General features: G+C 43.0%; 1 protein-coding gene across 1 annotated transcript; it reads left to right on the plus strand.

The window, feature by feature from the left end:
* The first annotated feature begins 11139 nt into the window (after positions 1-11139).
* On the plus strand, positions 11140-43911 carry LOC147424653 (helicase-like transcription factor CHR28). Its single transcript, XM_086500744.1, has 11 exons — positions 11140-11403; positions 11530-11626; positions 11715-12490; positions 12583-12657; positions 12816-12890; positions 13033-13909; positions 41429-41559; positions 41958-42179; positions 42396-42890; positions 43004-43213; positions 43314-43911. The coding sequence occupies exons 1-11, from the start codon at positions 11266-11268 to the stop codon at positions 43416-43418; spliced, it is 3201 nt and encodes a 1066-aa protein (XP_086356870.1). The 5' UTR covers positions 11140-11265; the 3' UTR covers positions 43419-43911.
* The last annotated feature ends 17037 nt before the right edge of the window (positions 43912-60948 follow it).

The raw sequence follows: 60948 nt of genomic DNA on the forward strand, positions 1-60948 counted from the left end.
TGGTTGAGGATGAAAGCACACAACACCCCATGTTGTTGGGACAACCTTGGCAAAAAGAGTATAATGTGCAGATAGATTGGAATGCGGATGCAGTCAAAATTCAGCATGCACAAGAACAACAGGTGGTAGCCTTTGCTCAGCAAACCGGGAAGAACCAGATAGTAGCACCACAATCACTGGATAAAGAACCAATGGGATGGATGCCACTAAAGAACAACACTATACCCATGGTGAACAAACAGGGAACTGCCAACCATGTTCACTACAAACATCCAACCAAACAGACCGCAGTGCCAAGATCAAGGTTAACAACACGCGAAAAACAAGCATGGGTGCGGAAGGATAGAGGTGACATGGCAGACCAACCACAATGCAACAAAAGAAGTCATTAGAAGTAGACAGTTTAACCAAAAACCAAGGGAATAAAAAAGATATGGATTCCAAAGAGAATGCTCAGTAACAACTTACATGCGACTCGCATTTGGATCCCGAAACCCAAGCAACAGGAACTCCCTTCAGTACAAGCAAGATCGGCATGCAGACACACACAACATATGAAACCGGCAAACCGATCAATGTGGGTGACAATGAGTAGCAAAACAATGACAACCGCGAAAGTAGCAATAAACCTACAAAAACCTGAAAAACAAAGCTACAAATGGAAAGCAAAAGAGACAAAGACTATGGCCAACTCCGCCCCGACAATCCTCTCCACGAAGACGACCATGGCCATTTCGACAATAGTGGCAAACCAAGCGACTTTTGCAAGAAAGACCATCAAATAGAGAGCTGTAGAGTTACAACTGTTACTTATAAAGAAAACCCGTCAACCAAATCAACAACAAACAGGAAACCTCGACATCGAATGCCAATAAACATCTTGCTTATACCCTTCTCTTGCACAGCATTAATTTTTCCATGCATTGATCGAGTATGCATTATATAGGGCCACATTACAGGGCCAAGCATTAGCACAATTTTTTTAACCCATGCACGGCACATACTCCGAGGCGATACCGTGTCGTCCGGGAGGACTCCAGCTAGGAGGGGGGGAGGCATTCTCAAATGCGGACCCAATGGTAAAAAGAGCAAAAAAGGATATGTTTTTCAACTATTTTAAAGGGTTGTCGTTTGATTGTGAAATTTTCTGGACTAACATAAGTACATATGCCCTTATACAGCATGAATCTACAAGTATATGGGGCCAAACGCCAAATCAAGCCCCTAGGTGTGTGTGTGTGTATAGGTAAAAATAGCCATTTTTCGGGCAAAATATTGGTAAAACGGAGAAATCTGGCCATAAAAATTACATGTAAGGTATATAGTGTTTTGCGGTGATCTTTTTGAGTTATATGATTTTTGGGGATTTTTTGGGTTTAATTTGCTATTTTCTTTTTAGTTTTACTAATTATCAGCAGAAAAACTTCAAAAATACAAAAAGCAGGTGAAAAATGGTCATAATGAAAAAAAAAATATGGGGATATTCAGTGACTATAGGACAACCTATGGTACAATGGAGGTGCAATTATGTGAATGGAGCGGAAACCATGTTTTGGCCGGATTTTGACCGAAACGTCAAATTTCTCGGAAACTAGGCAAATGGAGTCCAAATCAAGAAATTTTTGAGCCTAAACCGCATCTCGCAATAAGTTGGGAGCACATGTCAAATTTCATGGAAAGTGGTTCGGGGACCCCCATTATAAGGTTTTTTCACTTCATTTTAAGCTCATTTCTACTATTGCCTTTTGAGAAAGAGCTCTTGCCACCTAGAGCGAACGGGACTTCCAGCAGCTTCTATGATGCGCACGACCATCCGATAGGCTCCAGACATGAGAGGTAGGCTCACCACCTTGAGCTTTTCACGTATGTTTGATGTTTTGTCGCGAAAACTAGCGTAGGGTTCACACGGGAAGAGAGCAGTAAAGACCTACAGGTAGAAGTGGCCACCTAATGGCTGACTCAAAAGCAATGAAACTTCATCGGCGGCTTACCCTAGCATAGGACACCACTTTTGAATGCCCAAAGGTAGTAGAAAACCATCGAAAAAAACCCTAACTCCTACAACCCTGCAAAAGGCCACCGAATGGTAAATCGGCGGAAAGGTGCCCAAATGCTACCAAAACTCATGGGTAGGAGCATCTTGACATGCTCGAAAAGTCTATATAGCCCACATGGCCATAAGGCGACCCGAAGCGGCGCTAAGCTTTAGAAACGGCATCGGACACACAAAGCGTCAAATAGCTCTCACGGCCAAACCGCATGCCCGTTTGCCACCAAACTTCACGAGTGACTTTCCTAGACCATCAACAGCCAAGTCCTATGGTGGTAGACCACCACAAGTCATCGACGACATGTAAATGCAACCACGTGCGCTTCCAGAGCAACAAATTGCCAAACGAAGCCCCGGTGAAGCCAAAGTCAACAAAAACCATACGGCAAGGATCCCCAAGGGACCATGAAGCTATGGAGACCAACATCAAGAAATTTCATCGCCGAAAAGCATTCCAAAAGTTCAGAGACTGATTTATATGAAGAACAAATGAAGGAACTCCAAAAGGAGTTAACACTGGAGAAAAGGCAAAGGCTACTGCTGGCCGAGGGGTCTCTGGTAATGCAGAACCGCTTGGAAGAAGAGAACCAGGTCATGCAAAATGAGCTAGAAGCCGTGAAGAAGAAGATGGACGAAGAGTTTTAGAGATGGCAAGCAGAAAATGAAGACATCAAGAGAAAGCTTGAGGAGGCGGAAAAAATAAATGCAGATCTAAACGACCTCCTAGTAAACATGGGAGATCAAGCAGAGGAAGCAAAGAGGGCATTTCAACTGCAGATAGATGAGTTGAAAGGCCAGCAGCAAACTGAAGAGCAACAATTTAGCACCGGGCCAACAGCAACGGAAGGAATCGACATAGAGAATGTGTCAGATCCAGTGGACACCACCATGCAAGAGGACATATTGGTGGGACCCTCACAAGAACCCCAGAATCTGACACAAGAAGAAGAAGAAAAGCTGCAGAAGGCCATAGAAGCGGCAGTAAAAGACACAGCCAGAGAAGCATTGGAGTGGGAGCAGAGAGTGTTTAAATCGATGACCATCCAGAAGATAGATGCCAATGTCCTTCGGCGTGAATGGATACAGCCTTCTCTCCCATATCCTCTGCTAAAGTATGAAGCTACTGCGATCAACAAACGGATAAGAGAGGAGCCAACAGTGCCATTGTACAAAGCAGATATCTCCAAACCTGAAGGAGTCAAGCTGATAGTGGATTCTCAACTCAGGTGGAGAAAGGCGTGGCTCACAAAATATCCGCAATATCTAATCCATCTTGTAGAGGCACCTAAAGTGATCAGAGATAACCTCAGTTTCTACCCTCTACCAAGGATGCGGACATGGAAGGCCCAAGAACTGTTGCAGAGAATCCAACCCACTTGGCTCAATTACCCGAAGCTGCTAGGCTTGAAGGCAGGTGAGAGAATGAGTGAGCAATACATGGTGAAAACCCTAACGGACGCTATCAAATTGTTCACTGGCTCGCCTGACCTATCTTGCATCATGATGAGAAAAATATGTAAAACCCTTCTGGCAGTCTTTGAAATTCAAACCAGGCCATGCAACAGACAGTATCTTTTTCTTTCAAGATACATACAGATGTGCATACGATCTGTCTGCTCAGCCTTCTCACGAGGTGATACATGCACTATATCAGAGGATTATGTTTCTGCCTTCTTATCACCTCCAAGCCTTTGAAGAAGCCTTCTACACCGACTTCTTCACCATCAACACAGATATATTCGGCCCGACGTTACTCACCCAGCATGCGCGATATGAGTCCCTTCTAAAGATGCGCGAAAGCCTACATTAAAGAAGCAGCTCAACTACCATGTCGGGGACAACATGAACAAGGAGGGGGGGAGTGTTAGCAGCTGGACACACCCTACGGAGAATGATTGCTCGACGGAATATTATTTTTTGTAATTATTCTTTAATTGAGAAAAACCGACATTTCACCTTTGTAAATAGTGGGGCTTACAGAAGTTTCCAGATTGTATCCCATTTTTGACATTTAGATTGAGTAGATGGTTAAATTGGAACATTAGGGTTTGCGATTGTAAGGTATTTATACCACTTTTGACCTTAATGAAAAAAACCTTGTCATTTTAATTTTTTTTGTTTGTGAGTGAGCGTATTGTGTACGAGAGAGAGTGAGAGTTTCATCTTGACGCTACGCACGCACTGGTGGTCGGAATCGAGTGCGAAGAAGTGCAGTGTGTTACCCCCGATGAGAGCTACACGCCAATACCTACATTGCGAGTGTACGGTCTGGTTTTGCGAACTCAATCCACGAGCTACATCTGGTGATTCGGTGAGTATACGTTATCTGTTTTCGCATTTCAGTATATCCACGCATTCGCATTGAGTAGAGCTACACATTATGCACTTTAGTTTTCGGAAACGACGACCTGCAAATTTCGACCAGACATCCTACGTGATTTTGCACAGGTGTTTAGGGTTGGGATTTTGGTTCATGGACCTTAGGGAGAGCGACCTATTGGTGTTAGTAGGGTCTCCTTCAAGTTCTGTGGCATTTCGAGAACGTTTGATGGGTATTTGGCTCTTGAAAGCGTTGTAGGAAATCTCTTCTTATGCACTCCTGAAGGCTGTAGCTTAGACATTGGGTAGATACCTCTGTAGTCGAGAGTCAGTCGAGTGTAGGTTGACACCCTATGCTTGCCTCCACGCGCCTGCGGGTCAAGCTTCGTCCTTAGCTGACAAATCTTGTTAGGTGAGTTCTCGTTGTGCTGACGTCCGTTGCGGCGTATCCGCCAACAGTAGGTCTCAACTATATTTATCAGCAGCGAAGATCTGCCCATGTAATTTAAGTAGTAAGGGACTTTTGGATCTTTCTTCTGTAACCTCAATAGGTACTTTTCGCATAAAAGTATGTAGAATATTAATGTATGCATACTCTATAAGAGGTATGTACTTCTATCCTTGAGAACATTGATCTACTTCCCATGACATAGGCTTTTAGTAGATCAAGAATCATTAGATTAAAAAATTTAATCTACTTCCTAGATTCTCAAAGAGACCCTTCTAGAAATTATTGGTCATTCTAGGATCTTTGTCCAACACTATGGATGTTGGAAATCCATGATGCTTGGAAATTTGAGATCTAAAGAGGGTTGCCATTTGATGTGCCTTAATAGTTTTTTTTTGACAGGCATAGAGTGTGTTTTCTTGTTAAGCATGTGGACTGAAATAATCCAAGTTTCTTCCCTCGATCAAATTTCAACTTTTGGTATACCACGCATTTTGAAACATACGCTTGTATGTTTACTTTTCATGGTAGACTTGACAGATATACATTTCTACTCCTTGAAGAGTAGATTATGGATTCCTTCTTTGCCCTGCATAAGGAGAAGTATGGGATTCATACATGACTTTCTTATTGTATGGGTGAGTAACATATAGCCTATTGTCGTTTGGAAGATAACCATCCTTCAAGGTGAATGGTTCTTTTTTCTTCCTTATTGCAAAGGCTGTAATTACATACTTAAAGTCTTGGTCAGTAGCATACACATCTATCATAAAAGATAGATCATTGTGAGTTGCTATAGACACCACATTTACCCTTGGTTGTTGTGAAAGTGCATCGACCACTTGATTGTGCTTGCCAACAATGTGAGCAATATGAAATTTAAATTGCAAAAGACCTCATTTGTTTGTCAGAGAGTTTGGTTTGCGTCATGAAGTTCTTGAGGCTTTGTGATCCATTCGTAGGATGAATGGAGTCCCCAAGAGATATTGTTTCCACATGTTTAGAGCATATAGAATAGCTAGTAGCTCTTTTTTGTATTTGCCTAATACTCACGTATCGAAGTCGAGTCTTTGACTATCATATGCTATGGCATGCCCTTCTTGAAGCAAAATAGCTCGAAGGCAATCACCACAAGCATCACATTGGACCTCAAATTTCGTTGAGAGATCTAATAGTGTGAGCACACGTTGGGAGATAAGCTTCTCAAAAGCTTCTTGCTATTTTGCAGTCCATGAATACTTAACGTTCTTTTTTTTTGTTAAGTCATGTAATGGGCCTGCTATTAGTGAGAATTTTTTTCTATGAAGCATCCATTTAGGAAATTAAACAACTCTAATTTCTCTTGATTCCCTTTATTGCAGGGATATGGTGTTCCCCAACTCATTAGCATCTATGTACATGCTCTTTTCCCTGTAGGTGAAGTAGATTCTCCTCTCAAGGAACTTCATGTTGGAAGCCATGCAATTAAACCATGGTGCCCCCACGATAACGTTCTCATGTTTGAGAGGGGAGATGAAGAAATCCTTTTTGTTCACATAGCTTTGGACATAAAGCCTTAATTTTCCAATTAAGGAAGTAATTGAGACGTCTTGATAGCTCCATTGGCTTTCAATGCATCTCCTATCTTGTGGGCTTGTATGCCTAGCTTAGTGGTCAACTCCATGGGTATGAAGTTGTGAGTCAAACAAAATAAAATCATGCTATTGCATCTTTCCCCAAGCATAGGAAAGGAGAAATCCTTGGCAATGAGTATCCTCTTTTGGAGCTTCAAACATAGAGACTCTAGGAGTCTCATTACGGGCAATTCTCTTGGGGCAAGGATGATAACCATGGCCTTGTTCCCTACATTTCAAACATTTGTGGTACTTACTAAAAGATTCTAGCTCTTTCGGAGAGAGTTTATATTTACCTTTGTAAACTCACTTCTCCTTGGACCAATTGTTGTTGTTGTTGGAATAGCCTTGGTAAGAATTTTGGGCATTGGCTTTCCCCTTGGCATCACTTTTGTCTTTATTTTCCATGGGCTTGACATTCCGTCTAGCCCCTTGTTGAAAATTGATGCGCAAAGCAACCATGGTGTGGTGGATTACTTTGGTGATAGAACCAGGCCGTTGAGAGTTGACATACTCGGCCATCTCTTTGGGTAATCCCGCACAGATTGTTGCTTTTGCTCGGCAAAGTCTATCTTTTGAAAGATAATAGCCTTGAGATGTAAATCCCAAAACTTGTCCACATATTTGTGGATAGACTCATGAGAGAGAAGCTTTAAACTTCACCATTTGGTAAGCACTTTGTCCTTTGCATCACTTGCAAGGAATTGCTTCATGATGGAAACTCGTAGAGTTTTCCATGTCTTTGGGGCTTCGCCGTTGCCACGAAAGCTAGCCCACCATTGATGAGCCAATTTTTGGAAGTGCATAGCTACATGGTGTAGCTTGGAGGACTCCGTGAAGCCCTCGTCTCCAAAGGCCACATCAAATTGTTGGATGAAGGCCAATACTTTGTTGGTAGCACCAAAGGTGCCATCATAGGTAAGGAAAGAGATACTCTTTCCTCCCTCGTTGAGCTTCTTGAGCTTTTGTGACCTTCGCCATGCAGGGTAAGATTTGCGATGTCCTCCCCTCTTGTATTCTCAAGGAGAATAACTATTGCTTTCATCGGAAGAGGAGGAAGGTGAAGAAGAAGGAGAAGAGGGTGACCTCTTTCTTGCCCTTTTCTTTCTTTGTTTCCTCTCTTCCCTTTCAAAGTAACGAGGGGAAGGACTATGGAATAACCATTTCCTCTTGGGAGGAGTTGGCAATCGTTTAAGACCGCCGTCCTTGTAGGCATTTTTATTATAGTTTCTCCCATCAAGAGAGACTTGGTACAATACAATCTTTGTGTTCCTTGTGACCTAGGTGATGCAATGAATATGGAAAGCTTCATGCATCACAAACATAACATAAACTTTGTAGAAAGCATTAACTATCCCAAGCCTCAGTCCCAAGGCCTCAAACACCTTCGAAGGTGGAGAGAGCTAGCGGGGAATGAGGATAGGGAAGAGGAAGAAGAAACATTCTATAGGAGAAAGAAATAGTTCCTCACTTATCATTACTCTTCTTGCTAGCATACATAATAGCATAGTAATGAAGATGGAGAGGATGGCAAGCTTAAGCATTGAAGCATGACTCTTGGTTGGATTTGCATTCCATAGCCAAGAGTGTTGGTGTAGGCTTTCACTCTCACAAGCTTGGAGAAGGAGGTGGTGTTTCTCAACTTTCACCAAGTGAGAATGCCCTTCCAAATGAGTGTGTGTGTGTGTGGGGGGAGTATATCCCCCTAGCACCCCCCTTTCTTGCTTTGGGTGAGAGTTCTACATGCTGCAAGCTCATTGGACCCCTCTCCCCTTAGCCAATCAATAGCATTCAGGCACACCATGTGGTTAAGCTTAGTGAGAGTCTGACATGTGTCCCATGTGCTCTTTTAGGATTCCCCTAACTTTGAGATTTTTATGCATAGGAAGTCTCTCAAGCAACTTCCTCATTAAGTGTGTAGGTTCTCTTTTTGACTCAAGCATCTTACCCCCCATGCATGGGAAGCTTTTCAAGCAACTTCCTCATTAAATGTGACAAGTACCTCAAGTACCTTAGTCATCAAGCATAACAAGCACCTTAGGTGGAGTTCCCACCTTAAGCACATCCCTAGCTTGCTTAAGTTTAGGTCGGGTTCCCACCTCAAGCACAACCCTATCTTGCTTAAGTTTAGGTCGGGTTCCCACCTCAAGCACAGCCCTAGCTTGCTTAAGTTTAGGTCGGGTTCCCACCTCAAGCTCAGCCCTAACTTGCTTAAGGTCAAAGGACTTTTAACACTAACCATTGGAGGTCTTTAATGAAGCTAACTCTAAGGTCTTTTAAGCTTCATCAGTTAACCCTGCTCTTTGACAAACCATCTCTCATTTGGGCCCCTTTACCATTGGCCCCGTGTTGAGATAGATCCGTAAGCACATGTCTATATTCTAACACTTGTTCCCATTTATTATTCCATATTAAATGATCAGTTTAATATGAGAAAATCATTTGGGTTGGTTAGATATTAGATATTTAATGACATGAAACCAGAGATTGAAAAAAAAAAGCCAAGCATCTATTCTAGAAGTATAAGGATGGGAATGTACAGAATAGAAAGGTGTAGATCTAGAGGTATGCCAACATTGGATACCATTGAAACCCGATGCACGACTAGTGAGGCTATAGAGGTACAAAATGAATCCAAATTATGCCAAGAAAGCGAAAGAAGAAATCGACAATTTGCTAAAAGTAGGATTCATCACAAAGTGACGAACAGTGTGACTGGTTATTTTCGATAGTGGTTGTCCCAAAGAAGAATGGAAATTGGGTGGATTGAGAGTGCTCAACTCGTATTGGATTAATCATGATTCCACCTAAAATATGAAATCATCCTTGTGGATCCAGTTAGCATCAATTTGAAAATACGCAAAGAAAGGGGAGGAGGAATGTAAATGTTGGGAACAAGCCTTAGTTAGGTGCTTGTACATAGTCAGTTTTCATAGTCGGATCTAGTATTTATTAGTTGTAATTATTGTAGTAACTATAATAGTGTACATTCATAGGACCCGTTACTTCATTTTAAGGGTCTATCACTCCGTATGCTTTAGCAGTTGCTCCTATTTTCATTTCCCTCTTTGGTATCAACAACTGGTGCAAGTTGTACTTTCCTCGATATCTTAATATACCAACTCCAATTCTTGTCTAGTTTATGACCTTGTACTTTCATTTTAGGCTATATCATCCGATTTTTGTCTCCATCTGATTTGACGTCTGAATCTAAATCTCCAACCTAGAATAGTTGTCAGTAGTGACTAGGCCATTTTATTTACAGATCCTAGTGTGCACCTACTAAAATCTATCTACTATTATGCACGTATTTCATCTTCCACCTACTACCTATCTACGTATTGTGCTTTTTATCAACTTATTGGCCTACTTGCCATGTTTTCTATGTACTATTTACTATATATTATCATGCTTTCTATCAACTATTGGGCTACCTATAACATGTTTAATCTACTATTTACTATCACATTTTTAATATGGTAGCATTTTCTTTCTACTATCGACCTACTTATGGCGTTTTCAATTCAATATCTATTACAATTTTTAGTACTGTCTATCTGTTTCTTGTATCTCTTTTTATCTTCGTATCTGTGTACCCCGATACTCTCATTATTTATGTACTATGTATCTATTATATAGCTACATACTATTTTGTTAATCCATCTACATACTATGTACTATGTATCTACTACTTTGCATAACTATCTAACTACATACTAAGTACTATAATTGTATGCTGTCCACTAGAACTATATATCATACATATGTAGAGTTGTAATATAAAAATGTAGTATTCATCTACTCTTTGCATTTCTATTGATAGCCATTAGATATCGTAGATATCTACTTATCTAAATGCCTACTCTATATATTTCTATCTATATACTATCTAATTTAACTATCTACTAATATGTATGCGTGTTTGTGCAAATTGATGCATATGTGAAGTATTTGTGTCCACATTGATGCTTACACATGCCACACACACACACGATTGCACACATATTGGCAAACAAATGTCCACACACACACACACACACACACACACACACACACACCCACACCCACACAAACAATGCACACACATGCTCTTACATAAACATAAATTATTTGGTGTGCAAATTGTGGCCCTCTCTGTTGTTAGTGGTCCAAACAAATTTTTTCGACCGTCCAAATCTTTGGCCAAAAAGAGTGACAAACTAAGAAGCTACTTGTAAAAACAGCTAGAGGATGTCAGTATTACTCGGTGAGACCGTTTTCAGTAATGTGTCATACAAAACCATTTAGTCAAAGTCCATTAACACACCTAATTGGAGGGAAATAGGCGTTGTTGCAGGGCTTAGGGTGCCCCCAGACATGGGGGGGTAATTGTTAGAAATTACCCCCTCCCCCCTCCACTAACTGCACCTATCTTATCCCCCCATCCACTCACGTGTGTGTATGACACAAAGCAGGTCACATCAGTGCCATTCCTCCCTCCCTCCCTCCCTCTTTTACGATTACCCCCCTTCGTGTGAGGGGTACCTTATCTCTGGCGCACTCGCGATGCATGGGAATTTGGAAACTAAAGTTGGCAGTGAAGCTTGCCTCTTTGGCTGTCCAAATCATTGGCCATAAAGAGAGACAAACTACTCATAAAAACAAAAAACAACTAGAACACGTCGGTATTACTCGGTCAGACTTTTTTCAGCAATGTAACATTCAAAACCACTTACCCAAAGTCCATTAAGGCACCTAATTGGAGGGAGAACGGAGCTCCCGCAGGTCTTCCTGCTCGTTCGCACTTCTGCGAATCGTCGTTAAGGGCTTATCTTTGTGCGTTGCTGTTTGCGAATATGAATCAGACGATAGCGCTGTCTTTGTCGAATTTCGACAGGGACAACCATGACGATATCGATATCGATATCGATTTGTTCAATTCGATCATGCAGGAGCAGCCCCCTGATCCCGGCACGCTCCCGCATCCGCATCCGGTTGGTTGGTCTTTCTGATCTCGTCACACACACACACACACACACACACACACTCACACCCGCACTCAGAACCTTGGGCTGTTTCTGTTTTTTCCTAATTGTGCTGTGGCCGCCTTTAAATGGCAGACACCAGAGCTTGTACCTGCTCAAGTTCCTCTTTGCAGCTTGGAACCTCTGGAGCAACCCTCCAAGGAGGCCCTTGACACAGGCTTGACACTTGCTGGTAATACAGGATATGCTTTTCGAAAAGAACTGTATAATGATGTCCTTTGTGGTACAAGGTCAATAATGTCCTCTCACGCTTTCACCAGGTTTTGAGCAGGTTAACCCGAATACACATGATCGCTATTTAATTAGTCATTCTACAGACTCCTCATCAGACACAAGTAGCGAGCTGTCAGATTTTTCATTTTCAATGCACAGCCAGACATTGGAAGAGTTTGGGTCATTCGGCTTCTCACTGGAGCACAGGATTCAGGCAAATTCTTGGCAGGGTAATCCCGATGTTGTTGATGAATCAAGATCCTCTAACACGTTTGATGATTCAAAGAGCAATGCATCGTGTACATCCAATGTCTCACTGGCACAACGGCCTAGCAATACAGAGATGGTGGATTTGACCACTGACACGGATAGTGATTGCGAAGATGAACTCATCGAGAGACATCAAGGACTTGCAGGAAAGAGAAGCCTCCCTGGATGGTCTGAGCTTTCTGACAGGCCATTGAAAGCTGTGTGTGTAAGAGGACCACCTGCAGAGGAGTATGGCTATACCAAAGGTCACGATGTTCGAAGTCTTCCCACTTTGCAGTTTCTGTCTAAAATTGCAAGCTCTGTAAATGGAGCTGTTAAGCTGGAACCTGGTGGCGTAAGTCAAATTCTCTATGATCGACCAGGTTTCAAAGGAGGCATTGGGGTTCCAGAGTGGGACGCCAAGACCAATATTGATGCATCTCCTGCAGTTTTGTACAGCACCAATGTATTGCAGGGTGGTACACTATCCAAGGGCATCACATCCAATTATTCTTGCCAAATTAGTGCTGCGAAGGACATTAACAGGGATCGGATACTTAATCATGGCCTTGAGGTGTAATTCCTTGCTTGTCGCTAATATAGTGTTATGAATGAGATGAATGAGATTTAGACGTGGGTTTAAATTGATATAATTCAAATGTCCAGGGTCTCAGCAGCGCAATCACAGAGGAAGCTTTCATAGATGAGGGGATAATGACAGTTCCATTGTTAAGACATCAGGTAGCTATAGTGAAAAGTCTTATGTTTTTGTTAAATTGATGCATTTTTGAGATGCTTGGCTAAGTAGGTTACTTAAATAGTGTTTCCTGGAAAATGAAAGGTATTTATCCTAGAGAAAATTAAAACAAATTTTGCACTTAATGGGACTGTTTATGCAGAGAATAGCTCTTGCGTGGATGGAAAAGCGGGAAAAAGGGTCTGAATGTAGTGGTGGAATTCTTGCAGATGATCAGGTGTTTTCCTAAGCCCAATCGATTTTTTCCGATTGCCTCTGTGGTTTTCCAGCTAGTTTTTATGAAATGCAACAGAATCTGTAATTTCTTGCATCTTTTTGAGTCAATGGGAAAAATGCTCAAGCATGGTATGGTGTTACAGGGCCTTGGGAAAACTGTTTCCACAATCGCATTAATTCTAAAAGAGAAGCCATCTAATCGAAATTCTTTGCTAGATGGAGCAGCAGAAGTTTCAAGCGAGGAAATGGCAACAGTAGATCTGGAAGATGATGATTGTCATCCTATTGCCACTGGGCATCTGAAGGTGGGCTGCCAGTCAGAACAAGGACTCTTGAGCAATGTTATTACAGGTTCAAAAGGCAGACCTTCTGCTGGCACTTTAGTTGTTTGTCCAACAAGTGTCCTTAGACAGTGGGCACATGAGTTGAAGGAAAAAATATCAGCGGAAGCGGCATTATCTGTGCATTTATATCATGGGAGTGGAAGGACACGGGACCCTCACGAGCTTGCCAAGCATGATGTTGTATTGACAACGTATTCAATTGTAAGCCTGGAGGTACCAAAACAACCCTTGCCCGATGAAAAAGAAGCTGATGGAAGGAACCCTGCCCACTATTCTCTTTCAAATTTGATGGGTTCTGAGGAAAGGAGCAGCACTAAAAAAAAGACGGGGAAAGGGAAAAAGGCAGAGGGGGAGAGTGAGAAAGCTGGACCATTGGCTCAAGTGGCGTGGTTTAGAGTGGTCTTAGATGAAGCACAAAGTATAAAAAACAGGAGGACACAGGCTGCTCGTGCATGTTGGGGCCTGAGGGCAAAACGAAGGTGGTGCTTATCTGGGACACCTATTCAAAATACAATCGATGATTTGTACAGCTATTTTAGATTTTTGAAGTATGAACCTTATTCTGTCTATAAACATTTTCGCTCTGGAATCAAGGACTTAATCACCAGAGATCCAGCATATGGCTACCGGAATCTGCAACTGGTTTTGCGGAAAGTTCTTTTGAGACGGACAAAGCGTAAGAGTTTTTCACTGTGTCTTTTTTTGTTAGTGAGTCGTTCCTTGTGGCAGTTGTAATTTCTGCACGTGTCTCTGTGCTGGTTTGATAAGGCTTGTGCATTGTGCATTTCTAGGGTGCTTTTAACATGAAACAGTTTGCACAGAAAAATGCTAGATGTGGGTGACTACCATGGGTCTATAGGTTTTGTGGGGTGTCTCAGTCTATTATTTCTTCAGCCGTAACTGGGGTAAAATGGAGGAGGATGACTGCAGAGAAAGAACCTGTCTGACCTCTTACTCTGGCAGTATGGTTGTATTTTCTGCGACTTGTTGTCTCTTTGTGGGACGAAAGAGTGTATTGCCCACACTTTGTGATTGTCCTGAAATATCAGGAAGGCCAGTTCACAGGATTATTTTAAGTAGAATTGTCTGCTCATACCTAGTGTGAAGGAAGGTCTGCTTCCATGCCCCCGAATTTTGTCAGAGGCGCAGGTTAAGGATGCAGAGCATAAGCACATTTGCATAAGGGTGGAGGAGGGGGAAGAAAGAGAGTGGCGGTAAGAAAAAACATAGGAGAAAGAAAGAGTGTGGGAGCAGGGCCATGAAGACCCCCTAGGTACTCAACCTCACTAACAGTAACCAATACACTCGGGTAGGTTGCCCGTACCAAATATCCCTGCATCCTTGCAGTATGGCAGCCCCAAAATGTGCATAAGACAGGCCATGGCAGCAACCTGAAGGATCTGCTGTCGGACAACAAGAATATTGCCCAGAAACTGGTACTGGCAGGCTCACAAAAGGGCATGGCCGTGGCCAAATGTGTAGGGCTACACTACAGTTGGTGAAGAGAGAACATGCAGGTGGAGTAATCCACACTCCAACAATGCCTCCTTAAATTGTTTCGTAGTCGGCTTGGCACCAAATGCTCCACCTCTATGCCTATGAGTTGGATGAACATACAAGAAATAGTACAGGAGATATAAGAGTCTCCCCCAACACTGCTTTGCTGCATATTGAATGGACAAGGGCAACTGAAGCTGGAACTGAGAACTTCCATCCTTGGATGGAAAAAAGAAAATCAAAGCACATTGGAAAGACCTGCAGCTTAACAAATCTTCCAGAGATAGACTCAAGAGTTCTTGAACAGGAAATCTGAATACTGGTAAGGTCTGATAGTGGTTCAGAGCCTCAACTATCAGATGGCTAGATTATGTGGAATCTTTATTCGGTATTTTTAGGGTTAAGGCGCCTTGGCCGGTTCCTGAAAGTTGTGCAGTAATGCTGACCCTGTTTGGGTTTTAGGCCCCTCGGCCATCTTCAATAAGTTGGTCTTTTCTTCTTCTTCTTCTTCTGTCAAGGTTTTGGCCCCTCTGTTGGGATCCGCAGGTTGGCTAAGGTTAGGATCAGGGAGTCCTAACCTCCTTCGTCTTCAGTGGTTGACACGTTAGTAGTTTGTGGCATACACCCCTCTTGAAACAAGAGAAATCATCCGTGATTATATCCACAAAGCTCAATCAAGTTAGCTCAAAAGTATTAGAGGGTCATTCCTGAGGGTCAATCAATTTTGTCATTCCAGATCAGAGCTCTTGATATTTTGGTGTTACAACATTAGCCATTGCGCCTAGACCATGCTGATCTTTAGAGGGGTGTCTTGATGCACGAGTATTACATACTCAGGCAATCTCACCCAATTTGGAATATATATGGTTGGCACATCACAATGCAACATAGATGATTATAGATGCAAGTACATGACATAAAAACATAAAGTCCCCGATCAACACTTCCCTATTATGAACCGAGGTCTCCGGCCATGAGAAATTCAACGACTTCCCCATTACTCCCCCGTAACCGAAGTCCGAGCTATGAGATTTAGAGGCATGCTACAACCAAACGCTCCCTATACCATAGACCATGTCGCTTGGAGGTCCCAGACCGCAACGTGTCGTTTAGAGATTCTACAGCCAACATAAATACTCCTATTAGGAAAAACCAGAGCCATCAGATATACAAACATCGTTTAATCACATAATACTCCTCCTACAAAATACTCGAGCCATGAGTCATTTACATCTTTTCATTTCAATCACAATTTTGGTGCCAATTGAGATTGCCTTGTGGCTAGCTCTCTCCAACAAACTGATCATACTCAAAGTCCATTTGTTTCAGGAATTCTGGATGGATAAAATTCTCTGTGGCTCCTTGGTTGAAGAAGATAAGTGCCTTGAAGCCTTTAATCTTCCCATATGCTTTGCACAATTCATTGGAACCCTCAAGAGAGAGCCCATAAATGTTGGGAACAAGTCCCACCGCAGTTTCTGCTTTCTTAGCAGGAGGTTGCTCTGGAGGCTTATCCCCTTTCGTAGGACATGCCTAGGAGTTGTGTGTTATAGGCTTGGATACCCCAAGCGAGAAATTAATAGCAACACACAAACAAAATCTGCAAATAATTGAACTTGACGAGAGAGAGAAATGAAATGAAATGTTATATTAACGTCTTCAAAAGGCCATAATGACCTATGAGACCCGAAAGTTACAAAGTGGTGGATCTGATACAAAGCCAGAGTAACAAAATAACCTAACAACAGTACAAAACAAAGATATATACTATGGGGTCCTAAGTTGATCGATGTGAACCAAGCAAAAGACTAAGCAAAAAATGGGCGGCTTGTTGGGATAGTTGAATCACAAAAGATCTAGCATCGGTCGTTGGCGAATCTCATCAATTTCCTCCATGGTTAGTAGTCTGACCGGGCGTCGTGCATGCCTGGCCAACGTGATCCGAATTTTTTGTCGTAGCCTCCGTCGATGCTGTGCAATTCTTCGTAGTCGCGGGCGCCTGGATTTCCCCAGTTCAATCGCTCGGTCAATCAGTGTGCCTCTGGTGTGAGACGAGGGGGAGCTCTGCTGTGGGAGTGGCTCTTGCGGCTGTCCCGTGTCTGCTCTGAAGAAGTCTGTGATCCGTCTTTGAGACTGGCCAGCCTCGCCATTCATCAGGCTATCTCTGTGTCTGCGCAGCTCGAGCAAGAACAAACCTAGACATCTCTGATCTTCGTATCCCATGACTCTTGAGAGTGGTCCAAAACCTTCTTTGAACAAGCAATGGAAGCGGCCTCGTATCTCGTAGTAGACGGGGCAGCGACATGTATAGTGTAGCTCTGTCTCAGGTTCCATGTTACACAAGGGGCATGTCCTATCCTCTGCTGGTACTCCGCTGTATCTCCCAGTCTCAATCCGCAACTGGTGAGAAGATGTGCGTAACTGGCCAATAGCACATCGTATCCCATGAGACAAGTGGGTATCCATGTATCTGGGTCTCGCCACAAAACCATCTTCCGTAAGCTGGAGAAGGTGGTCTTTGTAAAACGCCATCTTCGTGCCCAGTTCCTGTGCTGGTTGTATCCATGTCCTTCTGGTGTCTAGTTGGGTTATGTCTTGGCGTATGAGCTTGGTGATCTCTGACTGTGTAAGGGTGAGAGATGGTGCATCCAATGAGTAATGGAATGGTGGTAGCCGGTCTATGCTGAACCCATGTGCTTGAAACCATGATGTCATCTCCCCATACTAGCATGTTGTATCTCCTTGTATGGCTAACTGTCGAGAGGATTCAAGTGCTATGCGAGCATGAGAGAGAGAGAGAGAGAGAGAGAGAGAGAGAGAGAGAGAGAGAGAGAGAGAGAGAGAGAGAGAGAGAGAGAGAGAGAGAGAGAGAGAGTTGACATGGAACGGCAGAGTTCCATCCCCAGACTGGTGCCCCTTTCGGCATTTCTTTATTGTTGCTTCGCAAATGTACAACTCCTCGAGGGTTCAACTCTCTCTGAGACTCTGCATCCAAATGCTCTGTGAAGAGTGGCCCACTTATAAGCGTACAAGGAATGCCCAAAAGCAGAGCCTCAAAAAGCATCAGTTCCAAAAGCTTCCAATCCAAAAGCATATGCTCCCAAAAGCCTTGTGTAAAAATTGGCTTCAAGCTTTTGACTTGTAGGGTTTGGGCCCTTCGACCGTGCTCCCCTCTTGAAAGACTTGTGACATTTCCCCCTCTTGAAATAATTGTAGACACTGACTCTATGTACTCGGGCACCAAACTCCAGAAATCTAGCACTTCTACGAAGACATCAGTCACATAGTGCTCATGATGTTGCCCATCAACAAGCTGGTCATAGATCCTTGCAAAATCTGAATCTTCAGCATATTGTGTCTTCATTTCGTCTAGTTCACAATTAAACGGAATTGACACTGCTGAAATTCGGGGCTTTCGTGACAACGCATCAGCCACTACGTTCTTTTTCCCTTGCACATGCACAGTCTGAAAATGGAACATTGACAAGATGTTTGCCCATTGCATGTGCTTCTCAGACAACTTCGTCTGTGTGAGAAAATATGGCAAGGTTTTATGATCTGTTTGGACAACAAAATCAGCCCCTAGCAGATAGTGTTTCCAACTAGTGAGAGCATAAATTACTGTCAACAATTCTTTCTCATAGACTTGCAAGTTTCTTTCAGTCTTCAAAAGAATTCTGCTCTCATATGCGACTACTTGGCCATTCTGCATTAGGACTGCACCCAAACTATGGCCACACGCATCACACTGAACCACAAAAGGTTTCGAAAGATTTGGCAAAATGATTACCGGATCTGAAGTCAGCTTCTCTTTTAAGTGTTTGAAGGCTAAAATTTCCTTGGCTGTCCACTTGAAAGTAACTCCTTTTCCTTGCAATGCATGGAGTGGAGAAGCAATCTCAGCAAAATTTCGGATGAGGAACATAAGCCTAGAAAGCTTCGAATGTCATGTATGGACTTCAAGTCTGGCCATGACCTAATTGCTTCCACTTTGGCGGGATCCATGCGTACCCCATCCTTTGAAACAATGTGCCCAAGGAAGTGAATCTCTTGCAAAAAGAATTTGCTCTTCTTCGCAATGAGTCTTTCCTCTATGTACAAGGGTAATCTTTTTGTTGTAAGTATCCACCATAGCATGCAACCTATAACACCATGGGATACCCAGTAAGACATCACAGCCCTCAAGTGGGATAATATGAAATTCTTCCACATCCACATAGCTCTGAATGTGCAGACGAAGCTTCCCCAAACTGGAAGTAACAAGCTCTGAATGACCTGGGCATGCCAAACGTGCTTCCCTTTTTCATTCCCATCTCCTCTGCACGAATGCCCAATTTTGATGCCAATTTTGGTGATATGAAATTTGCATGGGCTCCTGGATCGAAGAAAAAACCAGCATTGTCTGGTCTCTAACTTTGCCCCAAGCTTTGCACAGTTCCGTGGCATCTATGTTTGGCTGGTCTTCAACCAAATCTGGGACAAGTCCTGGAGTTGGCTTTGGCTTCTTCCCTTTATGGTCTGACTTGTCATCCTTATCCTGTGACTTCTTCTGTGGGCATTCATTTGCAAAATGTCCTTCCTCTTCACAAATGCAGCATTTCTTGGCCTCTCTAAGCGCTTTCCTTTCTTCAAAAGTTTTGCCAAAAAAATGCCTTTTTTGTCCTTGTCCTCGTCCCGAAGAAGATTTAGACTGCTTCTTGGATGTATCAGCTTCTTCATTGGAGGGCTTGTTTGTGAGGGGCACAGAAGGCTTTGCTGCAACATTGCCCTTGGCTGAAAATTGTTTGCCCTGGGACGCTTTCTTGTGGCTATTAAATCCATCCGAATCTCCCTTCGACAGATTGCTGGTCACTCTTGCATTCTCAATCGACTGGAACATATTCATGACAATATTCTTTGTGCAGTCGTCCTTGATTTTCTTGGGCAATCCGCAACAATACTTCTCAATCTGTTTTGACAATGGCACAAATCTGTAAGAGGTTACTTGCAACAGTGCGGCCCAAAACTCATTATTGTACTCTTCCAGATTCGCACACTATTTAGCATTCAACTCGTGCCATTTGGTCATCACATCCACTTCAAAAGTGTTTGTCAGCCATGCAGGCACAGAAAGCTGTTTGAAATGGACCCACGTTATTGGGGCTTGACCCTCTTCAACAATGAGGTCCACCATTGAAGCGCATTCCCTTTCAAGAAAGTGGCATCCTTGCGTATCTTCGAGGACTTTGTGAAGTTTCCTCCAGCATAACCTGCATCTAACTGCTCTATGAAGGTCAAAGCCTTCAATTGATCCTTAGTTTCTCTGAAAGTTTTCAAACTTCACTCCCTGCCCACTTTCCTTGTAATCCTTAGGCTGACTCAAAGGAGCCACATTATCATAAACAGGTGCCTGCAAAAGTGGTGCTCCACGATTGGCCATTCTAGCACTCGCATCACCAGTTTTACCTGTCATATCTGCATTTTGGGCGTATGGCTGCGAAAAACCAGCAATACCAAATTGTGTTCCAGGCACTCTAAATTGACCATAGGCACCCTGAAATCCTGGTTGGACACCCACGTTCACGTACATAGGGTTACCCATGCCTGTTTGCATTGTCCCGAACACATTCCCTGGCATATAACCTGCGGAAGGTCGAGCCATAGCTTCAAACACTGAACCACCTCCAAAATAACCAGGATAAGTATTAGGTAATGGAAGGGTCTGACGCATAGCCTGTTCATTACTCCCTTGACCATTCACAAACGATTCTTGTCCAGCTAAAGCAAGTTGCTTTGGATCATTGGACACCGCTAGTTGCTCAACCACATGGACTTTCCCTCGAGCATCATGAGTCCTCTGCGCATTGGAAATCTCCTTTCCTGCAACGGCTCAGTCATGCCCTGCGTAGGAGGCTGAAAACCTTGTGTCGGAGCCTATAAGAACTCCTGCATCCTTGGGTTGCTAGCCAACTGCTGAAACATGTCCATGCAGCAACGCAGTTGAGCTCTAAACAACCTGTCCTCTTCTTGAAGAGTTGAAGGAACTTTCTTTGTGCCATGTGAGGAAGATCCCTCTTCAGGTACTTGGTCTCTCTTCTCTGCCATAACAACAAGCTCTATCACAAACGGGAGCGCATAACAATATAAAATACATTCGGATAAATAGGATTTATCACTTATTACTGAAGCCAGAGGATATAGAGAGAAATAAATAAAAAGAGAGAGAGAGTGAGAAGATCGACATAGTACTGGGGACCAGAAGATGGGCTGGTCCCCCCTTGTAATAGTATCTTTATTACTGAGGAGAAGTCTATACAAGCACTTGAACCGAACGTATTACCACGTTTGTTCTAGAATAAGACTTGATGGTTCCCGGAAGCCTCAGCTTCTGACTCTAGGGCAAAACCCTATTCCAAGGAACTTCCGTTCCTTATTTCAATTCCTCGAGAATCAAGGTTCTCGCCTCTGGATCTCACCTTCCAGACTCAGGGCATGGCATCCCTGCAACTCTTTTCCAACTCTCTTTCCAAAGTCCTCTTCCCGTAGAACAACTCTGCTTTCCCGGACACGAAGTCCTTACTTGGGAATCCCAACTTCCGGATCACAACTTGAGAGACTACCTCTCTCCGATCCGTGGATCTACTTCCCAAACTCGGGTACGAAACCCCTGGGCTGATCTGGCTCTAGTTCCTTAGAGCGCTTTTTCTCCTACAGAGGCTCATACCTTCCTCTGCTCCTACTCCGTCACTAAGAGGAAGTACACCTGCAAACAAATACTCTGAGTTCATAACATGAAAATCGTTACCTTCAAAGTCTCGACGCTCGAAACGCAACTCCGTTCTTGAGAAGCAATTCCCCGGAAGAGATCTCTCCATAGAAAATCCTCTCTTCCAATCCTACACACAAAAGAGGTGTGTTCTCGGGTTCCTTCTCGTAAATCAGCCCCGTCTACGACGTTTATGGGCTGAAAACAGAGAAAAACAGCAACTTGTCGCGATGGAAACACGCTTCGTAGGCACTTCTTCGCGAGGGAACTCGCGCACTGGGTCTTGGCGACATCTGGTACACTTGGGGCAGCCATGGGCATCACCGGCAATGTCTTCTTTACGGCTGAAATCTGCAGCAACATCTCCTCCTTGCAAAGATTGGTCCTCCTCCTGAGTAAGGGCATACCCTAGCCACGGGCACTAATAGCTGCTCGCGTAGAGATCGCGGCCGTTTTTTTTTCTTCAAAATTTTCATTTTTTTTTCGCTACTCTGCCAGAAAAAGAGAGAGAGAGAAAACGTTGGCTGATCTGTTGCCTTATTTATCAGATGGCTGCCCACTTATTAAGTGGGCGGTCGGTCACCTTTAAAAATGGTTTGAATCTGTCCAAAAACTCAATGAAACCTTATAAGTTAAAAACAATGCTTTCACAGCACTTCCCAGGCGTCCCTGGATGCAATCACATGCATAGTTGCAATGCAGACATAGACTTCCTCGCGAGAAAGCATCTGCTTTCCCGAAAGGCAATCTCGCTTTCTCAAAAAGCATTTGTTTTTCCTCAAAGTTTCCTCTGAACCCATCTTCATTCAAGTGCTTGCTTTTTTCCTTGTGCACAATTCTAACACAGTTCGGAATTTCCTCCCGACTATGGATATTCCCTTTCCGATGCACCTGTCACCCACCTTGTGACGCATCAGGAATACCCATCACCTAGTCCTTTCCTACCGAACTTACGGTACAATCTCCTTCACGATGCTCTTATGTCACCCATCCTATGACGCATCAGAGATGTCTGTTCCCGGATGGTCGGATACTTCTTTCCGATGCTCCCTGTAACCCATCCGATGTGACGCATCAGAAGTACCCCTTCTTGGTGGCCTTACAGATATTCCCGTTCTCAGTGTTCCCGTCATTACTTTAAATGACGCACTAGGAATACTCTGTACTCGGATGTCTCCAGTGAGAAAAGCCCTCTCACTTAAAATTCCAATAATTCATTTAGAATTATTTTTCCTTGGTGTTCCAAGCGAGAAAACCCTCTCACTTATAAATCCAATAATTCATTTAGAATTATTTTTCTGTAAGATAAAGCCAATTTAGCAACAAGCTCTGTGTTGCTTTCATCCACAACAATCCACGCTGCACTTTTTGAAGAAAAAGTGACTATCCCGTCGATGGAACCATATAACCGGCTTGTACAACGTATAGGGCAATACTATTTCATTTACTTGTTAACTTCACACAAAGCACTGAGAAGGAAAGAGAACACAGATGCGTCCAGCGACTAGAATGTCATTGCGTACATGAGACCGACACCTTGTAGGCCCCAAAGACTGGTGCCCCTTTCGGTATTTCTTTATTCATTTAAGGTAGATGATCCGACCACTTAGTACAAGCTTTCACAAAGCTGTCCAAACCTGGCGAGGGCTGAAAACGCAGGTTTTCGACCTGATTTCGGTAGCATAACGGCACAAAAACCCCTGTAGGTCAAAAGTACCTGTCTAGGGCGGATTCCCTCGCTATCTGGAAGCTTTCTGGTGAACTGTCATAGAAATTCAGCGGGCTGTAATTCTTTGTTTTTCACTGCTGGGTGCCCAAAAGCTTGTACACGCATCCCAAGGCTCTCACGAGGCTCCATCTCCCATGGTGTTCCCTTGCAGTTTAGGTGCGAAACCCTAAACCTGCAGAAAAAACACAGCAGGCTGTAATTCCCTTTTTCGGATTGTTTTTAGCGGAGCGAATACGCCTACGCGTGTCCCAAGGGCTCCCGCACGCAATGGAACAGTTCCCCTGTGAATTGGACAAGTTTTCACGCAAGAAAACTCTCCAAACTCGCAATCTTTCGCGATGGAACTGTGCGTACCTGTGGGGGATTAGCAATTAGCTAATCCGGTTCCTGTTCAGAAGGATTTTGCCTTGGCAAACGAGCATAAACCCCGAGAACCGTACATATTCATCTGAGTAGCCCAACTAGTGGGGCTTTACCATATGTGCCAAAGGGGAGAAAGAGATGCACGAGAGCAAGTCATCGCGCTACATGAGACAGAGAAGAAGGCAAGCTTTCCATTAAAGCTGTAGACTTGCACCGACTACTCACACACACTGTAGGTCACCTACTGAACCAAAACCAGCCCAGCCTCAAAATGGGCGCCCCCTCTTCTTGAGGTGTCCTGCAGGCTGCTCTCCTTCTGCCAAGTGTCCAATTTGCCCCTTTGAGTTAATTCCCTAGTTCCCACTGACTTATAAAGTTGTGACTTTTCGAGTGGCCCATACTTCATTTGGTGCACATGGGCTTCCATACTCATCAGAATTCAGTGCTAATTGGCCTGACCAGTCCCAGACTGCTGACCGACCCAGACTTCTGATGTGAGAAACCTATTCGGCGGTAGTTGTTTCACACTGGCTATGCAATGTCCACTTGCACCTTTTCAAGGGTTTCGGGGAAAACAAGTAAAAATAAAATTAAATAAAAATATTTAATATTTACTTACGGAAGGCAACAAGAAAAATACACCTCTTGGTTTCCTGAAGCTCTCTGTGGTTCAGCTTTCTTATTGTCTGGGTCTAGTTCAGTTTCTTCATCTTGAGAGGAATATTGATTTTCAGCAGATTCCTTCTTTGACCCTTCAACAACAGTACTTATCTGATTTTCCTCTTCAGCAAATGCCTTGGTGGAGAGGAATATTGACTCTGACTAGATTCCTGCTTTGACCCTTCGACAACAGTACTTATCTGATTTTCCTCTTCAACAAATGCCTTGGTGGTTCTGTGACATTGTGTTGGACGTCATGCTGACCTCTTGGTTGGATTACTAAGTTTGAGTCAAAAATGGGCGACTGAATTTGTCAAGAGGTGCAAGCTCACCATAGTGATCACCAAAATGGAAAGAGCTGGAGCTTAACAACTCTTCCAGAGATAAACTTAGATAGGAAATCTGAATACCAGGTGAACTGGTAAGGTCTGATAGTGGTTCTGAGCCTTAGGGATTTGCTGTAACACCTCAATATGGGACACCTTCCCATCGTGATCACCAAAATGGAAAGAGTTGGAGCTTAACAACTCTTCCAGAGATAAACTTAGACAGGAAATTTGAATACCAGGTGAAGTGGTAAGGTCTGATAGTGGTTCTGAGCCTTAGGGATTTGCTGTAACACCTCAATATGGGACACCTTCCAGCTTCTTGCTGTTGGTGAATGGATTTTGTTCCCAAGGAGAGTGCTATCAAGACAGACATTATTGAGGTTGACAAGGAGATTGTTCCCACCGTCTACGCACACCCCCTCCCTCTAGGAGGATGGAAATCCCTTGTTTGTCTTCAAAATCCGCTGCTTGATACAAAGGTGCAATTTAACCATCAACATGCCTTCTTTAGGAACTTTGAAGACTATGGAATCGGGCCAAAACTTCAAACTACACCCCCATCTATGCAAGTGAAGGATGGAATGCCATATCAGCCTTTGGTAGTCCCACCTTTGCCTTCTTGCTTGTAGTTTGTGTCGGGGAGCTATCCGTTAGGTTTGTTGAAGAGACTTGTGTTACATTTCAATTCGTTTGTGCCAAAATACCTTACAAGGGATAACTTTGTCCCACCTTTGCCTTCTTGCGTATAGTTTGTGTCGGGGAGCTATCTGTTAGGTTTGTTGAAGAGACTTGTGTTACATTTCAATTCGTTTGTGCCAAAATACCTTACAAGGGATAACTTTATCAACAACTTCAAATACAATACAATTTTAGAAGACATAGCTGTCACCTTTGAAAAACGCAACCATAGGAACCTGCTCCACAATTGTAAGAGAAGATCCATCATTCCGTTGATGTTCAAACACCTTTTCATGTGAAGAAGAAAGCCTAATAAGATGTTTCCCCCTCTGGATCACAAAGCCGCATGCTATAGCAACATAACTCCAACTTGGGAAATTGAAGCAATCTAGCAATGCTTCACATCGTGAATCTGCCACGGGGATCCCCAGGTGAAGGGAGGTCGGAATAAACAAGGGTAGAATCGGGGAAGTCATAGACGAGGGTCTAGAGCCTCGAGGTACCTGAATCAGCCCTGAACTGGAGAAATGGCAAGAAAAAACAGTGAGCTTCTTCTCTCTCAATCAATTTCAATACGGTACTGGATCAGCCTCCTTTGTGCAGCCGAGGCGGCCGGAACACCAAGGCTTTGATACCATGTAAGAACAGGCAGCAGAAGATGCGGTGATGACACGGACTCATAGGACGGCACTAGGGAAAAATACCCCGCACGTGCTGGAGGAAAGACCGATAAAACAGCCCACACTTCCTAAAGAGCCCACACTTCCTATCACATCTATACCGAGGCCAAACTCTTAACATTTTTGACTTGACGATTTCAAAGAGATGCCAAACTCTTTTAACATTTCCATGGGCCTTCATAGGTTTAGGTTCCCACCCCAACAATCCTCCTTTTGAACCTAAACCTTTGACACTCCAAAGATTCACCTTGGTGCCTTCGCACGACTGTGAACAATTTTGGAGTATGAATGGCCGCACAAGTGTTTAAGAAGGGTGAGGTGAGTCAATGAAGGAAATCCTTTGGTAGAGCAATGAGATCAGGTTGGTGACACTTGGCCTAGGAGATCTAGGGTAACTGAACACTTATTGAAATCAGCCAGTTGGTTTATGCTTCCGAGATCTGCTAAGAGGAGTTTGAAGGTTGTGGTGGAAAGAAATTTATGGCATTCGTGGTGTGGGTGTGTGTATATTCAAGAAGAGAGACTCAATGTAGACACAAAATAGTATGAAAATTGAGAATGAGATAGTACTTAAGGTCTTTTAAGGTTGGATAAAGCGAACACCTTTCCTTACATCACAAGAGTGCTTCTAGAATTTTTTGAGTCTACACATGGGTGCAAGGTTGGATCAACACGTACATACGGATCGGTTCCGTACCGTACGGACGTTCTGAACGGATCCGTACCATACGGAGTTTTTTTTTTGGGAGCCAGTACGGTAACTAATTAAAAAGAAAAATCTAAGTCTCTTGCAGTAGTTATACAGTATGTGGTTGTCTTGTAAAACGTGTCTTTGAATGTCTCTATAAGTTGTTGGCTTCTCTCTTGTTTTTTATTGGAAATGTCCTAGAAAATTTAGTATTTTGCGGTTTTTTTACTAGAGTACTTATTTTTATGTACATTAAAATTTTTCCTGTACGAAACAACGTACAATACGTTTGGTACCACCTTGCATGGGTGTGCATGGCTCCTCATGAATATTCACACGAGTCCACATGAACCCGTGTCTACGTGGCTAAGGGAGTATCCCATGGGTGGTCGAGGTTCACACCCAAATATGAGTTGCAAGAGGTTAGGGTTGGCTAATAACTTACGTCAAATCAATTACCTAGATGATCATTGGCTTGTGTTGCTTTACATTGACAATCTCTAAAAAACCTTTGATTAGCTAAATATGGTGTCATTTTTTTAATAGAGAAAAAGATCCTTCTATTAGTTAATAAAACTGCCAATAGGGCTACAAGCACCTCTACTAGAGAGGGCTACATCAACCATAAGGGGAGACTCTTTCAATGAAAAAACAGCATATGTACACTGAGGGCTAAATCAAGAGATGGGAGGAGGGAAAAGCCACACAAGTGGACGGTAGTGCCATCTGAGCTCACCTTGGACCATGGCGAAGAAAGGCCCAGGGCGCTAGAGTCGAAGGAACTCCTCTCTGTGCTCCCGCATACGGTCGGGGCTGCCCTGAAGTCTCTCGAATTGTCCCCTGAAAGTATGGATCAACTCCAGCCAAAAATCTCAAACAGTCTCTATTGGTGGCACAAGGCGCCCTCGAAGATACGGAAGCAGCGGGCTCGCCAAATGAACCAGTGTCAGGCCACAAACGAGCTCCCAACACACCTCTCTCTCACTGCACCACTCTTGTGGGGTAATCTCTGTAGCAGGCTGATCCCCCTGTATTACTATCATTCTGCTGGTGGAGGATAGCTCAAACTATAGTGTAGGACTCCGGAGAGTGGACCGAGCGGCTACCCCCCAAGTGTACTGTCGTGCATTTGGAAAGAGCTGGCATTAGCCGAAGGACCCGAAGCCAAACCTGCTGTGCCATAGGACAGTCCCATAGACAGTGACGCTGACTCTCCAAAGGATGGCCACAAGCTGCGCATGCTGCTGAAAGGCCACTATGTACTAGCCCCACTTCTGCAGCTCTAAGTGCAACTAGCCACTGGAACAAAGTGACTCGCTGCGGTTGTCAGGCGTCCCACAACCTGCCCAAAAGGCTGACAAGAACTCAGCTACGAGACCCTGTCACAAGATGGGCACCACGTGCCAATAGAAAAGAACAGACTCAACAGACTTTTAGCACTTCAATAACAATTGAACTGAAAGAGAGAGATGACACGCGACATGGAGTGGCGGAATTCCACCCCAGAGAGTATTGGCCCCAAACCTTGGCGCCTTTTGGTATTTCTTTATATTGCATCAACACAGTACAAGCCGGTACTCCAAACTCTGCACCTTCTCCAGGAAGCATGCCAGAGAATGAGCCCTAGCCTCATATTTAAAGGCCCTTGGCCTGAAAAGCAGTTACAGTGAAAAGCCTTCAAAACTCAAAAGCTTCTGGTCCAAAAAGCAATGCCAAAAGTTGCTAGCGCAATTTTTGGAAATCCGTACAGCCTGCCACGTCATCAGCCAACGCAAAACGCGGAAATCCGTACAGCCTCCCACGCCATCATGTCAGTGCAATTTTCGAAAATCTGCCACGTCATCAGATTTGGTGTGTGTCCGGATCCTCCTTTATTTTAATCCTTTATGTCACTTGGGGCCCCATCAGACGGGGTCCCCATAAGTTAATAGGACTTCTTCTTCTTCTGCTACTTGTTCTTCTTAGGGTTTAGGCCCCTCGGCCGGCATATGTAAGTTGGCTCCATTCTTTAGGGTTTTGCCACGTCAGCAGTTTGTTACAGACCCTCCTCTTGCCAATGAGGTGCTGCAACAGGACGAGCCTCTCTCCGTGCTACCAGTATGTGACGTCCCAGTCGAACAATGTACTGAAAGAAAGGGACCCCTAGATGGTCGGTTGAGGAGAACATGTCACGTGACACATCCAACCCTACGTGTCCGTGGACAAGCTACAACACGATCAGGGTTAAGTCAGTCCACTAAGTCTAGATATAGCAGTGATCTGGCACTTTTGTGAGTCTATTCGTAGACCGTGCATGCCCAATCACTCAGTGTAGATGCATATCCTTTGGTTGCACACAGCATGATCATAAGCATTCCCATTAGAATCCATCAGATTCCATCAAGGGAATTTTTCAGTGCATTTAACCTATTTTCTCTATTTTTGGTATTTTTCACTTATTATTTTTAAGTGACTTCCCAACAAAAGTAGGTAGGGCAATTTTCCTAAGTTAATATATAAGCAAACCCAAGTTAGCACTTTCTGGCAGAAGAGGCAGCAGGAGCACATGCTCAACAGGCACCTTCTCAGCAGGACCTCAAAGGCTTCTAGCGTTTTTGCCTTACAGCAGCTTGGCTAGCGTTTTTGGACAAGACACAGCAGATCAGCCAGCGTTTTGCCCTTGCAGATCCCTGGCGACGAGACCATAGCAGATCAGCCTAGCGTTTTTGCATTTGTAGAACCTCGGCGACAGAAACATCATTTTCAGCCCTAGCGTTTTTGCATCTGCCAGCAACCTCAGCGTTTTGCAGATCTATCGCGACGACAGAATGAGCCCTAGGATCAGCGTTTCCAGTTTTCAGCAGTTAGACATCGCAGATCAAGTCCCGAACCTCGCAGATCTCCCCTTCCCGCAACAGTTCCTCGCCGCACAGTCAGTTTCCGCCAGGTTTACAGTTTCAGCCCGGAAAACGCAGATTTCAGCATCTGCCATCGTCGTCATCGACATAGAGTCAAAATTCAGCAGATAGAAGATTTGCAGATTTCAGCCCATAGCGTTTTTGGACAGCAGTAGAAAGATTGCAGATTTCAGCCCTTAGGTCGACTTCGTCATCCCCGTCGTCGTCACCGACATAGTCCCAGGTTGCATCAGTCCATTGCATCGTCATTGTACCACTTTGTGCAATCAATAGTAGACCACTCTCGCCGACGAGAGTGGGGCCTTCGGAGGAGGGTTTTACGTCTCTGGTGTCGTATCTCTCTTCTCTCTTATCTCTCAGTCTCATACACTTGCACGCACAATGTCCATTCACTTTGTTTGTGATCATAGCATTCTCTCACTAAGAACGGAAGGCCCTACCTTCCATAAGAACTAAAAGGAACCTTGAGCACAATTCGGAGCACTCATCTTGAGCAAAGCGCAAACAATCATTCCGCTGCACCTAACATTGGTATTAGAGCTTTGGCAGTGTTCTGTATCACTCGAGGAAAGAACCACAAGAATCACAATATTTTTTTTTGCTTGTTGCGGTCGCACGAACCCAAGTTCGCTTGGGCGTGTCGATTCCTAATCGTGTTTTTTGAAGAGTGACAGGAATCCCAAGAAAGAAGGGCTTGTCCAGCCTCCCCTTGTGTCTCTTTTCACTCATTGAGAGCGGACCATGCACTTAGAGGCCGGCCAATCGGCGTGAGGTGGGAAAAAGCAACCTTGGTGTGAGCACAAGGCCGCCAAGGGGTGCGGCCGCAGAAAGGAGTAGAACTCGGGTGAAGAGAAGATCCTTCTCAAACACGGTTTGCAAGCGAAAGAAAACCTCAAGAACCTCAAGAACCTCAAGACCCTAAGAACCAAGACCCTCAAGAACCCAAGTTCCTTGTGAACTTAAGAACCCACAAGAACCCACGATTGTAGAATGGTCATCACTCGAAGCGGAATGGATACTTCGCTTGGAGGTGATGAGCATGAGAGAGGCGAAGAAGAATTTTCCCCACCATGAGGTTTTTCCGACCCTCCCCCTTCCCCATCTACGACAAGGATTGCACTAACTCCTATGGAGGAGTTGAAGCAGTTAGAACGCGAAGAAAGAAAAGCAGAACAAGAAGCAGAAAGAAAGGCCTACGAAGAACAAAGGGCAGCCATAGATTGTGACCACAAAGAAGGAATGGCAGCCATACAACGTCAGTACGACTTGGACGAAAAAGAAAGTCAAGCCAAATTTGATTGCGAGAACAAAGAAAGACAAGCAGAGAACAAAGCAATACAAGAACAGAGCGATCGACAAAACAAAGAGTTCTGGCGACTCTATTCTCAAGTTCAAGCACAGATGCAAGAGATTTGGGGAAAGGAGACTCTCTCAGTCTCTTCTTCTCCAAAGCATGACACACAGGATTTGCATGATTGTGAGAAGCATGATGATTTGGATGACAAAGATAAGCATGATGATTTGAATGATATTGCTAAGCATGATGATTTGGATGCCAATGACAAGCATGATGATTTGCATGATCAAGATGTGATTTCTCACAAGCATGATGAGTTGCATGAAGAAGATGTGATTGTTCACAAGGATGATGTGTTAGTTGATGCTTTTTCTAGCGAAGCTAACCTCGTTGCAGATTCGATCAATCACGAAGGACCGATCTTGGCTCTCGAGCCTAGGTCCAAAGAACCCTCACAGGAAGTATTATGTGTTCACATGATTGATACGCACGCATTGTTCGAATGTTTCATTCGTGATCGTTTCCTGTATTTTAGTCAGCATCGTTATGTGATCCCTTTTCCTAGGCATGACATATTGTATGTTGAACACGCTTCTCTCATGGATGAGCACGAATGTATGCGGATTTTTCTTGAAAAGCTGAAAAGTATGTATGTAAGGGAGTCACATTCCATGTCTCTTCCTTGGCATGACATAGTTTCCAAATGAGCACATGACAGTATGAGCACCAAGCATGGGCATTTTCGTTGTGAATTGCCACAGTTGATTGCTTTAGATCAAAAGAGCACGATTCGATCTCATTGTTTGCGTGTGTGTGGTGAACGGTTTGTCACTCTGTCTCTTTGTTCATCTACATTGCATGCATAGTCTTTGAGGAAGACGAGTTTTTCCACTCACTTTACATGGAATGGGTATGTTCATGTTTTTGTGTTGGAAATGGTTTTAGGAATTTTCAGCCATGGAGATTCTTGAAGAAAGAAGAAGCATGACTCTAGATGAAGTTGAAGCATCGAAGGAACCACACAAGACTTTTGTGTCGCTTTCGGCGCGGCCCAGAGAAGCAAGCGTTACAGACCTTTATGAAGTTCAAGTACCGCACGACCCACACATCAGAGTGGGCCGGCGAAGAGTCCCTTCCAGGATTCCGAATGCTATTGGCGATCTCCCTCGACGCCATACTGTTCGGTACCAATATCTCACTTTGAAAAGGAGGGGATGTCACATGACACATCCAACCCTATGTGTCCGTGGACAAGCTACAACACGATCAGGGTTAAGTCAGTCTAGTAAGTCTAGATTTAGCAGTGATGTGGCACTTTTGTGAGTCTATTCGTAGACCATGCATGCCCAGTCACTTAGGTAGATGCATATCCTCTGGTTGCACACAGCATGATCATAAGCATTCCCATCAGAATGCATCAGATTCCATCAAGGGAATTTTCCAGTGCATTTAGCCTATTTTCTCTATTTTTGGTATTTTCACTTATTATTTTTAAGTGACTTTCCAACAAAAGTAGGTAGGGCAATTTTGCTAAGTTAATATATAAGCAAACCCAAGTTAGCACTTTCCGGCAGAAGAGGCAGCAGGAGCACATGCTCAACAGGCACCTTCTCAGCAGGACCCCGAAGGCTTCTAGCGTTTTTGCCTTACAACAGCTTGGCTAGCGTTTTTGGACAATACAAAGGAGATCAGCCAGCGTTTTGCCCTTGCAGATCCCTGGCAACGAGACCACAGCAGATCAGCCTAGCGTTTTTGCATTTGTAGAACCTTGGCGACAGAAACACCATTTTCAGCCCTAGCGTTTTTGCATCTGCCAGCAACCTCAGCGTTTTGCAGATCTATCGCGACAGAATGAGCCCTAGGATCAACGTTCTAGTTTTCAGTAGTTAGACATCGTAGATCAAGTCCCGAACCTCGCAGATCTCACCTTCCCGCAGCGGTTCCTCGCCGCACGGTCAGTTGCCGCCAAGTTTACAGTTTCAGCCCGGAAAATGCAGATTTCAGCATGTGCCTTTTCAGCACCGTCGTCGCATCGTCGTCATCGACATAGAGTCAAAATTCAGCAGATAGAAGATTTGCAGATTTCAGCCCATAGCATTTTTGGACAGCAATAGAAAGATTGCAGATTTCAGCCCTTAGGTCGACTTCGTCATCCTCGTCGTCGTCACCGACATAGTCCCAGGTTGCATCAGTCCATTGCATCGTCATTGTACCACTTTGTGCAATCAATAGTAGACCACTCTCGCCGACGAGAGTGGGGCCTTCGGAGGAGGGTTTTACAACGTCTCTGGTGTCGTATCTCTCTTCTCTCTTATCTCTCAGTCTCATACACTGGCACGCACAGTGTTCGTTCACTTTGTTTGTGATCATAGCATTCTCTCACTAAGAACGGAAGGCTCTACCTTCCATAAGAACTAAAAGGAACCTTGAGCACAGTTCGGAGCACTCATCTTGAGCAAAGCGCAAACAATCATTCCGTTGCACCTTACAGAAAAAGTCCCTCCAAAACCACTCTCAAGGGTCCCATTGCACTTGTGCCAATGGACAGCTCTCCCAAGCCAAAAGCCTCCAATGGCCTGTCTCAAGAGCTGCTAGGTCAGGATCGATTACACAAGCCCTCCCGTAGATGCCCACTACTTGGATCCTCTGAAAACAACACTCTGCAACCTGTGGAGCCACTATTGAGACTCTGTGTAGTCGACCCTTGCCCTGTATCTCAAAGAACATGGAGGGTACAGTCTCTGAGCAAGCTCGAACTGCGATGAGGACCTCTAGTCGCGTGAAGGCCCCCATCCATCTGGGAGCTGCTGTCTCTAGAGGTGTGAGCCACTCAGCTGGTATTGCCTCTGTGATGTCTTGACACATGCCCTGTAGTGGATGCTCTGTAACTCCTCTAGCAAACCTGAGAACTGAAGCCAGTCACTTAAGAGTGCATGTTAGTCACTTAGAGTGCATGCTGGACCCTCTGCCATGGGACCCCAAGAAACATGAGGCCTACTACCAACCAAGTGGCCTCTCTAAGTGCTGACCATGGGGTTCCAAACAAGGGGCTGTCTCAAGCGCTCCTCCCTGTAGGTTGGCTAGTGCTGCCCTAGGCCTCTCCGCAGTTGCTCCCAAGAGCGAAGTAGGCTCACAGCAAAATGATCCTCCAGTCTCTTACTCATACCAACTCTGCGCATCTCTGTAAGATCCATAATCACGCGAAACTGCATTTCGGGGAGGGGAAACTGGAACGGAGTTTCCTTACTATTTCGGACCGGCCAAAACAGCCCCTATCTTATGTTTGTAGTGATTTCAGTGATGTATATTAGGCATATTAGGACTCTCACCTTTGATCGTGTTTTATGACATTGATGTTTTGGATCATGGATACTATGAGTCATGGCTCTTGACATTTTGACTTGTTACATGTTACAAACTTACACGTATCATGTGTGATTGTATCTTGGTTTGACTCGTCACACCATGAAGTACTAGGTTCTGGTTTGAAAATAGTCTATGAAGTGGTAAGTTGTAAACTTGTAACTAGTAGGTTTACAGTTTCTGTGTTTGAGCATTAAGTTTAAAACCTTTGAATTAGGTCTTCTCATTTTTCAATTCTGAATACACATATGGTCATTCCTAGGCTACTTGTTTTATGAAATACATTGTTTTATGGTTATATTGTTTTGTGGGTGACTACCATCGGTCTATACCTTGCACTTTTCTTTAAGGGTGAATCTGGGCTTATCCTGGATTCATCTAGGTATATTTTTTAGTCGTATAGTAGACACGCAGACTTTACATTGTGAAGTTTTCGTTCGAGTTACGACCAGTTGATATTGTGCTAATTCTTTTTATCTATTGTGGTGCGGATGCCCTATCAACTACCTCATTTTTGTGCTAATTTTTTCTATTTAATGCTTCTTTTAGTGCTAGGCTTCATTATGGCTGAGTTTGCCCTTGATCTTCGGAGTTGTGACAAAAACTCAATACGTTGATCTGTGTGTCGATGTATGCTCATGTGTGTATGCGTGTGGTGTGTGTTGTGTGTTTGGGAGCATATGTTAGTACCTAGTTCTACACCCACTATTGGGCACTAGTTCTATACCCACTATTGGGCATTGGCGACGTTAGTGGAGATGTGGTATCTAGTTGATATTGTGCATGATGGAGTTGATGGTTATATTATCTTGTGGGTGACTACCATGGGTCTATACCTTGCACTTTTCTTTAAGGGTGAATGTGGGCTTATCCTGGATTCATCTAGGTATATATACATTGTTTACAAATTGAAAAAAAAAGTGCCGTTTCTCAACCGTTTCTGCCTCGGGCGAAACTTCGAAACACCGGTTTTTCCGTTTCCGTTTCTCCAGTGCTGTGCTGGGTCTATGATCCCCAACCCCCCCTGAGAACAAGGTAGAGTGATGACCTGCTACGCTACTTTGGCTCGGGCTATTTGAGTGTCGCCCCACGACCAAAGAAAGTTCCTGATCAACCTCTCTACCTGGCTGATGCAAAGCTCAAAAAGATCCAACAAGATGTGATGTACCACATAGTAGCCAACAACGCCTGGTTGGCGACTACAACTTTGCCTGCCAAAGAGAGTCGTGCCGAACTCCAATGTAGCAACTTCCTCCTGATGGACAGGAGGAGGGGAGCAATCTGCTGCTCAGGAGACAAGTCCAGGCCAAACTGACAGCCCAAGTAGTGAACTGCAGTCCCTGGGGGAATCCATCTAAAACCCTCACTTGGTAGCCAATCAGGCGTAGGAGCACTGCCAACCCAGAAAGCCACTGTCTTCCTCCAATTGATCTGTGCGCTTGATGCACAACAAAATGTCTCTAGAGCCTGCTCACACCTATGCAGGTGATAGTTTTTCCATACGTCAACCACACGTCGGACGCGCACGGGTACGGAACAAGTACAGATCCGACTACTTGGAAATTCCACATGTCAAATAGCCTACCACATAGGATGCTTAAAAGCCTACATACTACACCACCATGTTTAAAACTTCATACACAAACACAAAACCACAGAAACTTTAGAAATTAGAATTTAGAGATGGAGCCTCAAAGTAATGAAGTAGGAAATCACTTTCCATACGCTTCCGTACTCGAAGTACGGCTGGGCATCCACACCCATACGAAAAAACTTGATGCAGGTTGGCCTCCTGGCCCTCCAAGTACAAAGCTAAGTCGTCTACAAATTCAGCATCGAGTAGCTCATCACGGAGCGCTAAGCCACGTAGTTGTGAAACCAAGAATTTGCTCATCGCCTCAACATAGAACAGAAAGAGAAAGGGGGCTAGAGGACAGCCCTATCTGACTGCGCATTTGAGCATGAAACGGTCCCCTCTACCTCCTGCCTAAACCACCTGACTGTGTGTACGTCTGTAGAGAGCTGACACACCTCAGATCCAAGCATCTGAGAACCCCATCCTGCATAGAGTGTCCTCCAAGAAGTCCCAGTTAACTCTGTCGCAGGCCTTCTCAAAATCGAGAAGTATCACCAGATCCTCACCTCGAAGGCGGGCGAGGGCAGACGCCTCCCAAAAAGTGAAGATGTTGTCAAGGATATTGCGCTCCTTGACAAAACCTGTATGGGTCCCATGTATTATACTCTCGAGAATTGGCTTGGCTAAAATTTTGTAGGTTGAGTTGAGAATGGTGATGGGCTGCCACTGTCGAATCTCATCCAAGGAGCCACCCTCAAGCCCTCACTCATGCTATCAGGCATCTCTCCTGTGTGCAAGATGTACTGAAAAGCGCTGCAAGGTCTGAGAGCCAAGAAAATCCCAGTACTCCAAGAAAACCTAGGAGTCAAACCATCCTCACCGGGACAACTACCTCGGGGAAGTGCTCTAAGGGCCGCATGAAGCTCCTCTAGCTGAAGAGGCAGCTCAAGCCTCTGGCGCATCTCCTCAGTCACAAGACAAGGCATATGTGCCCAAACTTGCTCTCTGCATGCATTCTGACGCTCTGACCAAGGCTCCGCTGACAGTAGGTCACAATAAAAGTCAGTAGCAACTCCACGCATATCCTCTGGCTCTGAAGCAACCGATCCATCACTGGTGTGCGCATGACGGGGTCTCACTGCCTCAAAGAACGCCCCAATCACTCTGTCACCCACCTGGGTGCACTAAGATGCATGTCGATGGAAAGCAAACCCATGACGCCTCTCCTCTATGCTGGCAAGCTCCCGATGAGCCGTCTGGGTGCTGCTCATGCATCCTTTGCAAGGAAGCAACGCCCCGTTGGAGAGGCTGCTCCTCCTCCCTCGCTGTAGCTAGGCGGGCCGTAGACTCTTGGAGAAAGAAACGACTAAGCTGAGCAAGTCCAGAGGCCACTTTGTTAGCAGGAGAGTCATGTGTGTCCAAGCCCTCTATCCAAAGAGTCACCACTCGTTCTCTGAGCTTTGAGTCCAACAAGATCCTCTCAGGGATGCGTAGCATTGTGCTCCCCCTCCTATGTCTGTCTGTCACAATGAGGATCACTTGTGCATGGTTTTAAAAAGATGTCCGAGCTAAAATGCAAAAAGACCCACCCAAGTTACAGATGTGGTCACTCGCATATTAGCGATCTATTCGAGATAGATTCACTCCTCACACTCTGCGGTCCGAGCGAGAGAAGGCGAAGCTGTTTGGGGGCCTTACAAAGCCAGAGTGCTACCAAAGATCTGAAACCCTCGAAGTCATACATAGTCTCTCCCAAGCTACCAACTCAGCTCCGTGCACAGTAGCATGGCTACCTCCAATCCTATCAGAGGGGTCCTCCAGCATGTTGAAGTCACCCCCAATGCACCATTGCTTTGCATGCGGCAGAGACTCTTACAATGTGAGACCAAAACTCTGCACGTGCATTTGCCACATTGGTCGCATAAATGTTCATGTGCAGCTGATCAAAATGTCTCTTATCGCCCACGCAAAAGATGACCACATCGTCTAATGCTGCTCTCACAAAGGTGATGCTCTTGCAGCATAAGAAGATCAATATCTCCGCCCACAAGGCGTCGCTGAAGCTCCTGACACAATCGACCCCGTTGACGCTGAAACTGAGGCCCATCTAATCCTTGCACGTTCCATGAGACAATCCTCATGGAGAACGAGAAAGAACTGATGTTGCAGCAGCAGCTAGCTGCGCTATCTTCGAGGCTGGCTTGGATGGGGAATAATCTGCATCCGAGCGTCCCCGAGATAGGCGTGACTGCAAAGAATGTCTAGCCCAGGCCCAAGAAGAGTCTACCGTGCGCAGGGCAACCTCCTTTGTCCAGGAGTCCTCATGACTCATGTATGTATGCATAGCATGGTGGGCTCTGCGTGTCAGCAAAGGACTGTACCACAATGTGTCTACATCATGCCGAGTCTGGAGGTGTCACTAAGAACTTGAGTTCTCTCACCATGTACATGGGAGACCTGGGAAGTTACAGACATGGTATAGACTTTGTGGCAGTTGGCCAAGGGCGTGTGCCTGCAGCCACTCCATCACTGAATCTAGAGTCCACTCAGAGTGGTCCCTGCCACATAAGGGTAAAGAGACCCAACCGCCGAGTCCAGGGCCTCTATCTCTTTAGCAGCAAGGAACAGTACATGAACTCTGAACAAGCTGCCTCAAATCGTCGAGAAACCGTGTGAAGTCATAGGCGAAGAAGTTCCACCTATGACGAATGTTGAAGCTTGTCAGTCCACGAGGAACTACTGCAAAGGGAGACGTCTGCACTAGAAGGGGGGTTCGCAAGAAAGGCTGTTCCTCTCTCGCCAAGCGACTCGTGGCAAGAAATCTCCTAGCAGCCCATGGGTCGGCTGTGGGGTAGGACCCGGAGAAGATGTAAAAGCAGGGGGGCTAGTGGGAGGAGGAGGAGTGGGGGGGGCGGGGAGCGGCATAAGGAGAGGGCGAGGCGGGGAGGAGGAAGAGGCCAGGGGGAGGGGTGGAGGAGAACTCGAGGGGAGGAGGGGCTGTCGAAGGTGAGGCTGAGGTGGAGGGTGGAGCTGGGACCTCGTCCTGTTGAAGAGGGTTGAAACAGTTCTCTGTGGGAACCCACTGTTGCTTGTTTGGAGCTTGGCAACCACCCGGAGAGCCAGGTTGACATGGTGGCCCCTGTCGACGTCGACCATGAACCTGCTGCCAACCCTCCTTTGCTTGAGCCCTAGGCTCATAGGGTGAGTCTGCCTGAGTACCCTGTGACTCTGTCTGCTGCTGCTGGCCAGCCTTAGGAGGCTGGGACTGAGCTTGAGGTGAAGGTCGAGGCCTCCTCCGTGGACAAGCCTTCGCAAGATGGCCGATCTGACGACAAATGAAACACTAATTTGGGAGGCTCGAATACTCCACGCTCTGGCGGAGCCAACCACCACTCACCCAAGGTAGTAGAATCACCTTCGGGAGGGTGTGGGTGTCCCAAACCTGATTACGTACTGTGGGAATGCCAGCTGCCAAGGCAGCTACAAAGGCTGTAGTGCGAGGTGTCTCCAAGACGGTCCCAATCTCTGAGCCTATCCTGGATAGGAGCGGAAGGTACTCCCTCCTCAGGTCGAGGAAGCAGACTGAGATGGGAAGGTGTGCCTCCTTGACAAGAACGTTGGTAGCTTGGTCGAAACCATGGCGCCACTTTCGAAAGTGAGCTCGTCCAGGGGGCTCATCGCAATGACCTTGGAAACCATCTCGGAGGTCTCAAACTCTATCTGATAGTAGCCACGTCCGAGGAGATGAATGTCGAGGATCTTGCCCATCTCTGCAAGAAGGCTGGCCTGGAGGAGATCATGCACCTCCCCTAGATGACGAAGGTTGCCCGGAGGCGCTTCACCTCTGCTGCAAGGCTCGCTTGCTCTGTCGGCGAGATAGCAAGTCGGATGGTGGGCTCTGCAGGGTCGGGCGAGGGGGCTTCTTGAGAGTCCCTCTGGGGTGGAGCATGAGCCTCCATTTGTGTCTGCTACTGCAAAGAAGTCGGGGATAGGCGTACTCCCGCTGGCGTGGACGCCCTCCAAGATAGCAGAGCAAGACGGGATGGGAAGGGGCAGCGAATGCAAGGGGGGGAAATAGTGAGCGGGTTACGAAGGGGAGGAGGAGCGGGACAGCAGAGCGCGAGGGGAGGGGGAGCGGGCTGGGGCAGCGGAGTAGGGTGCGAGCTGGCCGGGGCGGGAGAGCTGGTCGCGAGAGAGGGGGCAGTGCACACAGGGTGGGAAGGGGGTGCTAGCGATGGCGGACGAGCAGTAGCAACGAGCTCACATCTCAAATATGGGGTCATTTGCTCTCAACTATTTAGGTTTTCTTGTCTTTGTTCTAGTATTTGTTGTTCAGTCGTGCCATCTTATTTCTTTACTCCTCGAGAAATGATACTCATTTCAAAGAATCATGGAAAACGTTCATTCATTTTTGCATCGTAGTAAGTTTATTTTTGATGTTTCTTCCTTTGGAATGTTCAAGATAATCAATAGTAAATTCAATAAAAGTGGGGAGCTTAAAAGCTGACTTATTGTTTGACTTAATAATACACTCTTTTGATGTTTTGATCTCTAGCGCTTCTAGTATTTTTGACAAATGCTAGCCTTTATCATGGTTGAGTAATGCCCTTCACCTCCGGAGGGTGATCGAAACTCAACTCGTTGGTTTTATAGAGTACGTTCAAAGCATGAATGACCTCTATACAAACCTGCACTTACTCTTGGGCATTGACGACGTGAGTAGGGATGCCATTTCTATTGTCCAAGCTATGCATGATAATGGTGATAATCTTATTCTTGTTGGGACAAGCAACGAAGTTGAGGTCACTTATTGTGAAGGTTGGATCTTTGTACTTCTTTGGTTATTTTCAGCCTCTTCTTCACAGGTTTGTAGTAGTATTCATTTCTAGTATTTAGCCTACATTAGGACTTAAGTTTGTTCCCTTAGAAGAATTTGTGTGGAGTTTGGTTTCTAGGATTAAGTCTTTGAGATGTCTTACCCTTTTTAGTTTAAAGTTGAGTACTTGTTTCAAGTTTAGCCAAGTAAGATGCTTCAACTTATTTTGCGTATGCCTTTTCCAAGAAATCTTTAAGCAAATAAAGTGCTTTAAAGCCCCCCCCCCTCCCCCCCGGCGTTTTCTTGTGTCCGTTGCTTTTGTAGTTTTGTGAGTGTTTTATCCCCTCTTATAATTTGTGAGTTTAAACTATTCTGAACTTATGAAGGGATATAAAAATTTTTGTTGAATTTTTGTGCCTAGGGGTTGATCTTGATTTTCCTAGCTTAGGGCATGACTTGATCATTTAGTTGTAGGCCAAGTTGTGCGTGATGAAGGTGATCTTTTTTTTTTGGTTGTGTTTGGACAAGCAGCGGGCGTAAGGTTGCATGTCGTCAAGCTTTCAAGACGGTCCTTATATTTTGTTTTGGAACGTTTTGTTCCATGTCTAGATTCTCGTTTTAGTTTGTAGCTTGAATATGGAAGTAAGAAATTGCATGTTTGTCTTTTGTCTTTGTTGTGGTTAGAAGCTTAAGTTCAGAAAATCAACCACTGCTCTCTTGTTTCTGATGTAAACGACTGTTGATTGTTTGATAAGCTTCTGTCATTTATCGTGTCTGTTCCCCTTGTTTTTATTCATATATTTCCAAAAAGAATAATTTAAATTAATGTTATACTTCATTCAGTCCTGAACCTTCTTTTTCAATATGTTGTGTGCAGAATCTCAGATAGATGGAGAGCCAATAATAACTATACCTGATAAATTGGTAGCTTTGGAGCAAGTGGACTTTACTCCAGAAGAACGCACGTTCTATAGTACCCTAGAAACACAGTCTAGAGAGCAGTTTAAGGTTGGTACATTTATCAGGCTTTTTCAGCGTCCGTACATGTTTGGCAGGATCACCTTTTATTTTGATATAGGAAGTTTGCTTTCATTCGTTACAGCCTAATGCTCATTGCCAATGGTACAGATATACGAGATAATTTTAGGGCCTCTTGACAGCTTTAGTATCTACATCATTTGGCTTAGAATTGCCTTCACTATATTCCAAAGCTCCTCTCTTTTTGATCTTGATTGTTAAGACTACTGATTAACTTGCACTGTAACCCTACATGTGATTAGAGTAGGACTATCTCAGCTCAAGCTCCTGATGTAAGACAAGTGCACGTGCTCCGTATTTTGCATTCGATGTGCTGCGTGTATGCTTTGTAAAGCTGTGCCATTTACTCGAACTCTGGGTATTATCAGATGTATGCTGAGGCAGGAACAGTGCAAAGCAATTACGTAAATATTTTGTGGATGCTTTTGCGTCTCCGGCAAGCATGCAATCATCCTCGTCTTGTGAAAGGAGGTCATTCTGATATTGCAGAAAGGAGCAATGTAGAATGTGCAAGAAAATTATCTATGGAGAAAAGGATGATTCTTTTGTCAATCCTAGAAAGAAATAGTGACGCATGCAGCATATGCTCGGTAAGTTTTGCTCTTGTACATTGCTATATTTTACACATATAAAAGCTTCTATTCATCTGGTGCCAAGTTCGTTTTCTTTTTTGTTAGCACCCACACTTTAATTTATCTCTCTTTCATGCACCTTGTCGTTTATGCTATTCTTTTCTACCTCATGTCCGTTCTCTTCTTGATGTCAGAAATGAGTTCTACTTTGAGCTAATTTTGTTATGTGGACAGGATGTTCCAGAGGATGCTGTTGTTACCATGTGTTCTCATGTCTTCTGCAGACAATGCCTGTCTGATAGGCTGACACAAGACGATAGTGCAAGTTGCCCCTACCCCAAGTGTGAAGCGTTTCTTAGCTCATCCACAGTATATTCATGCTCAGCCTTAAAGTCACTTGTTGATGGGGGTGGAGATCTTGTGGACCCTTCGTTTGGTGTGCTTGCGCAGCCTGGTTTAAATCCTCAACAAGAGGAGTCTTCAAAAATTAGGGCGGTCATCAAAACCTTGAAGGCTCTGCCGTCAAATTTGTTAATGAATGGCTTGGAAAGTTCAGAATTGGCTACTCTAAGGACTGAAAAGGCTATTGTCTTTTCACAATGGACTAGCATGCTGGATCTATTAGAAGTCTCTTTAAAGAAGGAAGGTTTTTGCTATAGAAGGCTTGATGGTACCATGTCAATTCAAGCTCGAGATCGCGCTCTGGCGGACTTTCGGCAGTTGCCTGATGTAAGTTCTAAACTAGCTCAAGTAAAGTTTTATTTACAGTGAAGAGGTGATTTAGTCAACACTGCAAATTATTTAGATTGAAAGGCCTTTTGACATCATTTACAAATGTTCAGGTTACAGTCATAATCATGTCTCTGAAGGCTGCAAGCCTAGGTCTTAATATGGTCACAGCATCTCATGTGTTACTCATAGACGTATGGTGGAATCCAACTACGGAAGATCAAGCTGTCGATCGAGCGCACAGAATTGGGCAGACTCGTGTAGTCAATGTCTCCCGTTTCACAGTGAAGAACACCATTGAAGACCGAATCCTGGAGCTGCAGGTTTGCTCAACCTGGGATTTCTTCATATTTTTTAAAAGACATGTCAGGGCTCAGTGCTTAATCCAAGCGTCAACCTCTTATTGTGGTTTGAATGTTACAGGAACGAAAGCGTAAGATGGTAGCTTCTGCTTTTGGTGAGGACTCACCAGCTGATCAGAAGACCAGACTTTCTATGGATGAGATGCGATATCTCTTTCGTGTTTGATTGTAAATGCTCTGGGAAGAGGGAAGTTTTGATTTTTTGTAAATTGAAAGCAATTGGTGATGGCCACTTAAGGCAGCCAGGGCGAAGGCCTCAAACCTCGGTGGAATGCAGCTATGTAGAGCCTATGTCAAAGAATGAAGGCTGTCTTCACTTACATTTTGGCCCTTCAAATGTGATGACTGAGAGGTCGCCACTCACACATTGTAAAGAAAGCTTCAGGTTTGGCACAAAGACCAGACCAGTCTTTGCTCTAATGCTGGCTTTTGACGAAAGCTGTACAGGGTATTGTAGAAAGATGACTAAGGTTGTTCTTTGCAATTTTAAAGAGCCTGGAGCAACTTTTGGGTGTACAGAGTTCGAGCTGTTTAACATATGTGAATGATACCAATGCTAGTTTTAGCAAGGGCTGATGATGTAATCCTCTGTTATTGAAGCCATTTGACTCATTGAGGATGTGTATTCATTTTGCGAATAAATTATTCTCTTTCTGCTTTCCTGGTAGTCTTTATCGAAAATTTACTTTTGCTTTGGGGATGACTCTAGCTGGTGTGGTGTGGTCTGGATTGATTATTATCGTGAGGGAGCCTGTGGATAAAATGGAAATTTTTCAAATGAAATGACTTAAATAATCTATCCTTCTAGTTGGAAGTGCCATGATTCGAATAAAGAGGTCGCCAAGGCTATGAATAAGTATCCAACCTTCGTGTTTAGAAGCCCATCTGCACGAAACCGACTAGATTTACCGACTCCAAATCCTTGATAATGTGGGTGGCTTTCGCAATTGCAGTGAAATCAGGTACGTGCACTGCAATTCATCAGGACCTCTTCTATTTCTCAAAAGCGATGCTGCTCATAATATTTGATGCTAACATGAGACTGACACGCAAACAGATGTTTCAAACTGAAGGTTCTTTAAAGGTACACAACACTAGTACACAAGCCTACGGGGACTTACATCAAGCATGCTGTAGCTTTTGATCAAACCTCACATTTGGGCACTGGCATTGAGCTGGAGCGCTTCCTATAAAAGAGCAGTGATGACCACCAGGGAAATATATGAACGCCTATTCCTAGGGTAGGAAGTTACCTGCCTATCGCCTCCCCCTTTGCATCACCAGGAGTTATTCTAGTAAGGGTAGCCTGCCTCACAAACTCCTGGCAGGACCCCCTGCAATGCTTGTGCTCACAACATGGCTGCATCGATTAGTACTGCACTTCTTCAGAGGCCGAAACAAAAGATTCTATTGCTTCAAGGTTTTCCTCCATCCATCCAACAATGGGCATTGCAATTACAGATACCATTGTCGGGTCCAAAATGTTGTCGACAAATAGCCTCAACATTGAAGTCCCTTGAGCTGCTCAAGACCCTCTTCTTGCACACATGTTTTTGAATTGCATTGATCTCATCTGCATGATAGAACCTCTTACACGTCTACCTCTGGTCCATTCAATTCAGCCCCACATGTGGAGTGTACACCTCAATTCTCTAGCTGACCCAATAAACTCATCAGCATGTGAGGATATCCCCATAGGTCTTCGGCCCGACCTTCTATTCAGTTACATGATGGAGCTAATGTCGGTTGAATTTACATGGTGAATACTACAAAGTTGATGAAAGTGACTCAGTTCAGTATTGGAATTTAGGGATGAGGAAGGTATAGCTAGAGGGGTGTGTCAATTCTACAGCAACATGTGGCTTTCATAAAGGATTCTTTGCTACCATGTTATGGTAGTGACTTGTGAAGACCCTCAGAATCACCGAAGCTCTTTGTTCCCTCGCTAGGCAGTTCTTAGCATTGTTAATATAACCATCATTCAAAAGTTTCATAATCTTTTCACTAACACTAAGTACTACTTCCTCTATGTTGTGTGTTCTTGGGCTTCTCCTCAAAGCTTGCTTCCATTCTTGCAAACCTAAACCTAGTGTTTGCTTCTCAAGGAATGTCACCAAAACTGTGTCCAATTCACCCTTGATTAAGTCAATTCTTAATAAGAAGTTTGGGTCAAATTTTGATCTTGGGCTTCTCCTCCTCAAAGCTTGCCTGCATTCTTGCAAATCTCAAGGAATCTCACCAAATCTGTGTCCATTTCACCCTTGATTAAGTCAATTCTTATTGGGTGTTTGTAGGCTAGTATTTAAGTTTGTGTCAAATTTTGATCTTGGGCTTCTCCTCCTCAAAGCTTGCCTGCATTCTTGCAAATCTAAACCTAGTGTTTTCTTTCAAAGAACTCTATAGCTTCTCAAGGAATGTTGCCAAAACTGTGTCCAATTCACCTTTGATTAAGTCAATTCTTAATGGGTGTTTGTAGGCTACTATTTAAGTTTGTGTCAAATTTTGATCTTGGGCTTCTCCTCCTTAAAGCTTTCCTGAATTCTTGCAAATTTAAACCTAGTGTTTGCTTTCAAAGAGCTCTATAGCTTCTCAAGGAATGTTGCAAGAACTATATCCAGTTCACCTTTGATTAAGTCAATTCTTACTAGGTGTTTGTAGGCTACTATTTATTCGAACTTGTTGTAGAGCAAGTTTGTGTCAAATTTTGATCCGGACTCATGTTGGATTTTGTTTTTTACTACAATAGCAAATGTATAGAAAATTTTGTCCTTTTCTTGATATTCTAGGAACATCGTTGCAGGCAAGAAATTGTTTTGGGCAGTGAAAGATAGCAAATGTTGTATTTGTGTGTTTTCAAGTATAGGTAAATGGCCATGGCTAACAACAACGATCTATTCCGTAATTTGGTCGGGGAGGATAATTTGGAGAGAATCAACCCACCCTCGAGAGCTTATAGATGCCTCATGCATCGGTTTTGAAAAAAGGCTGCTCAATCTACAAGCTACCAAATTTCATGTACATTCATTTGCAAATGGTACAAAGGGTAAAAATAAAGGATGTTATTGTCTTTGATGTTGTTGTCTTGCCTTGACAAGGTTTACCTAATGGGATGATAGAGATGCATGGGCTCATGATTTCATTGTGTTACCTTCTCACAAACCATTATTTTGCAAATTAGATCTTCCAAGACAACAAAGGAGGCATAGGTTACACATGCCATTTTATAAAAATTTGAAATGAATCTTACACCATTTACCTGCATAAGAAATTTTAGTGTATATAAATGAAGGCCACTCTATGCATAACTTTTTGACATTATGGATCTAAGAGGATATATGTTTACTACAAGTGAAATTTTGATGGTTTGCTTATGCAAAATTTCTTGAATAGCCTTCCCAGTTCTTACCAAGGTATTCTTCCAATTACAATAAGTAAATTGCTAATGCCAAGCAACTTCCTCTTTTCTTCAAGGTCAACTATGTGTGTTGCAAATTATGATTTTTTATGAACATAAGAGAGGAGAGGGTAGAGTAGCCTCTTCATATCAAGAAAACTACTAAGAGGAGAAGAAAATGATAAGAAATGATTTTCACAATATTGTAAGGCACTATCCTCAGATTGCTACAAAAGAGGCTTAAGCAAACTCCAGAATGTGTTGTTTCTCTCTCTCTCTCTCTCTCACACACACACACACACACACACACACACACACACACACACACACACACACACACGAGCCAAGGTGCATGCTTGCTCTTTGCCAAAATTTTTTATAGACACCTTGGAATCCTCATTCACTTCTTGGAAGCACAAAGTGACATATTGAGGATAAGCTGTTTGAACAAGAGCATAAACATTTTGCATTGCTTTGACGATAAGTATGCACTCCCATGATCTATCCTCATTGTCATCATAATCCTCTAGATCTTTCTTTATGGATATTTTGACCTCTTCACGTACTAGAAATATCCAAAAAATAGGGGGTGCCAAAGCTCGCCCATCATCCGCGTGCACGTAGATGATCGGGGAGCTCTGGCACCCCCTATTTTAGTGTGCGAAGAAAAATACTTATATGAGAACACAAAAAGGCTTGAATGGCCACAAATCTTTGCAATTTTAGAGCTTGAAAATATTCCTCTTTAATGTTGACAACTTTTTGCAATCGGTGCTACATAGCTTGCCGTTCAAGGTCAACATCCTGCATTCTTGTGATGTAGCTGCTTGCTGGCTGCATTGTCGCGCACTTATCACCCACCACTCTTACATGCACAAGAAGATTTGGAAAATTTTCTCATGTAAGAAAACGGAGCCTTTTTCAGTGTTTTTCATACAATGCAGAACATCATGAGCTTCTGCTCGAGAGGCACCGCATACCTAGCTAGGTATGATTGGGGGCAGGGGACCGCCGGCCCGGTGGACAATGCATAACATCATGAGCTTCTGCTCGAGAGGCACCGCATACCTAGCTAGGTACGATTGGGGGCAGGGGACCACCGCCCCCCCCACCGGGCCGGCGGTCCCTTGCCCCCAATCGTACCTAGCTAGGTATCCGGTGCCTCCCTCACAGAAGCTCATGATGTTGAGGTAAGTCAGAATGTGGGAATTATTATGAGAATTTGTCCAAAACTTCTTGCGGATCATGCTCACAGGATGTGTTTGACAAATAGCTTGTCTTTGTTGGGTCTACATTAGGCCTTACTAAAACATGGAACTTGGGAGCGATTGTGGACCAGTGTTATGCATGGCTGGCATTGGCCAGTAGAAACTAAGCATTGGAATTTGGCTCATGTATATGTTGGCCACTTTGAGAGAGTTGATATTGAGTATTGGTGGGTCACGCTCTTTCTCATCCTCTTTGGTAGGCCATAATGACTTTTCACCTTGTCATCTTGTGTCAATACAATACGTGGGTTTTCTCAATTATACAATTTCAGCGCAGTGGATGCTATGAATTACTGGAGAGTTGTCTCACTAGAGAGCGGAATTGGGTTGCAAGAAGTCAATGTAAATTGCGGAGATGTTGTTCCTTCTGATCTTCTCACATCAATAAGAGACATGGAAAAGGTACCCTTATCAGAGCAAGAAAAGTTGTTGATGGGCTTCCTGTTCGGAATGGCATCACTTGGAATGCGTTGATTGCAGGAACAAGAACAACATTAACTGCAGGAAGCCATGTGCTCTTATCACTGGATGGCCTTATGCAAGATGTTTTCTTAGCAGCTCTTTGGCCAATATGTATGCAAAATGTGGTGCCCTCCCAAAAGCATGAACAGTTCTTGATGGGCATCCTTGTCAAGATGTCGTCTCTTGCAACGTGTTGATTGTAGGATTGTGGCAAGGAAGCTCTAAGCTATTTTAATCAGACATGAAGGGGTCGGTCTTTCTCCAAATGTATTCAATGCTTGCACTTTGAGGAGCTATGACCTTATGCAAGATCTTGACATGGGTGAGAGAATTCACAATGCAATGTCTACTGGAGAAATATGTAGTGCTTGGTGATGTTTTGATCGATATGTATCCCAAATGTGATGCCCTTATAGAAGCACATAAAGTTCATGATGGACATCCACTTTGGGATGTCATTTCTTTTGGAGCGTGTTTATTGCATGATATGCAATGGCAAGGAACCTCTGGGCTATCTTATCCACATGCAAAGAGGGTCTTTCTCCAAGTGAAATCATGTATGCTTACACCATGAATGCCTGTGGCCTTACGCAAGACCTTCGCATGGGTGAGAGAATTTACAACTAGATTGCTTGTTAGAAACATGTTGTGCTAGTGCTTTGGTTGATATGTATATTCTATGTAGCGCCCTTATGAAAGCATATAAAGTTCTTGATGAGATTTCTATCCAAAATGTCATCTCTTGGATGCCGGAGATGCCCAACATGGTCGTGGCAAGGAAGCTCTGGGCATTTTTAATCAGATACAAAGGGAAGACCTTTCTCTAGATGCAATCACCAATGCCAACACCTTGTGTGGCTGTTGGAGAAACACGTTGAGTTGGCAATGCTTTGGCTGTGTTAAGGAAGCTCTAGTCTGTCTTATCTAAATGCAAAGAGAGTGCATTTATCCAAATGCAATCACATATACTTGCATAATGAAGGTATGCAAGATCTTCGAAGATTGTACTCTCAAAGCCTGTGGAAATGTAGGAGCATTGGATAATGCCATAAAAGTATGTGAAAGGGGCATGCACAATGGATGCCAAATGTGGTGAATTGGAAAGGGCACAACAAGTCTTTAATGAGATTTCAATCCATGAGGAAGTCATTTGGGTGCTATTTGTCCAGGATATTGCCAAAATCCCTTCAAGTGAATAATCCTTTATCTTGTTCACTCAAGGCATGTGCAAGCCCAGATGTAGTCAATAAAGGCCGCAAAATCCATGATAGCATTATAAAAGAGGGGGTTTGAAAGGTTTGATTTGTTTGGGAATGGGCTTGGCGATATGTATGTGAAATGTGGTGCTCTTGCCAAAGTAGAAACAAGCAATGGATGAGCATCAGGAATACGCTCACTGTAGGCTATGCTTAAAATGTCCATACTGGGCAAGCACTCATCGATCAAATTGAGGGAGTAGTGCCTGACAAAGTAACTTTCCTCTCCCTTTTGAAAGCCTATGGTAGCTTAGGAGCAATTGAGAAAGGTAAAAGAATACATGCAAGGGTTTGAGAGCAGGGCGTTGTGAGTACAAAGGTTGGGCTTGGCAATGCATTTGTTGATGTGTACATCAAATGTGGTGAACTTCCAAAGGAACAATATGTACTTTGTCTTCATGGTATTTTATCATGGAATGTGCTACTGGAAATATATGCTAAAGATGGAAGTGATTAGAAAGCACTCACCTGTTTTTAACTTTTAAGGTTCCTCCATTCTTACTTTCCATGGGCACTCTCCCCCCTACCTTCAAACGGCATGTCCAACACCTAATTAAGTTCTCATTACATGTTTCCTTTTGTATGAACTCTCTCTCTCTCTCAGTTTCAAAGGATAGCGGCATGGGTAGGGGTTTTAGTTAGAGCCCCATCACGCTAAGGGCTTGCAATGCTTGCTCTAGAAGCAATAAATGCATAAGAAGCCAACATATATTACACCCTTTTTCACTTGTTTAACAATGGCTACCTGTAAGAAGCTATCTAACGATGGCCTAGGCTCTAAATTGCATTTTGTATCCTGCCATCACCAGTTACCTTCTCCTATTCAACGTTGGCACACTTGCAATACTACAAGTATGGCTTAAATGGGAAATTCTTATAGAGGCAACTATAATGTATTTATTTATGGATACTAACAGATATCTATTGTATGGCTGATAGGTGGAAAATAATACTGATCATTTGGATGATATTAAATGCTCACGGATAAGGCTTGCTATTATCAATATTTATAAACTCTCTCTCTCTCTCGTGCATGCATAACACTTGTTCTAAAAGGTGCAATGTATGCACTCTCGTGCTTTTTCTCTCACTCTAGTTCTCTCTAACAACACGCCATCGTCATCGAAGGTATTCATGTTCGGTTCTATTTCTCATAGAATGCTATTTTCGTGTATTTTGCAGCTCACTATGCTTTTGCGTGTTGTAGTGGCATCAAAGCATGTAATGGTATTTATTTATTTTACTAATAGACATTTATTGTATGGATGATAGATGAAAACCATAACACAATTGGTTTCTCGCAGATGATATTAGATGCTCATAGATAAGGCTATGATATTATTCCATTCGATAAACTCTCATTACCTACTTTTCTAAGCCTTCAAAAATTGATAAATAGTCTCACATGGTTTTATTGAGGGACCTATCTGGGAGGAGTAGCCTTTTCCCCCGATCTTGTGTTGATGTTCCCTTTCGAAGAGGTGTGCATGTATGCACTCTAGTGCTTTCTCCCTCACTCTCATTCTCTCTGGCATCACACGATCATCATCGAAAGTATTCATATTTTGGTTCTATTGCTTGTAGCATACTATTTCTGTGTATTTTATAGGTGCACCATGCTTTTGCCTGTTGTAGTGCTATCAAAGATAAAGCAACACTGCTGCATGATATAGAGACTAGACATACCCAACAAAGTTCAATGTAGGATTCAACTAAACGCCGTGTTTTTGAATGACGATTTGCATTACATGCATAACATCTTTACACACATATCAAGAAGAATAAGAACATCAAAGTGGTGTATGCACATACTCAAGGTCATAACCATAAACATCAAGAGCAAGAGCATGGTCAAGCTTTTCTCTCTTCTAAAAGAATGATCAAAACATGTTTAATCTTTGCATATGTCCACATCTTCCGCCTAATCCACAAAGGCTCAGCCAAAAAATGCATCGAGTCAGCCTATGCTAAGCTCACAAAAATATGTGTACACTTGTATTGTCGCTAAATAGATGCCCAAATCAATTCTAGCTTTTACACATAGATACATAAGAGCACCCAATAATCTATAGATTCATTCAAAATCTATAACGACTCATAAAGAGAACCACACAATGGCATACATATCCAAGGATGCATCCAGTACGGGCCTAAGAATGCATCAAGGTACATATACAACAAAATACTCACTTTTTGTAAAAAACTTCTCCTTGTTGTAAAAATATTTTGAAACAAAAACAAGATTTTGATGCTATAAATGCATTTTTCATTATCCCGAGACCTTAAAATTGACTATTCATTAGAATTTAAATTCATAGGAGAAAGATACGTCCAAAAGATCAATTTTCTCTGAAATATATGCTAAGAGTGTTGTAAACAAATTTAAATGCACAGTTTTGGAGGATTGCACCAATGCAGATGGAGCATGCCAAAATGTGGGTTAGAATCTTGGATCATATAAATTTGAGTCCAAATGAGGCACATATGGGACGTTTTTTAGGCCAAAAATCTTAGCAAACTATTTCCTCTCTTCACACACACACACACACACACACACACACACACACAAACATAAATACCCAAAGCAAAATGAGGGACATTTCTTAGGCCAGAAAGCATAGAAAATTGTTTCCTCTTTTGCTCTCTTCTTCTTATTCTACATGCCCGCCCCCCCAGCTGTCTAAGAATTGAGTTCTATGTGTTGAAGCTCCTAGAGATAGAATGTACAAGATGGTAAGCGTACAAATTAGGGTACACTAGTCTACAAGTGGCTAAGTGGAAAAATTGTAGATAGGCGCGACAACATTAGGTTTGCAAAGGGAAGCGTAATCGGCAATATTATTCAATAATTTTGTCCGACAGTTGCAACTCGGTATGTGCACCATTTAATTCAAGATAATTGCTAAATTTGATGGATTTGTGAAGATATGAACGAGGAAGTGAGAAAAAGAAGCAGATTTTGATGGAACTTGAGACCCATAGGAAACAACACTCCCATATGGGGCGCATATACACTAGCATTACTCATAGAGAGATATATTAAAATAACCCCTTGGAGTGATAGTGTAATAGGGTATGTGAAGATTAGCCTAGCCCTGTATGAAGCCTAAGGGTTTGTGGAAAGCTTCAAACTTGGGTCGAGATAGAGCCTTTTGTGAATAAGTCACCATGTTCTCTTGTGTAGGATACAATGCCAAGTGTGTCTCCCCTGCTATGATCCCATACAATGATAGTGTACCTCAAATATGCTTTGTGTGAGCATGTAATAATGAGTTTCATGCCACCATAATAGCTACTTGACTATCTATGTAAACCATGATAGCACCATCTTGAGGCATCAAGAGATCATGTAGTAACGTGCATCTCCACATGCAATCTACAACGGTTGTGAACTTTGCATTGTTTCTTGTTGAGCCAATAAAAACAATCATCACCCAAGTATAAACAATTCCCAATGGTGGAGTGTCGTGTATCATAATAACCACTCCAGTCTAAATCACTAACTGCAACAAGTTGAAGAGGCCCTTTCTCTTGAGAAAAGAACAATTCATAAACCATATCATGCTAAAGATGTTTCATAGACCTCTTTTAGTTTGCAGCTTAATGCAAACTAGAATGATGCATAAATATGCTAGTGACTCAAATTGCACACTGAATGTCTAGATGCAAAGTGATCCCCCCAAGAAGATAAGACAACCAATTGATGTACAATAGGTACGCATCTCAAAAGCTTCCAAACCATTATGAAGTGATAGATGTAAACTAGGCTCCATGGTAGTGGAAATAGGCTTACATGTCTCCATGCCAAAACACTGAAGCACCTTATATGCATAAAATCCTCATGGCATGAAAATGCCCTTATTGGATTGCTTAAACTGCATACCCAAGTATTTCTACAGACAACCCATGTTTGACATCTAGAAATTAGTGAAGAGTCTCTTTGAACATACATATGACATCCTCATTGTTTCCAATCAACAACAAATCATTTATATAAATTGAAATGATAATAGTCACATTATCTTCATGATGTTAATAGAGTGTACTTACTCTCAACCAAAGACTACACAAAACCTTTTGACATCAACCATAAATGAATTTTCTCATTTCATGCATGAGGACCTTGTTTGAGACAATACAACAATTTTCTCAAATAACACACTATATGCTCCTTACCCAAAACCTCAAAACTAGCACGTTGTGTACCATAAATTTTCTCATGCAAATTTCCATTGAAAGAAGCAGTCTTGATATCCAAATGATGCATTTTTTGACCATTATGAGCAACCATAGGAGCCATAATGGCAGCATGTCTACTAGTGGGTGCAAAATTCTCTTCATTGTCAATGCCTTTCTTTTGTGCATAACCATTTGCAACAAGACAAGCCTTGTACATGTCAATTGATCCATCAAGCTTTCTCTTCACTTTGAAGATCAACTTAGTGCCAATAGACTTCTTGATCGGTGGTAAATCAACAAGATTTCATGCATGATTCTTTTCAGTAGAATCCATTTCAAGTTTCATTGATCACTTTACAATGCATGTGATATACTATCAGGTTTACAAGGATCCTCAAAGTCACGTACTTAGAGATTGAAGTTTACATTATTGCAATAAAAAAAAGTCCCAAGATGGGTTCTCTTCTCCATACGAGTATCATTCTTAGCATCAACTAAAGTTTGTTAAACCCATTTAAACAATATGTATGCTTCATGTATTATTTTTGCTCCTAAAAAACAACATATTGCACTTGGCATAAGCAACAATCCATCAAATACATTACTGTCCACATTATGCTTATGTACACCAAAATCAACAAGAGGATTATAAGCATCCTCAACAAGGACAACATATTTGATATCAATGATTTTTTTGTGTCAAAGGATTAAAGAACCGGTATCCTTTGCCACCAAAAACACAACCAATAAAAATGTATTCTTATTGCCAAACTTTAGATGAAAATGTGAATGATTATATACATAATCAAGAGAATAAAAAATCTACATGTAGTCAACTTTAGGCTTAAGACCATTATAAGTCTCCAATGGATCTACATTCTTCAATGCCTTTATTGGACATCTATACAAAACATGAGTAGCACAAGCGATTGCTTCCATCCAAAATTGATGGAAGATGTTTTTCTTTCAATATGCATCTAACCATTTCTAGTGAAGAACAATTCTTGCATTCAACAACACCATTTTTGTGGTATCTATGGTAGTGTAGCAAGATGCTTTATGGATTTCATATGATAGAGTCTTGCAATGCACGAGACATATACTCTCCTACTCTATTACTTTGCAAGATTTTCATATTGAAACACTTTCAAGTTCCACATGCTCAACAAATCCTTAAATGTATCCAATACGTCATACTTTTTCTTCCAGGCATATACCCTTGTAAAGCATGTGAAATTCTTGAGCAAAGTACAATAGTACTTAGAGCATGAGAACAAAGAAGTACCCATCAATATGTAGTCATCTCATTGTGAATCAATTTTTTCTTACAAGAAACACCAACACTATGATCTATAAGAACAACAAAATGATGCATTTTTTCCAAAATTAGCTTCACATACATATGACTTTGGAGGAGATACCATAGGCGAATTAAACACATGCCTTTTTGTAAGTATTCCAAGCCATGAATGCCACAATGATCTAACATGCCACACTTGTTCATTGGGTCCACATGAGAAGATTCATTTTCTTCAACATTCTGAGCAACAATGTCATACATATCCAAAACATACAACCCATGGTTCATAGAATCTATCAACAAGAGAGTAAAATCAACCCACATTGGGAACAAAACCTATGTTTCCCAAAGTTAGTGAAGCTCCAATCAAGTTCATGCAAACCCAACTAGACTATGGAAGAAAATGTCATGGTTCTATGGACTCCTTATTACAAGGACAATTTTAGTATGGATGTGGGTGAAAACGGGTAATCATTGATGCATCGAGGTGATCCAAACAGAAAGATCACTATGGATCATGGTGCATTGTAATTCATTACTAACATGGACATGTGGCAACAAGTTCCTAAACTCAAAAGAGAAAGACTAGGAAATTGTTATACTTTTGGAGCTTATGATCATGGAATCAATCAATGCCCTAAATGAGGCAAGAACTTAGCGCCTATCAGGGCTATCTCAAGGAGTGTGAGAAAACTCCTTTGAAACCAAATTGTCCCTAGCATCCAAGCAAGAAGGGTGAACTGTGGAAATTATACCATCTTCTAGTTCATATGAGAGGGAGCAATAATCAGGATGATTATTACTGTGCACATAGGCTAGACTCCAAAATCCAAAAAATAAAGGGGATGCAAAAGGAAGCAAGAGAAGTTCAAAAAGGTCTTGGAGAGCCAAAGAGTAAGAGTCAACAAGAAAGAAATATGAAATTGCTAAGCAAAAAAAAAAAAAAAAAACAATTTTGAAGAGATAAAATGATCAGCTTGAGATTATTTTCCACACATTGATGAACCTTCATTACAATAAAGAGGATCTATATTGGTTAATGGAGTCTTTTAGGCTATACGAGTAGCTTTGTAAGCTCACCAAGCACGCATTTGGGCTAGTCAAAATTTAGAAGCAAAAGGAGGGGGTGGGGATTCCTACAAAGAAGGACCTATCTAGCATACACAATCAAGGGGGACATTTAAAACACCCCGATCTACATGATTTTGAGGAATATGTATTGATTGATAACTTGTGTGTTCTCTTCCTTACAGATGGATCATTTGAAGAAGGTAATCTAGAAATCTGCATAGTAATAATCATAAAAGTAATGATGATTATTGCTCCAAAAGTGGAATGACGATATATTTGTAGAAAATCAATGTGATTATTGACTAGTCGTTCTTGATCAACTTTAGTACAATAAGTGCAAGCTATGGTAGTTATTATCATCAATTCAATTACACGTATGCAATAGAAACACAACCATTGCATGGATTGCTTATTAACTTCATATGGACAAATGAATATGAGAAAAACTCAAGCTTAGGACAGTTTGGAAAACCTAAGCTTAAGATGCTTTAATTGTACCTTCAATATTGAAAGCTCCATATTGAACTAGAATATTCCGCAAGCACATTGATGCATCAAGCTTTGCAATTGGCTTTTTTCTTTCTCAACCACGTGAGGCAAACATGGATATTCCAGTTTGTTATATTAATAGATGGCTAAATGTTTCTAAGAAGAACTATACAATTATCACAAGAGAAGCATTAAGTATGACCATATATGTAGTGAACAAATTCAAGCGTTACCTATTGGTCAATAAATCCTTCATGGATCATCAAGCCTTGTTGTATTTGATTAATAAGGCTTAAAACATGGGCTCGATAGTTAGGTGGTTTATCATCCTATTGGTTTGATTTCATAGTACTGGTGAAGAAAATATTTGTTCACCATAGCGCTAATCACCTTTCTATGATTAAAATGGGAGAAGAACCATGAGAATTAGATGATGACTTACCTGATGCCTATGTATTCTTGATAGAGATGGTTTTTAAGTGGTCACAACCATTGGTCACTACAATAAGTTTTGCTTAGCTTATTCTACAATCAACTCTCTATAAAATGCTATGAAGAAGGCTCTACAAGAAATTTCCAGACATTGTTCTATTGCTATGCATCAAGCCTCTAGAGCGGAGTTTCTATTTGTAGCAAGGGCATTTTATAGTTACATGTTTCCACTAAGTCAAGGATCACATTGTGTGAAGATGAAGATGGCTTGGAGTGCATTGGCATACCATGAAGATATATGTGAATGATTGCATTAATGGTTGTGCCCAAGTCAGAAGCGACCATCTATATCCAACTCCATGATTTTTCATACCTTCACTACCCAAGTGGGAGAGTACTTGAGAGAATATATGTCAAACAGAACATTCTAGAGAACATGGACATGAAAAGAGAATGAACCATAGAAAGGAAGGCTCAAAACTATGCTCTAGTAGGAAAATATATAAGCAGACTAAGCACAAACATATTTTCTTATGTACCAAAAATGTTTTCACCTCCTATGCTTGAGCAAGCTCATGCAGAAATACATTTGCTTATGTACCAAAAATGATTAATGTCCTATTCTTGAGCAAGCTCATGAAAATTTGGCAAGAGGTCATTTCTCAATAGGCACAACTACAAAATTTATCATGATGACTAGATTTTGGTGGCCTACTCTCTTTGTTGATGCTAAGGAGTTTGTTAAAGATTGTGATAATTTTTCTTTTGGCAAACACGTATGCCACAAAGACAATATGATTTTGAGACCAAGACTGAGGGTTGAAGTCTTTGGTAAGTGGGACATTGACTTTGTCAAACCCATCCAAATGCTTGTTCACAAAGATCAAGCTCAACTTATCATTGTGGGAAAGGATTACTTGACCAAAGGAGCTAAAGCAAAACCACTAGGAAAGCTGATGCTAGAACAATAACCTTGTTCTCATACAATATGTTCACTCCATATTTGAATGAAAGTGTGAGTTGAGGGATGCATTTCTTGAATGAAGTTAAGTGATTGATCACTTGTTTAACAATAACCTTGTTCTCGTAAAATATGTTCACTCCATATTTGAATGAAAGTGTGAGTTGAGGGATGCATTTCTTGAATGAAGTTAAGTGATTGATCACTTGTTTAACAAACTCGGGGTAATTCATAAGAAGTTGACTCTTACCATCCACAAGCTATTGAACATTATGGAAGTACTAACAAGGTGTTATGCTATGTTTTGACAAAGAATGTATGTGCTAGACTTATTGATTGGGAATTGTACATAATTGAGTGTGGCACTATGAGCTTAGTAGGTATCTTGCAAGTCACCTTTAGATAGAACACCTTTCACTTTGGTGTATGAGTTGGATTCTCTATTGACTCTGGAGTTTTTGATTCCTACTTCGATAGGATCACAACAATTAGAATGGACCGACTAAGTCGAAGTTTTGAGCAAGTTCCGAAGTGAGCTTTTTTTAAATATTCCCTGGATGCCATATTTCAGGAACAGATCTCGCCCATGAAGTGATTAAATAATTGGAGCGAGCTTTTTTTATTGTTATCCAACTCTCTCTCTCTCTCTCTCTCTCTCACATACACGCGTGCATGCACACGTGCACACACACGCACACACATGCATATGTAGCTCTCTCTCTCTCTCTCTCTCTCTCTCTCTCTCTCTCTCTCTCTCTCTCTCTCTCTCACACACACACACACACACACACACACACACACACACATACGCGCGTGCATGCACACGCGCACACACATGCACACACATGCATATGTAGCTCTCTCTCTCTCTCTCTCTCTCTCTCTCTCTCTCTCTCTCTCTCTCTCTCTCTCTCTCTCTTATGCGCGTGCACGCACGCGCGCACACACACACACATGCATATGTAGCTCTCTCTCTCTCTCTCTACGCTTAATTTCCCTCCCAACTTTCTCTCTACGCATGGGCTAGCAGGGGGGGGGGGGGGGGGGGGGTTGTGAGTAGCAACGAGGGGGCGGGGGCAGCACGCACGCACACACACACACACACACACACACACACACACACACACAGAGGACTCGTTCGTAGAGAGAGAAGTGGGAGGAAATTTAAGCGTAGAAAGAGAGATAAAAAGCGTAGAGAGAGAAAACTTACCCGCATAAAGAGAGAAAGCTTGCACGTGTAGAGAGAGAGAGAAAAAAAAATAAAAAATAAAGAAATTTGCTGACGTAGAGAGAGAAAACCTGGGCGCGTTGAGAGAAAAAAATAAAAAATCACCCGTGTAGAGAGAGAAAACGTGCACATGTAGAGAGAGAGAGAGAGAGAGAGGAAAAAAAACACCATATGTGCATAATGTGAAAACATATGTGCGCATAGTGTGGCACAGTGCGGCTTCCGTTGGTGGCGATTAAGCATGAGGAAGCAGAATGATAAGGTCGACCCCTTAGAGGATGCCATTCAAAAGTGCAAAGAAGAAATGACGGAAACCATTAGCAAGATGAACTGCAACCTATTGGGCACATAAAAATGCTCGAACGACGCATGTTGATCCAAGAAAGAAAGATAAATGCATTGGAAGATCGTGTGACGGCTCAAGATGAAGAGATTGCGTCACTCAAGAAGGATCTCGCTGAAGCACGATCAAGAAACACACTTGAAGAGGGAGAATTGCAACCCTAAGTAATGAAAGAACTAAACACGATCAAGGAGCAAGTATGTGCCATCAAAGAGGGAGAAGAGAATCACAAAGAAATGATGACTTCTTGGGTGGATGTTATTACAAAGACTCAACAGAAGGCGGATGTAGCCCAGAAATGAATCGAGGTTGCCAAGGAAGGAAAAGGCAAGGAAATAACTGTTGAGCTATATATAGAGATAATATATATAGCTCAACATATATAGAGATGCGACCGAGACTTTGTATGTGTACTTGAGAGCTCGGTGCCTCGTACCTACCATTGGTATTATGTTTTATTTCGTCAGAGAGCTTGGTGCCTCGTATTGACCATTGGTATTATGTTTATTTCGTCATATTTCAAGTGCAAATGTTCTCGGCATCAATGATGAGAAATGTGACAAAGTTTATACGTACTTGGGAGCATGTTATCGTCCTCTTGACTAGTACTATTGCTGTTATCGTCTTGTTGCACCATCGTCGTCATTGGTGCTATGGTTGTTATCGTCTTATTGTACCCTCGCCATCGTCAAGGATTTGGAAGTTGTGATTATACATCACTAGTGTTTCATACCATTTTTGCATTGGCTTGTGTGATGTGCGTACATGTCTGCATTCTTGTTATATGTACCCGTTGCATCATTATTTGTTTGTCCGTCGTCTCTAGAGCGGCGTCGCGAACCGTCTCTAAGGACAATGTGATGTGATTATTTCTAAACTTCACATTTCGATATGTTTCTTGAGTTGTTGTTGTTTACAGAATTTAAATCACATCAAGCAGTATGTACGGGGCTCAAGGATATTGAAGTTGCTCTATGAAAGAATTTGCAGTAGCTCAATTGTCTGTATCTTGGATTATAAGAAGACCCTTGAAAGGGCACATTGTAAAACAGGAGTGATGTAGCTCCTTTGAACATTGTAAATTTATATTTGAAATACTTTAATATAACGGTGGGTATATATAGAGCTGTGGGTTTTACCCTTGATCTCCCAAGGGTTTTTTCATCCACAGTTAGGGACCTTCATTTGAGTGGGGGTGTTGAGCTATATATAGTATCTCTATATATAGCACTATGGTCCCCTCTATATAAACTCATCTCGTGTAGTCATTGGACACACTTTGGGGATTGCATATGATGGAGTCGTCTCTCTCT

The sequence above is a fragment of the Adiantum capillus-veneris genome, chromosome 25 (genome assembly GCF_014529385.1).
Source record: "Adiantum capillus-veneris isolate H3 chromosome 25, ASM1452938v2, whole genome shotgun sequence".
Lineage (NCBI taxonomy): Eukaryota > Viridiplantae > Streptophyta > Polypodiopsida > Polypodiales > Pteridaceae > Adiantum > Adiantum capillus-veneris.

Coding starts and splice junctions, on each gene's coding strand:
- LOC147424653 (XM_086500744.1), top strand. CDS start 11,266: ATGAATCAGACGATAGCGCTGTCTTTGTCGAATTTCGACAGGGACAAC. Junction 11,627..11,714: donor CACAGGCTTGACACTTGCTG/GTAATACAGGAT, acceptor CGCTTTCACCAG/GTTTTGAGCAGGTTAACCCG. Junction 43,214..43,313: donor ACCGAATCCTGGAGCTGCAG/GTTTGCTCAACC, acceptor TGAATGTTACAG/GAACGAAAGCGTAAGATGGT.